The following is a 72,089-nucleotide window of genomic DNA, read 5'->3' on the forward strand; positions in this document are numbered from 1 at the left end:
AATGACACAATAAGTAAAACAGTCAATGCAATAGGGTCTAATTATGAATAAAGAAAGGTTGATATCACCAAGTTGTATGATGGGGGAGATCACGCGCCCCACGCGTTCCGCCTACGTTGTGGCTTCCTCAGGGGTCTAGAGTCTAGTGCTCTAAGATGGTATATAAATATCATAATGGTGATTGGAGAGTTGGCTCACCTGTGTGGGGAGATCCAAGTTGAGATACACCATTATCTTTAGAAGGGGGAGAACAGGACATGTTATTGTCATGCACTGTGGATAGCACTTTACTCTTGTAGTGCTCATTTTAAATGTTTTTAAATGTCAGTGTTTAGTGTTTTTGCATAAATAAATTGATACATTTCACTATATATTTCTAAGTTGTCCTTATACACATCCCACCTTTTCCTCTTTACTAAAGAAATAATGGGGGTAACACATGATGATGATTGATGTTGTCTAGGACACCAACACTAATCATCAGTAGAAGGGGGCATGTCTGGTGGCATTGTGCCAACTCCCAGAGAGCTCCGACATGCTTATCTGGCACCCACTGCTGGATAAGGGTTACCACCTGTATATGGAAAACTTTTATACCAGAATTTTATTACGCTAATCCCACAGTTCCAAAGATACTGTAGCGTGCAGCACTGTATGAAAAAATCACTGGATGACATGTTAGGCAGCCACTTACGTTAAAGGATTCCAATCTTTGTATCAATTGGATACTCCCATATTCCTGTCAAGGATCCAGCGCTGTCACCTCCAGTTTCAAAAATGGTTTTTATTTATAGCAAAAACTTGTTTACAAACATGAACATAAAATTAAAATCAAAATGGCCAGCAATACGCGTTTCAGATCCGGAACGGATCCTTCATCAGTTGCATATGTAGTGTCTCTATGCTTGTGGCTTATTTAAAGGGGATTTGGCGGGAAAATGTAATCACCTGGGATTGTCTGCAAGGATGACGTGTTGAGTACCGAGTAATCGATTCTGCCCAAAAGTCTTTTCTTTATTTAAAAACTATTAGTTAATTTAGAATTGTGTGTAGTGGCCCAAGGATATGTTATATTTATTGTGGTTTAATAAAAATAAGTGTTTTTGTCAGTGTAAATCCCGGTATAACGATTGAACGGGGGTAAAAAACTACTAAAATGGCTAACCAAGGATGTTTATTACTACAAGTACGGTGGCCCATGTAAACCAAAATTATTAGGAAACTTCTATGTGACCAAAAACATTAGGAAACTGGAGGTGATAGTGTAGGATCCTTGACGGGAATACGGGAGTATCCAATTGATACCAAGATTGGAATCCTTTAATGTTTCTTCAGCTCTGACAGTATTCGCACTGAGAGAGACTCCCTGCGGCAGCAGCTCTCCCTACCACTATTTAAACTGGAGGTGACAGCGCTGGATCCTTGACGGGAATACGGGAGTATCCAATTGATACCAAGATTGGAATCCTTTAACGTTTCTTCAGCTCTGATAGTATTTGCACTGAGAGAGACTCCCTGTGGCAGCAGCTCTTCCTACCACTATTTGACCACTAAGTGTGTTGTGCCGCTCGCACAACACAAAAAGGTGAGTGCAAACCTATATGGGGGAACACAATTCACCTACCCAGAGATAATCCGCACATCGAGCGCCCTTTGGCTCTTTTCTCCCTTGTTTTTTCTTTGATATAGGCAGCCACTTAGAAAGGGGGATATTAAGTTACTCTGAAGAATATCCTTATTTTGACCACAATTCATTGGGACTCCAGCACCCTCCACTCTGTACGAGGTACAATGTCTGCTGCACCCAAACCGTACTGCTTCCTTATGTGGGTGGGATTGATTTGGCAGATTAGGTGCTGAAGCTGTACAGTGCCCTATGGAAAATGAAGATATGGTACAAAAAGCTGGCTAAATGCATTGTAAACATAGCACTTTGCAACTCTTACATTCTGTTCCAATGTACAGGTCATGCTGTATCATTACTCCATTTTAAAAAGGTGGTGACTTAGACAATTATATTAAGACAAGAAGGACAGGGCCTGAGTAATTAGATGTCCCCGTGTTGGCCAAGACAACATTTTCCCGGTGAAGCCCCCCAGAATGCTACTAAAGGAACAACTGAGGAAAGATGCAGCGTCTGTTCCAAAAGGGGGTTTAGGAACAACAATATATACCATTGCAAGACCAGCAAACCTGGCCTCTGCATAAAAGAGTACTTCAGGACATACCATACAACTCCAGAGTGACAAAATTTTTGTTGGTCCCCTGGTGTATTCTACCACCTTAAACGCAATGCATTCACAATTTACACAGTTTATGTCCAACCTTTGTTGTGAATTCATTTCGGTAGAAGGAAGTGGTGTAACAACTGTTAGGTCAAATTGTTTACTTTATCCCTTGATTATTTTCTTGAGGGGTGTAGTTTGTAAACTAAGGTAACTTCTTGGTTTTATTTTTATTTTTTTAGCACACCCTTTGTAATTCTCCAAGTTCTGCCTCAAATTCACATGGCGCTTTGTCATTGTGGAACCCCGTTGTATTTTCTTGATAGTATTTAGGATTACATGTTGGGTCTTTTTCACGTCATGAAACATGATTCCTAATCAGAGAGTTCATAGGTTGTACTTTCCAAAATGATGTACTTTGTTTGGGGTTCTCTTCTGTTTTGGTACCACTAGCACTCTCAAATGCATCCTGACACATAAAACATTTTTCAGCCATATTTGTCCTTCAAAAACTAAACAATGCTCTTTCCCTTCCAAGTGCCACCCTGCGCCTGTACAGCAGTGTACAGTGACAAAATGGGTATTGGCATACTCAGGAAGAATTGCACCAAACATTGTGAGATGCATTTTTCTTTTTAACCCCTTGTTAAGGTGCAAATTGTAGTGTTCAATGAATATTTTGTCAAATAAAATTACAGTTTCATAATTTCACTTCCATTTAGTTTTCAACCTTATGAAACGCTTGTATGCTTAACCAATTTTGCTAAATTTGTTTTTGATATCTTATAAATTCATTTCTGACTAAATTGGTCCATACAAAATAGGGTTTGAAGATCTTCAGGAAAAGCTGAATAATCACACCTAAAGTTATAAGCCTCCTAACATCCTAAAAAAAGGAAATGATGTTCAAAAAATGATGCCAAGTTAAAGCAGACATATGGAAAATCAAGCTATTTTGGTGATATGACTAACTTTCCAAAAAGTAGAACATTTAGAATTTGGAAAACATCATTTTTTTTCAAAATTTTTGCCAAATTTCAGTTTTTTCATAAATAAATACGAAACATATTGCATACATTTCTCAAATAACATAAAGTATAATGTGTCACGAAAAATCACCTGAATATGCATTCCTAAGTTATACCCACTTATAGTGACTCGTGTCATGAAGGTGCAAAACAGCCAAGTCGTTAAGGGGTTAATCTTTGCATGATGGTCATGTATAAAATGTGTGACAGGTATATTGAAACCTAAAGCTGGCCATAGACATTAAATTAATGATGGATGAATATGTCCTAACACAATAATACCTCATCCTCATAGGCTGTAAGCTCTTGTGTCACCCCCTTATCTTTAGAGACTGTGAGCTCTTGTGTGCATCGCCCTACTTTCTATTGTTCCATATGACTGTTTGTACTCTGTAATATTGTATTTTATTTGTATATGTCCCCTATGATTTGTAAAGTGCTACAGTATATGAAGGCCCTATAAAAAGATTATTAATAGTAATTAGTAAGACCTTCCTCCTTGGTGGAGTCCATGGATATTAAAGCAATTTATTCCTACCAGCTAATTAAAATAATTCTATATTTTTTGTCATTTTATATAAAAATGTGATTAATGTAACATTTACATGATGGCAACTTATAGAGATATAGAGAGTCCATGGATGTCTGTATAAAGTACTTTTACGAGAACTCAAAATAGCTGCAGATCTAATGCAAGGTCCTGCTGAGTTCATCCTAAAGAGTGCATTCAGACCAAGTACAGTAATCACTGTCCATAAATGCTGTATAATTATCTGAGATGTAGATTTCCGAGGCTCATAAGAGTGATTGAAATGGCCATTCTTGGATATTGAAGGATTAACTTTTGAAGTGTGTTTTAAAGTGGCAATTTAACACATTCACCCAAGAACATTCTGACATTTACAAACTTATCCTTATACAGTATATAGCCATTACGAAGATACAAAATGTAAAATAAAACTTGCTATAATGCATATAACATTTCAAAAATATTCAACCAGTCCAAATAGGGAATAAATACCCATATTTCTACCACTTCTACTACTTCCATGAACTATTACAATGGCCCAGCTCTTATAGTAATGAACACTAGACATCAGTCATCAAGCTACAACACCTACAATAACTTATATTTAAGATCTGAAAGGGTCACATTCTGTAAATTGAGGAGTAGAGTTGACAATTTGATATACCTCAAGAATCTTGTCCTAGTAATTAACCTCCTTAATGTGTAAAGAGTAGATACCCTTACCTTATTTAACCGGAGGGGGAATGTATGTAGTGTCCATTTTTTTCGTTTTTATTAGGGCTTAAAGGAAATCTACCACCAGGATGAAGGATTGAAAAGTGTAAAGTGTGTGCCCTCTCTGGCAGGATTTGCTCTTCATTAAGCTTCTTCTTCTTTTTTTTTTTTTTTTTTAAAGCTTTAAAAAATATGCAAACCAAGCTAAAATAAGAGCTCATCCTGCCAGAGTGGGCAAACATCTGCTTGGTTAACAATTCTTCATCCTGTTGGTAGATGTAAATTGGTGCACGGATGAAAGTGTTTGAAATGACTCCACATCTATGAAGGTGAAATTGAACTTGGTAGATGTTCTTTTGGTTGGTCTTATTTTGCGCCAAAAATGACACCAAAAAAGTTCTGAGAAACTAGAAGAGCAGGAAAAAAATGGGATTCACAAATTGCAGCCAAATTGAGTGACAAAAATAAAAAACATGTGAGTGTCGGAAAAGAAGCTAATTTGTGGCACCCACGCATAATAAATAAGGCACACATGACACAGCAACAACAAACAAAAATCAAACAAAAACCAAAATCTGCAGAATTCCAAATGAGTTGCAGAACCCCAATTGTGTAGTCCAGCCAAATATATGCAGGAATATTACAGTACACCTCAAAACAGCTATTTCAGATACATTTGCATATTTGAAACATGTTTTGGTGGACAATTGTGTTGAATGGGTTAGTTGGGGAGGCATGGATCCCCTTTCTGAATATTGTTTTTGTAAACTTTCTTAATTGATGTTTAATTGGAAAGATGGAGTTTTCCATTGGTCCAATGATAATTTATGTGGAATAAATAAAAAGGAATTCATATTGTCTAGTAAAAAGAATTCAGTGTTCATTTTGATTTCTCATAAATTTACCAACTTTTTAATAGCTCTCCCTAGACCCAACTGGTCATACCAGCTGAAATATATCAATGTAGCACCATGGACCATACACACAGCATTGTGCATGCAGGGAAAATGCCTATACACATGAGTTCTGAATGCCCATTTGAAGGCCGGGTTAACAGGATGCAATCTTTTTAGCTACTGAAGATGCCAGCAGCTCAATATTTCTGAATGTAGGCTTCTTTTCTTTGCCATTCTTTGGAGACTTCAACAGAGACTGAAATACATCTTCCTCGGGTCCTGATAAATTAAGACACATATCTTGAATATAAATTATGGATGGGACAGACGAGGTGGCAGGGATGAGCAGATGGGTTCACAGCATGAATCCATTACAAGTACAAAAGACTTGCTTTAAATGGCTCTGCTGGCTTTTATAGTGAAGGCTCAAACTGTATTTGACTTTGGCCACAAAGAATGCAGTAAAAGGAGGTAGCATCAGATAAAAAGGCCTCTATTTTATTATTTACTAAGAACTAATATAATATACCTCACACACATATTTTTTACAGGTATCAAAACATAATCAGAATTGTATCTGTTTCACAATTAGTCATCAATGAAATTTAAAATCATTAACTTTAACTGTTTATGTACAGGTGTAGCATAGCTTAATTTGTCATTTAACTGTTAAAGTTTGACACAAATCTAAGGCTTCCACTGACAAAGCGTTAACATAATAACCAAATGCTACATGTATCAATAAGGAAAAAGTTCATGTCTGCAGGCCAAACAGCAGTGCTCTTATTGCATGTGATGCCTTTTGGCCCGGGAGATTGTAACTCCTTGCATCATAATTCAGCATGATCCAAAGACTCCCATCCACTGCACTGTGCTTGGTCTGTGGAAGATGACCAGCACACGGTTCCATTTCTATAGAGCATGTTCCTGTGCAGGTAGCCTAAGGCTGTGGATGGATGCCGCACAATAGTTTGAGGCTAGCTACTATTATTTCACCAGTAAATAATCCACACTTATTTATAGTTGCAATTTCACAAGTCCCATCCATGGATAGTTTAAAGAAATCCAGAAAAAAGCAAGTCCCATTATGGATTTTCATTTTTAAGCAGTAGGTTTAGTTTATAAGACACTGTGGTAGTGAGGTAGAGAGGTAGTCCCTCTGGACATTTATGTCTATATTTGCATTAGTGATCATGCAGTAATCAAGAGTCTACGTGGACATTCCTTAGCATTTTTGATAGCTTGCCCTGAGCAGAGAAAAATTCATCATTGTCTTTTGTCTTTCTCATGGCGGTGATGTGGCGCAGTTGTGATACAAATGCTGTTTTGCAATATTCCATTGTGGCAGATGAACACAGGACAGTGCAAAGTCAGTTCAAAGTGCACCAAATTCATTTATATGCATAGACTTTAGCTCAAATTTTCATTTAGGCGCAAGTTTTGGTGCAAAATGACTCCAATCTTCCCCTGGCATAGAAATAGGAGAAAAATAACAAAAGAACATTTTGCAACAAACGCAAAAAACCCAACATTATGAGACAAATAAACTAGAAAAAAAGAAAATACAACATACAAACTGCGTTATTTTTGATAAATGTGGGCCAACCAGTTGACCTTCCTCTATTCTAACATATGTAATACTTTATATATGCTATCAATTTAACTGCTGAAAAAATCCATTAGTATAAAGAAAACAACAGTGTAAATGCTCATATATTCAGCCCTTTATCATGTAATAAATAGTAAAATATATACATCAAAAATATTATTTGTAAAGAAAATGCTATAATATCATGAAATCTAACGTGGATGTCAATGTGCCAGTGTTTTTTGAGAAAGCATTAATACAATACGAAAATGTGTCCTGTTATATTTCACAGTAACTGTATTATATCCTAATTTCTCAGATTGACACACACAATTTAGTTTTAATTACATAAAATGATCATTTGACAAATAATTGTATTACTTATGCATTTCAGTAGCCACTACTAGATATAGGGCTGAAGAACATTTTCTCATCTTTTCCCAATGTTTCTGTGCTGAGTAAGGCTCTTCGGCATCACACACTTCTTATCACAAAGTGTCATTAAAATGACAGTCACTGCTAGCGTGCAATGAACTAAGTACAGGTGACAGACCAATGTGGGGTTTCTGCTGCCACTGGATTTCTGGGCGGTGTAATGGGGAATATCATTAGGGTCACAGGTCTCATGAATAAATATTGACTGTGTATTTGCAAAATGGGGTTTGATAGATTCACTTCCCATTGTCAATTATTGCACTGAGGAAATGAGTTATGAATTATACAGCAGAGAAGGATACTGCTTTGTCAGCTTATCCTGACAGTAACCTCTGGTCTTCCAAATGAAGCCATGTTTCATTATAGGTGGCAGAGCATTACTTTTATTAAGCAGCGTCAACAAATTAGTAGTGAAATATGGAAAAAAAATGTGAAACAACTACCATAAATATTTTATTGTGCTTCACTATCTTTATTAATACAAAGTTTCTTTGTGAGATAAAATTCTCGGCTTAACCTGAAAAAAAAAAAAACAATGACAAAACAGGTAAGAATTGTAATCCATAAATTTGGGAATCATAAAAATAAACCATTAGTTGAATAAACAACTATAAGGAAAAAACAAATTATGTATGACTACAGCAGGAAAATGTAGTTCAGCTCACCTTCCTGCTTTAGCAAGGGATTAACCCCTTAAGGACGCAGTCATTTTGTAGCTTAAGGCTCAGTTCCATTTTTTGGATTCTGACCTGCGTCTCTTTATATGGTTATAACAGAATCTAAACGATTCTGAGATTGTTTTTCCCTACATGTTGTACTTCATTTTAGTGGTAAATTTTGGCTGATAAGTTTTGCGTTTATTTACAAAAAAAAAAAAGAAAAAATTATGATTTTTTTGAAAAAAATTTGAAATCATCGCGTTTTCAGGCAGATAGATTTACTACCTAAATAACTTGCCGAATAACATTTCCCATATGTCTACTTTATATTTTCATAATTTTTGGAATGTCTGGATAATTTATTTTGACGTCACGCGGCTTACAAATCGAATAGCGATTTTCCGTATTTTCAGAATTGACTATTTTGGTGATAAATACTGTTTGAAATTAAATTAAATTTAGCATTTCCTCATTGGCCCCTTTTGAAGGCTATAACATTTTCGCTTTTTCGTTATTGGGGCCATGTGATGCCATTTTTTTACAGGATGAGATGCTTTTTCCAGTTTTACCATTTTGGGGCTGTTATCCCCTATTGTTGAAAATTTAGGAACTTTTTATGAGGTCACGAGTAGAAAAGCATCAATTCTGTAATGCATTTTTTACGTTTTTTTTTTCATGTTCACCGTATAGCCCAATAATTATGTTATCTTTATTTTACGGGTCATGAATATTTTTTCTAATGTTTTACTAAATTTGCCAAGTAAAACCCTAATGTGTGGGAAAATCTATCATTTGTGCATCGCCGTCTTCCAAGTGGCATAACATTGTTACATTTTTGGCTACAAAGCTGGTTGATGGCTTGTTTTTTGTGGGACATGTTGTACTTTGCAACAGTATCTTTCTGGAGTACATATGTTTTGTTTATCACTTTTTATTGCATTTTTAGTGGGATTCAATAGGAAAAATCATAATTTTTGGCGGGTTTTTAAAGTTTTTTTTTACGGCGTTCATCGTACGGGTTTAATAGTTATTTAGTTTTATTCTACGGATTGTTACGGATGCGGTGATACTATATATGTGGGATTTGTGTTATGATTTAGACTTTTTTGAATGTTCTTTGTCTCTTTATATGTTTTGGGGATTATGGGCATTTTTAGTGATTTATAAAGTTATTTTTTTATTGAAAAACTTTTTTTTTTTTTTTACATTTTTTACTTGATCCACCATGGGACATAAACAAGCAATCATACTTGTGTATTGCAGGGTATTAGCAGTGTCAGCCTGTGCACATGCATAGGCTGACACTCTGCCTTTAAGATGACGTCACAGGTCCCGATCGGACCCCAGGGATGCCATAGCAGCGATCGGCGCCCCCGAAAACGGCGCGGGGGCGCCGATCGTGGGGGAAAGACCCCCGGAAGGCAGGTTAAATGCTGGGGTCGCGTTGACCGCGGCATTTAACGGGTTAAACACCCGCGATCCTGTGCAGAGCTGAACCGGCATTGTCTCTGTGCAGTAGCTGTACTGTGCTGAGCGCTACTAGCAGGACTCCGCACAGTACAGCTACGGCGCAGAGCGCTAAGGGGTTAAATGAATACCGATGCATGGACCAGCTGTGTCCGAAACAAGATAAGAGAAAAAAACAGAAGAAGTCCAGCAGGCGGTGAGTGAGATATCCACTAAAATATCTTTAAAACTTTCCTTTATTTAGGTCCATTAAGAACATTAAAACGTGCGGAAAAAAGTGGGAAGAGCTTACACGTTTCAGGCTATAAGGCCCTTAATAATAACATCATAGCGTCATTCAACAGGAAGCTTACTTACAAATAAATACTAGTCCATGATCACGTGATGTCCCACAGGTGCACAAGGCGTCATTTTACAGAAAGTAATCAGAGCTCTGTGTTATAACGAGCCTTGCACCTGGTGACATCACATGAACAGGGACAGATTTTTATCCACAGGAAGTAAGCAATGAACCTATCTGTAGAATGACAGCAATGAGAGTTTTAGAAAACTGAGAAACTTTGATCCAAAAAGTATATTGTAAATTGCATAACTTCTCATTACACAAACAATGTCAATTATTTGTCAAAAGTGGACTCTCGGGTTGAAAAGGCAGTCATTTGAGGGTCCAAAAAAATTGACAATTGCAACTTTAAATACAATGCTTGCTAATGACATGGAACTGTATAATGTGGATCAGCACATGTTTTCTACTAATTCATCCCAGAAGAATCCATATATAGAATTTAAGTCTAAGGACAGGAATTACGTGAACATGCTGGTTTTCTGTACCTGTGAGATTAACCCCTTAGAACCCTCCAAATTGAGTTTTACAGTCGCTGCATGTACTTTTTCTGATGCAATGTCTTTCTACAGAGCTGCATCAGAAGATGATTACAAGACATTGGGGCTCATTTACTAAGGGCTCCCCGGCGGCACTTTCGTCGGGTTTCCTGACTTTTTTCTGTTTTGCGCCGAATTCCGCCGGGATTTAGGCACGCGCGATCGAAATCAGGAGCTTGGCCGTCGGACAACCCGACAGATTTGCAGCAGTGACACCTGCAGGAAGTCGGACGCATGAGCTTGCTGAATTGCCAGAAGACCCGAATCCTCGTTGAAGAACCGCCGCTGGATCGCGGCAGGACCGGGTAAGTAAATGAGCCCCATTGCATCCAGCAGGAGTTGGAGAATGTTATTATAGCCCGACCATAGCACTAACAACTGGGATCAGAAAATCTTTTATCACAGGTGTTTAACCCCTTAGACACATCGGTTAAACATCACCAAGGTGTCTAAGTGGCTGCAGAGCTCCCTCTGACATCCATTGGCACTCCGCAGTTGCGATCACAAGGTGACAATCACACAGTAGCCGTGGGTTCACTGACTGTTTTAACTTTCTATTAATTCATGCTAGAAGCCTAATATATGCCTGTCATCAAGTATAATGCACTCCACTGCAAAGTAATACAAAATGTGAAGAAAAATTATGTTTTTTGTAAAAATGAGAATAAAGTCTAAAAAAAAGTTTAAAAAAAACCCACAAATTCGGTGTGTTGAATGTTGGTGTCAAATTTAAGAGACAAGAGCCTGATATTTGTTTTCATGCCCTAATCCATAATGTTTGGAAAAACTAGCCATCCTCTGCTTGTTTACCATGCAGTTATTCTGCAGACAAAGAGCAGGACATGATCATCTCTCTCCAAGATACATATATTAGTAGCATTTTCTGTCTCTGTGGAAGGTATATCCTTGGCCATAGGGGGCATGTGTTTTGGGGTTTTATGTGTGTGGTAGGGAACTTTTGCCTACAGATTAAAAAAATTCTGCTAACATCTTTATTTAAGTAACTAGTCTAAATCTGACTAATAATATTGCCATATGCGTAGTTTATCTTTTGTTCCAACTTTGCTTGGCAAAATGTTACCAAATGTTTACCTTGTTTTCCAGAATATGCAGAAATAAGCATGGGTAACACTGGTCAGTATCTATTATATTACTTTAATTTTAGTATAAGCTGACCCGAGTATAAGCCGTGGTACCTAATTTTAACACAAAAAACTGGGAAAACCTATTGACTCGTGTATAAGCTTAGGGTGGGAAATGCATTGGTCACAGCTACCACCCAGTATATAGCTAGCCAGCTTACCTATGCCCCCAGTATATAGTCATCCAGCCCATGCCCTCTAGTATATAGCTAGCCAGCCCCCTGACCCTTAGTAAATAGCCAGCAAGACCATGCCCCCTAATATATAGCCAGCCCATACCCCCCCAGTATATAGCCAGCCCCTGCCCCAGTATATAACCAGCCAATGTCCTCAGTATATAGCTAGCCAACTCCCTGCCCTCAGTGTATAGCTAGCCAGCTCATTCCCCCTAGTGTATAGCCAGCCAGTCAATGCCCTCAGTATATAGCCAGCAAGTCCATGCCCCCAGTATATAGCCCGCAAGTCCATGCCCCCCAGTATAAAGCCAGCCCATGTCCCCCAGTATATAGCTAGTCAGCCCATGCCCTCTACTATTTAGCCAGCCAGCCCATGCACCCCAGTATATAGCCAGCCAGCTCATAACCCCAGTCTACAGCCAGTCTGTCCATGCCCCCAGTATATAGCCAGCTTGCCCATGCCCTTCAGTATATAGCCAGTCTGCCCATGCCCCCAGTATGCAGACCGTCTGCCCATGACCCCCAGTATACAGACAGTCTGCATATGCCCCCAATATATAGCCAGCCTGCCTATGCCCCCCAGTTTATAGCCTGCCTGCCCATGCTCCCATTATACTGCCACCCTGCCTATGTCCCTAGTATATAGCCATTAGCCCATGCACCCTAATATATATCCAGCGACCCTTGTCTTCTAGTATATAGCCAGCAGCAAATTCCCCTAGTATATAACCAGCCCCCTGCCCAAGGAATTCTCAGCCTATAAAAAAACTCTGTACTCACCTTTCCAACTCCAAAATTCCCCCTCTCAATGCCCCAGGTCCTCTTCTGTCTCCCTATTCCCGCGCACTGCTGTCGCACATGACTTCAGCTGCTTGCTTGACCATCAGCATGCAAACACTATGATGTGACCAAGCGGCTGACATCATGATGTGTGCAACTGCACATGAAGTTAGGTTTTTCTGCACATTTTTTGTGCTGAAAAACTCGGCTTATACTCGAATATATATACAGTATATTACAAAGCAAAGATTATAGATATAGGGAAGTTATCTGTGCATTGAATAAAGAGGTTAGATTTCTGTACTAATATTCTTCTTAGATTTCTTCCTGTTCCGCACAGACCTAATGACTGAGATTCTGCCAAATTCAAAGCACTTTAAATAGCCCATCTTTTACATTAATGGATCAGAGAAATCTTTGTTCCTGAAAGGAGAAACGAAACTTAATGGAGTCAATAACAGCTTAAATTGCCGCTTAATTTCACATCACTTGTAGTAATTGTTTTCTTTACCACTTGTACAGGGAAATCGTACATGCATGAATGTCAATAGTTTATAAATTTTTTTCTATGCTTCTTCACTGAATCTGAATGACACAAATGGTGCATGTGTCATTTCACGCATGTTTTTTCACGCAAGATTTTATGTTCTTTACTTATTTTTGATTATATTAATCATGAAAGAAATTATAGTAATTTTGAATCTATTATTTTTTTATGTAAAGAATTATTAGTAGAATTATACATTCAAAGTAATTTCTTAAAAAATATCAAAATGAATAGCTAAGCAATTTTTAAACCCGAACATTAGTTGTTCCGTATATTCTACTGACCACATATGAATTATCATGAATTTAGAATCGTTTCTATCAATACATAGCTATACTTTGTAGATAACAATAGTGTAAATTATTATGCTCATGTTTAAATTAAATCTTTAATCATACATAAAATCTACATATGTGATATGTATAAATGTAGAAACCCCATGTCTTTGCATTCCCTTTCCTGCAGCTTTATTTGAAAAACTATTTATGCTACTTACAGGACAAAAATATCCTGCTAAAGTCTGCCCTTTTACAATCTTTCTGATGCACCACCATTAGGTATCTGGTGTAAGAACAAGGGAAGGAATGTGAGTTGTATATATGTATATATGCACAGTGCCATTCTGTTGTACAGAGGTTTATGGAGACCCAAGAAATAAAACCTCCTTCATTTGGGTTTTCTCATAGAAATTGTAATAATACAAGACCAAGGCATAGTCTCTGTCTGTTCGGGCTTTAGCACCATCCTCTGCCTATAAAGTAAGTTAAAAGATACACAGCTGTCTATTATTCTGTACTTAGTTTGTGTTCTGTCGTGCACTGGTCTGAATACTGTCTTACTTAAATCCTGGCTATCCTAATTGATTTCCATCACACTTATCTTTCTCCTGTTGAATTTATTCTGGGCTGCAGAAAGTTGAGCTGCTAGTCTGGTTTGTCTGGATATCAGGGAACCAGTAAAATCACTTTATATGCTGGGTCTTTGATATCTTATAAGACGATTGTCTGCCAACTTAGCAGTGCTTGGTATAAGTCTTCTTTGGAGCTTGCTAGTGTTTTTTGGACTTTTGCATTCTTTGATGTTTCAACCCTGGCTAGTCTTTTTACCATCTTTTCATCTCTTCTTTCTGTATTGCATTGTCCTCTTGATTTTGACCTGTATTTGTTCGAACATTCATCTGTTTGGCACAAGAAAGGAACATCGACAAGTTGTCACCTAACATCTAGGGTACTATAGCTAAGTAGGAAGGGACGGCTGGGTGTGTTTAGCTTTAGAACTCACTGCCCACGTCTTGTTTTCTACACCCCGTCAGCAGCATTACACATCTAAAGCCTTTAAAACAGAATTAATTCCAGTTATCTCAAGCAACTTACAAAATATCCAAATAAATAACATATCAGAATTGTACACTTCCTGCAAACACAGTAGAATAGCATACATCGGCTTGTTTTCAGCTATTTATAATGCGAAAGAATTAGAACATTGTTCAGGCAATTCATTGGCAGTAAGGAGCTGCAAGAATATGTTGCATGCCACAGTACTTTGCCAATCCAGTGCCTGCCATCTGTACATTTTACAGACTGAATAGAATATATTATGGAATGTGTTAGGAAATCTGATTGCAATTTATTTCTATTTGTGGTTCAGTCCAGATTTTAACTAGATATTAACCTTTAGTGAACTATATAATACCTGAAATTTAACTACAAACCATTTATGTACTGTAAGTAACATGAGGATTTTATACAATAAGATATGTTTTACTTTATTACACTCTATGATCAAATTTTGACAAAAGACATATAGCTATGTAAGAAGTGATATGTACAGGATTCCAATCAGCACAGAAAGGAGCCAACCAGTGGAAAGTGAGATATCCATATGACTTTTCTATAAAAGAAAAGGCATATTTTTTTGTACAGGCATAATTGAAAAGCAGCTGAAAAAATGACGCTATTCATCTTCTTGACAAGTACGGATTTTAAATTGCTGTTGCTCTCCCATTTATGTACTTATACTTGCTATTGCAAGTCATTTTTCCAGATTTTTTATGTAATATCTACAATAAAAGCTACTGCCATCACCAAAGATTAAATTACTATTTATAATACACTAGTTTCTACAGGAAAACTTAATCATACGCATGAAATAAAAGGAATTTGCCCTTGAGAATAACCTCTCATGGTCTGCCACCATATTTCTGGGGATTTTATATCTAATATTACATGTTATAGGACTTAGGATTCAGAATAGCATTTTCTCGCTCATTTTCATATTATTCTGCAAGCATGTTTTATAAGACAATCTGATTCTAGACAATGGAGGCATTTCTTGAAGAGGATGAGTCTACACATAGCAGGTAATCTTATTTTTGGTGGCAGATTTCTGAGAGTTAAAATCTGAAAAGGGTTGTCCACTTTCAGCAAGTAATTGATATGGTTTGTGTAATTAAAAATTATACAGTTTTCCAATATACTTTCTGTATTAATCCCTCACAGTTTTCTAGATCTCTGCTTGCTGTCATTCTATAGAAAGCTTCTATGTTTGCTTCAAGTGGACATAAATCTGTGCATGATCCTGTGATGAACACACAGGTGCACGAGCCGTTAGTATCACACAGCTCTGATTGATCTCTATGATACTAAGTGCTCATGCACCTGTTTGTCCATCACATGACCATGGACAGATTTCTTTCTAATCAAAATAAACATAGAAGCTTTCTATAGCGCGCCAGCTAGCAATTAAGGAATTGTTACAGAAAGTATATTGTACAATTGCATAACTTTTCATTACACAAACAATATTAATGTGGACAACCCCTTTAAATCCTTAGCAATAATAGCCTCTTCAGGTCCAGAGTAATTAGTCAGGACCACACTTAATTTTTTCATTTTTGAAAAGAGACAACATTTTTGCAGCTTCTTTTCTCAGGAGAAATGTAGGATTATTATTTTGGTCTAAAGATACAGCAGATTTTTTACTTTTAAAGGGGATATGTCACCAGGAATGGGATTTTCTGCTGATTTAAAAAAATTCTCAGCATTCTGAATCATTTCAGTACTTTATATAAGTTTCATTCATATTACCTGTCTCTTTTCCAGCAGCGTTTTGTGAGTCTCGGGGGTGGAGAGGATGAAGGTCTTCTGTCCATCAAACTTATGTAGCTCCCTCAATTCCTCCCCACTTCCTCCCCCACTGTCATGTGCATTGAGCAGGTAAGGAAAGGGGAAGGTGTGTAGAGGAGAATGAGAATACATGAGGAGATACAGGCACACACAGACTCCAGCTGAAACAACCCCCTCCCTCCCGCGGGACTCGCCAAACTCTTCTGGCAGAAAGCAAGATAATATAATTAATCTATTATTAACTACTGAAATGATTCAGAATAATGACAAAACACAGATCAGCATATCAAAAGCTAGTGGTACCTGTTACCAGCTAAAATCATATTCCTGGTGACAGGTTCGCTTTAAACAAAATTTTAGAGTAAAAGCTGTTAAAATAGTGATAAATGATTCTTCATCCACATGTGTCCACATCTATATGGGTGTGCTATGTATGGATCGCTATTGGGGTGCAGACCGGCATCAACTTACCTAAATGTAGAACATTTATGAATTAATTCCCTGTCATCCATTTAATAGATTCCTGAACTTAGCTTCTGTTGTTCATATAGAAGATCCCTGTTTTCATCTTCTATTTAGAGAAGCTATCCATTTAGAGATCCAAGCATTATTTTTGTATGCCTAGGGCACCAAATGTCTTGCACAACCCTGGGGATGGGGTAGAAGACCTCACAATATACACAGAAAAATGATTATTTAGAGATAAACTAGCCCTAAGCTAGCAATTTTTTTTATTACACATCACTTATTTAATCAGTTAATTGCGTCTGCTATTTTTAGCAAGGAGGAAACACACATAACAAACGCATATCTTTCCCGATGTGCGTTCAGCTCCACGACCCAGATATATTGCTGGAATGGTGACCAAATTGATGCCCCTAGCTACTAGCTTTGGATATGATTGGCCAGGGGTGTCAATATCACAACAGTGAACCAGAGCCCTGAGCGTGAACGTCAGATCCGCTAATCTCTACGCACTATAACTAATGCAAAGTACGGATGAAATGACTGAAGTGTAAACTGGCTGTAAAAGTCACATAATAAGTATGAATACTAATACTAATGTCTATAATTCTCTTTTAAGTAAAATTGATTTTGGAAATGTATGCAATTCAAGATGTAATTTATTGAGAACATGAAATCAAATAGAAGTTATCGTATATTATATGAGTAAATTATACATTTATCTCTATGATAAAGTAATACATTAATGTATTAAAGTAAAATTAAACTCTGGAAAATCGCAGTGCTTTTCTAAATTGAACTGGGAAATTGGCTATTGAATCCAAGTAGGAAAGGTGACATTTTGACTGGTTGTTAAGGGCAGATTAGGATGATCAGTTTACAGCCGCTACATTTATAACTAGTCCACCATGGGACAGTTTACAGAATTACCTTCTAATATAGAACTGGTACAATTATAGCATCAGAGGCTGGAAACAGAAACCCTTTTTGAAATGTATGTTCCCTTTAGATCAGTTAACATTTAATGAGATCCTTTACTTCTTACTTGATTTGACAGATTATTATTACTTCTATATTATTCACTAAAAACGTCTCTCCCAAGACTCCTCTGGTGAAAATAGAAAACTGTGTTCTTTTAAAACGCCTTCATAAGGTGTCATGAAGATGGCTGCATCCCAAACTCTTTTAGAAGTCTTAGAATTGCATAAAAACATTAGTGATCCTATCATCTGAAGTTTAAGTTTGAGTTATCTATTATTCACTTTTTGATAGGGTTTTTTGAAATTTTTAGAATCATAAAATTATAATACAAAGCCATATGAAGCCAGATTTATGTGCAATTTTTCTTAAATAATCACAAAAATATTTCAAGGTGACTCCACTACTCTTCTATGTGCTGCTACCATTATTTTACGCTTCTTGTGATTATTTTGCATTTATTTAAAAAAGATCCAGATACTTCTGGCCAACACCACTTTTATGAATATGATGGGCAGTGGAGCTCCAAAGGCGGATATAAAACTATCACAAGGAGCCTGGCTAATGATAAATAACCCCCATGGTGTGCAATGCATTTCAGTTAAACTTTGCATGATAAATGTGGCACACAGTCCAACTTAGCACTGGAACGCTCTTTTCAGTGCAGAAATTTGTGTCACATGAAGAATAGTGCAGCGTGCACCAGATATGCGTCTCGGAAACTTCTTGAATACATGTGTTCTTTTGCACTGAAAAGAACATGCAAAGCCCGACAGAAAATTGGCACAAGGACCATAGTAATCATTCACCCATGCACCAGTGTTTGTCTGACTTTGCAGTTTTTTTCAGTTCAAACTGCGTGCACATGTGTTTATGAAGTGTCTGCAGCTGCACGATACCTACAAAATTCTGCACTGAAAGGGGCATTGTGGTGCACCACATGTATCATTCAGTGTCAGACAGAATTGTGTTGCACACTCTGACCCACATTTATTAAAGTATCTGCGCCAGTTTCTGTCTGACTTTGCACTAGAAAGTGCAAACTGCTTATACATGTATTTATGAAGTGTCTGGGCCAGAAAAAATGTGCAACAAAAAATTTTACATTTTTCTTCTTTAACGTCTTACAAACATTATTCTGCAATACATTTCATAAGGCCAGTTATATCTAAGTTGTGTCAATTATTTTTGCATTAGTTATTGTGAGCCAAAATGAGGTTGGGTTGAAAACACAAAACAAGTTGAAATATTTCCATTGAATATTCAAATATACCACATGCAGGGCAAAAGCCACTTTGCCAATATACTTTATTTTATACAGTTTTTCACTTTCCAATATTCTTTTCAAGCACTGATAATAAATAATGCTAAGTGTAAGGCCCCTTCCACACTTGCGTTGCAGATCACGTCAGAGTCTGATCAGGGTGTAATCAGGGTTTGGTCAGTGAAAAACTGAGTTCAATCAGTTTTCAGTCAGAGTTTGTTCAGTGTCTCAGTTTTTCACACACAGTTTCAATGCAATTTCAATGCGTTTTTCATGCCCAGATAGTGCATGTGAAAATGACTCAAGGCTGAGCTCTATCTTTTCTATGGCAATTGATGCGTGAAAAACGCATTGCATGTGTCTCAATGTGCAATGCGTTTTTGATGCGTCTCCATAAACTTGTATGGTGCGTTTTTCACGCGCGTTACTTGCAAAAGTAGAGCATGCCGAGATTAAAAAACGTCTGCGTGTGAAAAAAATGCAAGTCTGAAAAAGCCCATTGATTACAATGGGTCAGAGTGCAATGCAAGTTCTGCACGTCAAAAGCAAGTGCAGAAAACGTGCATTAAAAAAGCATGTGTGGAAGGGGCCTAACTTTCTAGAACCATAATGAATGCAAAGATTTATATAGACAAACCCTTGGGACAGTTTGTCCTTCTACCAGATCCTGTTTGTTATTATAATAGTCCAATCTAGTGCTGGCTTAGGCCGGCGCCACACGTGGCGCTTTTGTCTGCGCTTGCAAACGCCACGTGTGGCGCCGGCCTTAGAGTGTCAGCAACAGGTAAAGAGCTATTGATTATTTCCGAGAAATAGACATACAATTAATATTAAAAATGAAAGTTATCCGTTTATTTATTACCAGCTATCTATCTGTCTCAAGGGGCTTTTTCATTTACTCAAATAAAATAAATCCATAATTTGAGACACTGAAAATACAGTACAATGAAACAAAATATGGGTACACTAGTCCTGGTTCCCACTTAGTAGGCGAAATTTATCATTGCTAACGCCAGATACTCTAGATCAGTGATGGCAAACCTTTTATATGCCGAGTGCCCAAACTATATCCAAAACCCACATATTTTTTGCAAAGTGCCGATGCAACAATTTAAACAGTAACTTATTACTCCCTGCTCTTTCACATGTTTAAATTGTTTAGGCACCTGAGGACACCAATACAGTAGAAATAAGGAGAAAAAGCTTTGGTTATTATTGTAGCTTCCTTCTAGGGTCCTGGGCTGCGCGGGACTGCAATAGGTCTTGAGTTCTGTCTGGTGGAGTCTGCGGTGTGGGTGCCTTAGGTTCGCCACCACTGCTCTAGATGTGCAAGTCAGATTTATTTTTTTAATTTTTAAGAAGTCACAAATTTGAGCGCAAGTCCACTCCAGTCCCCTCCTGGCAGAATAAAAATAGTTCTCAACTAGTAGAAACTTTTGTTTGACTGTTAAACAAAAAGTCACAAATACACTGCAGCCATTTCACAATTGCTGAGGCTATAATGCAACATTTTACCTTTTCATTGGTAATGTGGAAATGGACATTGAAAAAAATTGCAAATTGTTCTGAATGGGATAAGGTTTAGGGTGATGTCACACATGGTGTTTTCAGGCCGTTTTTAGTTAATGCGTTTTCAGATCGTAAAAAACACATGAAAACGCATGTGTTTTTGTCCGTTTTAAATTGCACAAATTCAGAAAACCAGAAAAACACATGCATTTTTAAAAACTGATGCGTTTTTTACGATCTGAAAGCACTAACTAAAAACGTCCCAAAAACGCCATGTGTGGCATCACCCTTAGGGTGATGCCACACATGGTGTTTTGAACACGTTTTTGGGGCCGTTGTTGAGCAGTCCGTTAAAAAACGCATGCGTTTTTGTCTGTTTTTAATTGCGCATATTCGTAAGAACGGACAAAAACGCATGCGTTTTCAAAAAACAGATACTTTTTTAACAGACTGCTCAAAAACGTCCCAAAAACGTGTTCAAAAAGCCATGTGTGGCATCACCCTGAGGGCGCCTTCACACGTTGCATTTTGACCTGCGTTTTCATTGCAATTGAAATGCATATACAACAGCTGAGGAGGGGTGATTTGCCTAATTACATCACTGTTAACATTTCCATTTACAAAACGCATTTACAAAATGCGATGTTAACGCATACGTTAATAATGCGTTAACGCTTGCATTTTGTTAACGCATGCGTTAACATTGCATTTTGTTAACGCATGCTTTAACATTGCATTTACAAACGTAAACGGTAATGTAATTAGGCAAATCACCTCTAATCAGCTGTTGTATATGCATTTCAAACGCAATGAAAACGCAACCAAAACGCAACGTGTGAGCCCTCAGGCTTCTGTGCTTGTATCCGCACCCAAAGCTTCTTGTGATTGACAGCTCCTTTTCAGGATCTTTCCTTGGAAAAGCTGGTTGTGGGTTTGAGCTCGTTTTGTCTGCAGCTGTGGCTTGAGTGATGGATGACAGAACCAGTCAGTGCTGGAGGCGGTGCCAATTGCTTCTTTCTATTCTGCCCAGCTCCTTCAGAGGGTGCAGGTTATTCAGTCATATATCTGCTTTCTAGTGCTTCTGCTATTTTGGTTTTTTTTGCTATTCTGTGTATTTTATCTCTGCTACCCTTACTGATCATTCTATAGTTTTGCCATCATCTTGGTTTAAACCCGGTTCTGTCTGACTCTGCTTGTCTTTCTATAACAGTTGTTTGTCCATCAGAGTAGTGTAGCTCCTGATGTTCCTCCTGCTTCCCCTGTCCCAGGTTGTTCGGTTCTGGGTTGACACTTTTCTGTAGTGTGAGTACTGGTCTCAGTATGCCTGTTACCTGTCCACTCCACCATTTAGCAGCTACCAGACAAAGTAAGTCACTGTCACCTTGTAGGGTCACTCAGGGACCGTTAGTTAGGTTCCTGATAGTGGGGTTGCCATTGTCAGGGTGGTATTAGCTGCTGCAGGTGGTGCCATAGCCCGCAGGGTGAGTTCGCCAACACTTACCCAGTCTGTCAGCTAGTGCCAAGTCAGTTTGTGGTTGCGCTGTTGCTGGACAGGCTCATTACACACATCTGCAACACCCTCACCGATGCAATGGCGAGGGAGTGTTTGCGAATACGTCCCACCTGCATGTACCCACCTTACACTACATGGTCCTGATAGGACATAGGGGATATTGCAGTGGTGAATCCTGCCTGGCAAGGCAGAAGTTAAGTATTTTGTATGATGCAAGATGCTATTGTCCAATGATCTGTGTTACATCCTGTCCTTTGTAAGCTGAGATGTGATTGGAGGAGCAGCCACCACCTGACCAAAGGGAGGTAATAAAACCCCCTGGCCAGGAATGTTCTAGAGGACTCTGAGAGAAGTCTCTCTCAGGAGAGAAGAGAAGAGGAGAATCTTAGAGATTCAGTGAGTGAGTGAGCAATCTCTGTCTAGCCCATACCAGAGCAGGAAGAGCCTAGCCCCTGCCTCTGAAGAGTGGAGTCTAAGACTAGAGTTAGTATAGTGAGGAAAGGGGTATCATCTTACCTTTAAAGGTGATACCTGAAGCCCTACAGGACAAGCTGAAGCTTCCTATCAGGATACAGCTGCCTCCCAGCCTGCCCTATACATCCAGGCTGGTGAACTATCTCCTGAGGCTCCCTCCAAAAGCATCTCAGCACTCCATCTACCTGTTAAAGGCACGTTGCTGCGGTTCCTGCCGGTTCAAATAAAGAACTGTAAGTTGTTTTCTTCAACTTCTGTCTCCGTCTGGTCCCTGCTAATACGGCTGCCTTCATCACCGGCACCCTGTCCACTACACAGAGACTCACACTCGGGACATTAAGGGGTTGCCCTAGGGAGATCCGCTATAGCAGCCTCTCCCTCATTATTTCTTGCCAACACCACCCTGCTGGAGACCTGCCAGGCTGTAGGACAGTCCTCCGGTTCCCCCGTACCAAGCACCGTGACAATAGCGTGCTTAGGCCGCAACCGCCAGCCACTCCGGTACCGCGGGCCCCGGCTGTCTCCAGGCCTCACCTCAAGGGCTAGGCCCCGGTGGGGGATGTTGCAAGTGGCGTCATGAACAGGATTGATACTTCTGTGCCTTATTACGGCATTAAAGACTTTCCTTTATTGAAAAGACTGTGCTGCCTAACCCTGCTGCCATCCAGGTTTAGGCCCAAGCAATTGTGTGCTTCTGGATTGAACTGTGTTAATGCTGCCACGTGCTGTCGAGCACCGCTCCAGCACTCAAGAGGTTAATCCCTGCAAGAACTGTACCAGCTCTGCTACATCCGGCGCTGCCGCACCTGAAGATTTTACCTCAGAAACTGTGGCGCAGCAAATAATTCAAGCCCGCCAAAACCTTCACTGGCGGGAAACCCAGATGACTCACCAAACTCCACCCACGCGCGAATGGCGCGAACCCCGCCTCCTGTGGCGCAGGAAAAATTAGAGCCCGCCACAGCTCTTGGCGGGAAGGACTTGGACTCCTCCCACTGGCTCGAGGCGGACTTCCTGCCCCGCCTCAGAGAAGCGCGAGAACCCGTGCTGATCTTGGAGAGTGAGGTCAGCACCATGTGGGGTCCTCCGCCATTCCCCCCTGTGGAGTAGCCGGAGTTCTACGAAATACTGGAGACTATGGTCGTGGTCTCTGCCCAGCCGGTCCGGAGACCCTCCGCTGGACATCGGCTGCACCGAGGACTGACCCGGGCCTTCGTCACCAGGACGTGTTTCCAAACGGTGACGCAGCACCAGGTACCACCCGGGCGGTTCCTCGTGCCTCTCCCGGCTACCATGCTGGTACCGCGGACCCACGTGGAGGCGCCACGTGGGGAGGCCCCGACTCCTGTCGAGCCAACGCCTGGGCCTATTGCTGCCGCTCCACCTGCTCCGAGGCCTACCATTCCCGCTGTGTGGCCTGCCAGCCCCGCTGTGATGGTTCCTGATCCTCCGGCGGTTCCTGATCCTCCAGCACCTACCTGTCGCCCAAGGAGATCCGAACCTGCACCGGAGCCACGAGCCCCAGCACCTCCGCAGCCTCAAGGCCGGGGTGAGGCCGTCCGCCGGCGACTCCGAGACGCTGTCTCGGAACAGCGACGCCGTGAGAAGGAAGCCCAACGGTATATGGCCGGCCGGTCTACAGCTGGAGCTTGGGTGGAAAAGAACCGCACCACCGGCATGGTCCGGTTCTTCGATAAGCAGCGTGGCTATGGCTTCGCCACCCAGGACTACACCGGACGGGAGGTATTTATTCCCCGCCGGTCTGTCAAGAGGCCTGATCTGCCTGAGAGACTGCACAACCTGAAGCCAGGAGAGTGCATCGAGTTCTCCCTGCAGGAAGGACCTTGAGGACCATGGGCAGCTGGCGTAATCCGGATCCCCGACTCCGATGAGGACCGCTATCCATCGTATGACGAGCTGTATGAGGACGACGAGTGGCCGGAGTCCCCGAACACTTCCTCGGCTGCGAGTCCCCGGGCGGTGACCCACGTGAATGCCCCATCCACGGTAATCGTGAGTACGGGTCCCATTGCCATCCATGGGCCGGGCATGATCCAGGGCGCCACCCCCACCGTCTCCCCTGCCGGGAGCATTGCCAGGTCCGGTGGATCTTCTGTGGGAGATGACATCCCGGCTAGTGAACCTTGTCCGGAGGTTCCAACGAGGCCTACTTCTCCACTTGCCGGTTACCAGTGGGGTGATGTCCCGGCCCCAGAAGAACCGGAGCTGGAAGGAGCTGCGGCGCTGCCGCAGGTCCCTGTTTATTTCTTCCTGGACCCCTCCGTGGTCCCTGGCTCAGTTGAGCCCCCGGCTGGAACAGCCGACACCCCGGGCGACAGTGCTCCTCCCCCTGAAGGTCCGGAGGATGTTGCTGCACCTGCAGTACCCGCTACTGCCACCGGGTGTCCCCAGCTGGCACCTACTCCCGCTGAGGATGCACAGGATTCCCTGCTGGAGCTGGATCCTGTCTCTGCTGAACCCAGCGATACTGAGTAACCCCTGAAGGGCTGTAGCCCACTTCAGGTACTGTGTACATATGTATATTTCTGTCCTTACCCCAAAGAGCCAGAGACTTTCCTGAGACTCTTACCCTTATTTATCTCAGTCAAGAGACATACCTTGAACTGATTATTGTCCTGTGCTATGATAGCACCCCTTCCTCTGCCACAGCAGAGAATTTCTTCAAAGGACTCTGTCCCTCTACACTAGAGGAGACCCTTTGCATCTTTATTGCACTTTTCCCCACCTCAAGGGCTGTACCCGGAAGATGGACTTTGTCATTAAAGACCTTCTGTGAGACTTTTGGCCAATTCCAAGGAAAAGTTGCTATTGCTATTTATTATTATTTTGCACTTAATGCCTTCCTTTTTAGGTATGGTCATTCTGCTTGCACTCTTTATGCCTTTTCTTTGCAGGAAAAGAGACATTTACTATTCTGCTACCCTGAGTAGCCTATCTACCTCTGTAACGTTTGTAACGTTTCAAGATGTGTACCCATTGGGCTCCTAAGCCAATGTGAAGTTACCAAATGTTTGCACACTGTCAGAATATATGCCAGTAGTCTGCATTAACCCTTTCATAGGCTTTACAGGTTGTAGTGTGGCTGTGTCGGACCGTCTTTTTGTGTAAAACACTGACTGCTACCTGATCCCTCAAACCGAGGTTTGCACATGGGGGTAGTCCGTAAACTGCGGGTCCTTAGGGGACCAGGGGTGTTACAGAGATAGCACCTGGATGCCACCCATACATGGGTAAGGATGCCATTCAGGAGGTACTCGTGTCGCATATGCTAACGCAATGCAGATATACACACTATATAATTGCCGCCAGGGAAGAAGTGTTAATACAACAAATATACAGGCCTTGGTGCAAGGAGTGGATTACAGGACATGACACCACACCTTTCCTACTGTACAGTTCGGTTTAATGGCGTCAGCGACCAACTGTCATACAGCTATATGTTTTTGTCTTAGTCCGACACCAACCCAGGTGCCTGTCTCCAGGACCATGGGCGGTTTGTCCCTACACCTCACATAGCCTGCACTTCCCAGAAGTGCCCTTAGCCCCCTCTGTGCCCCAAAACATCTGTAGTCGAGCCGAGGGTGGCTCTTTCAATTGCCCCTGGGGTATGCAACACCCTCGCCGATACAATGGCGAGGGAGTGTTTGCGAATACGTCCCACCTGCATGTACCCACCTTACACTACATGGTCCTGATAGGACATAGGGGATATTGCAGTGGTGAATCCTGCCTGGCAAGGCAGAAGTTAAGTATTTTGTATGATGCAAGATGCTATTGTCCAATGATCTGTGTTACATCCTGTCCTTTGTAAGCTGAGATGTGATTGGAGGAGCAGCCACCACCTGACCAAAGGGAGGTAATAAAACCCCCTGGCCAGGAATGTTCTAGAGGACTCTGAGAGAAGTCTCTCTCAGGAGAGAAGAGAAGAGGAGAATCTTAGAGATTCAGTGAGTGAGTGAGCAATCTCTGTCTAGCCCATACCAGAGCAGGAAGAGCCTAGCCCCTGCCTCTGAAGAGTGGAGTCTAAGACTAGAGTTAGTATAGTGAGGAAAGGGGTATCATCTTACCTTTAAAGGTGATACCTGAAGCCCTACAGGACAAGCTGAAGCTTCCTATCAGGACACAGCTGCCTCCCAGCCTGCCCTATACATCCAGGCTGGTGAACTATCTCCTGAGGCTCCCTCCAAAAGCATCTCAGCACTCCATCTACCTGTTAAAGGCACGTTGCTGCGGTTCCTGCCGGTTCAAATAAAGAACTGTAAGTTGTTTTCTTCAACTTCTGTCTCCGTCTGGTCCCTGCTAATACGGCTGCCTTCATCACCGGCACCCTGTCCACTACACAGAGACTCACTCTCTGGACATTAAGGGGTTGCCCTAGGGAGATCCGCTATAGCAGCCTCTCCCTCATCATTTCTTGCCAACACCACCCTGCTGGAGACCTGCCAGGCTGTAGGACAGTCCTCCGGTTCCCCCGTACCAAGCACCGTGACAATAGCGTGCTTAGGCCGCAACCGCCAGCCACTCCGGTACCGCGGGCCCCGGCTGTCTCCAGGCCTCACCTCAAGGGCTAGGCCCCGGTGGGGGATGTTGCACATCCTATGGGAAGTTTTAAGCTGTATTTTACATCAGTATGTGGAGGGTTAAACCAGAACTGGCTCCTATATGAATAAAGATCCCACAATTAAAAGATTTGAACCTCTTTTGTGTTCTGACACTACTGCTGTCTTTTACTTAAATACTGAATTAAAATATAGACCAAAAACACAATGCAAATTAACCAGACATAAGTAACCTGTGCTTCACATTTCTGTTAATCCACAATTAAAAATGGATTAAAATCTTTCCCTAATACTAGACACCTGCCCTTGGTTTGGCTTGCAATGAATTACTGAAGTAAAATATGGACCTTGGGGCGCGTTCACACGTCGCGTTTACTGCATGCGTTTAAAAAGGCATTGCTACAGCTGAAGGGATATTTCCCTAATTAAACAGCTGTTAACGCTTGCATTTACAAAACGCATGTGTTAACCGCGATGTTAACGCATGCGTTAACAATGCGTTAACAACCACATGCGTTAACCGCGATGTTAACGCGAGCGTTAACAGCTGTTTAATTAGGGAAATATCCCTTCAGCTGTAGCAATGCGTTTTTAAACGCATGCAGTAAACGCGACGTGTGACAGCACCCGTTGGTTGCGTTTTTATTGCATCTAAAACGCATTACAACAGCTGAGGAGAGGTTGATTTGCCTAATTGCATTACTATTTACATTTGGTAACACGATGTTAACCCCTTAAGGACGCAGGCACATTTCTCGCTCTCCAACTTCAAAAATCCATAACTTTTTCATTTTTACGTGTACAGAGCTGTGTGAAGGCTTATTTTGTGCGTAACAAATTTTACTTTCCCGTAATGTTATTTATTTTAACATGCCGTGTACTGCGAAGCTGAAAAAAAATTCCAAATGTGGAAAAATTGAAAAAAAACCGCACGTGCGTCACGTTCTTGTGGGCTCAGTTTTTACGACTTTCACTCTTCGCTCCAAATAACATGCCTACTTTATTCTTTGGTTCGGTGCGATCGCGGTGATACCAAATTTATATAGGTTTTATTGTGTTTTAATACATTTTCAAAAATTAAACGAATGTGTACAAAAAAGAAAAAAAAAATTTTGCCATCTTCTGACGCTAATAACTTTTTCATACTTTGGCGCACGGAGATGTGTGAGGGGTCATTTTTTTGTGAAATGAGGCGATTTTTTCATTGCTACCATTTTGAGGTCTGTGTGACATTATGATCATTTTTTATTTCATTTTTTATGTTATGTAAAAAGGTGTAAAAGTCGCATTTCGGACATTTGGGAGCCATTTCCCGCCTCGGAGGTCACCGCCGCCAGTAACTGTTTTTATATTTTGATAGATCGGGCATTTTGGGACGCGGCGATACATAATATGTTTGTGATTTTTACTGTTTGTTATGTTTTATATCCGTTCTAGGGAAAGGGGGGTGATTTGAACTTTTAATATTTTATTTATTTTTTTTTATTTTTTAAACTTTTTTTTTTTTTTTTTCACTATTTTTTAGACCATCTAGGGTACATTAACCCTAGATAGTCAGATCACTCCTACCATATACTGTAATACTTCTGTATTGCAATATATGGCATTTTTTATTACATTCATTACAATGAGCCACTGGCTGATTGTAACGAACCTGCAGATGCCAGATAGTCTCGGGTCAAACGAAGACCCGAGGCTACCATGGCAACCGATCGCCGCCCCCCGATGACGTTCGGGGGCGCGGCGATCGTAATAAATATCGCCGCGCCCGCGCACCACCGTCTTTTAAACGCTGCCGGCGACTTTGCCGGCGGCGTTGAAAGGGTTAATAGCCGCTATCGGTGCAAGCACCAACCGTGTTTATTAGCGGTGGGGGTTTGTTGCAATTTGCAACTACCCCCACCTCTGTATGAAGAGGACTCAGCCCGTGAGCCCTCTTCATACATCCCTTATACCTCTGCGCCGTAGAGCTACGGCACAGAGCGTTAAGGGGTTAATGCATGCGTTAACAAAACAATTGTGTTAATGTATTGTTAACATATGTTTTATAAACGCAAATGTTAACAGATAGGAAAGCTAGCGTCCCGTTAAGTGAATTTGTGATATGCATATTTTTAATGGACTCTTGTGAGTATGATGAACTGAAATAAATTTTAACTTTATTGGAACGTACCACACCATCTGCCTGCATATTTTCTTCCAGCTACAAATATAATTAAAGGAGGAGAATGAGAGTGCGATGGTGCTAGTCTGAATGGTGACATACCTTAGCAGGAGAAACTGAAGATTGGTGCTGTTCATTGAAGTTTTAAGATAGAATAACGAGGGAGAAGAAGAATATTTGGAGCTCCGGTCATAGTGAAATTATTTTCTCTATTTCTGTGGACTTTTTCAAAGACTGTGTGGACCGGTCTTATACCGTGAGTAGCTCCTTAAGGGGCAAACTGTGCACCACAAACAACTGTGTTTCAGTAATGTAATTAGACAACTCACCTCTCCTCAGCTGTTGTAATGTGTTTTAAAACGCAACCAAAGCGCAACGTGTGAACGCGCCCTTATACTACATACCATACAGAATACTTTTGTGCAAAACTAACCTTAAAATGGTTGTTGAAAATTTTATTGTTTATTCCCTATCCCCCTACAGAGGAAAAGTCTTGAAATGAGAAATTGGATAACATTTTTTATGTTGATTTTAAATGGGATTCTGCAAATGTAATGACATAGGTGGATAAGTGCTATCATTAGGTTCTTACAACAGTTTTTTAAAAGTAACTTTAAATTCCTTTACATGTTTTTGCATAATAGATTTATAATAGTGACTTAGACAGCTTGATACATGCAGCATATGAGGTGTTAATAGCACAAGAAAAGTTTTTGTCAAGTACATGATGGAATCCGATGTCAATGGTCTCACCACATGTTTCACTCTAAAAAATAGCTCTGGATTATGCTTCCTTGTATTCCACCACACACACTTTGCTAGGACTCTGTTCACACTATCAGTGTATCAAAGGTGCATTCCCTTCACAGTATCCTTAGCGTTCTAATTATAGATGGATAGGGCAGTTCTATACCACATATCATGCAAAGACTTATATCTCCTTTAAAAGCATTTATTATACTCACAAATATTTAAAATTAATAGCGCTTTACTTAAAACATCCAGAAACAGAAACAGCCAGAATACATCTGCCAGGCACGGGGTTTGTTTCTGGCTGCTCACACTTCCTTAAATACTGTTCTTTTTACATTACATTTTATCACAAAATGAACTATCAAAATTACCATCCATAATTCATAAAATATATTTTACATACCAAAAACCATTCATTTTTTTACATACCAAAAACATCCATTTTTTTCACTGTTGAGGCTGAGAAAACCGGTGTGATGTTTTCAAAGCAATGCTAAACCTTTAATTTTTTTGTGGACATGGAGACAAAACGGAAGAAATATGGAAGACACAATGGAGACTAAACACAACGAATGCGCAACTGAAACTGAACATCCAACGCCAATGTGAAAAAGCCCTCAGTCGCATCAGACTTGCTCGTAGGTTTAAGGCCGGCCACACACCTAGCGCTTTGTCTGCGCTTGCAAACGCAGACAAAGTCGCAACCACCGGGGCGGGCCTCGGCCCGATCGCATCAGCGTTTCTATGGAAACGCCTGCGATCGGGAACGAGCCGCCGGTGTTTCACGTTAAATTAACGTTTGCAAGCGCAGACAAAGCGCTACGTGTGGCGCCGGCCTTAGGCCTTAATCAGAGCGTTTCATAAGGCTAACAGTGCATTCTATCAATTGACATATAGAAAAGTTATATTATCTCATTGTTTCTTAAATTGAAATCCTGTCTATTGTCTATCATTATTTTTTAATGGTGCTATACATATTACCTTATATAAAAAATGGTGATCTCTAAGTCTATATTTAGCCCTTTAGGCTGTAAAACTTGTAATTCATAAAGCCTCTATCTGATTAAATTTTCTTTTTATATTTTCTCCCCTTCAGTTTCTCGATAATTAAGAAAATTCTAGTCTTTAATTTTTGTTCAGTCCGCTCCACATATAGCAACCCACTTGATTATGATAAATTACTGATAGAATTCATATGATCTTCTATTTGATACTTTATATTGCCCAAGCTGCTCATATATTCTGTTAGTGATATTTCCACTCCGGGTGCTAATACATGCATTGTTTTCCATGGAAAAAAACCTTTTGGGTCATATTTATTCTCCTTATTTCCTCCAATACAATTCTATCTTTCAGATTAAATGTCCTTTTATAAATAGTGATTGGTCTATCATCCAAAAATTGGCCTACTTGTTTTCTATGACCCTTTTCACTTCTAAAACCCCTTTACTGTAATTGCTCATGAACAAGGGACAATATAGCATTTTTTCTTTATTCCACATTTATTTATAGCTCCCATCCTTTTATCTCCATCATCTATTACTTTTTTATATGCTTTAACTGGTTAAGGACCGGGCCCTTTCCTGTTTTTTCATGTCCATTTTTCACTTCCCACCTTCAAAAATCTATAACTTTTTTATTTTGGGGCTTGTTTTCCGCGTAACAAATTGCACTTCATAGTGATGGTATTAAATATTCCATGCCATGTACTCGGAAGCGGTAAAAAAAATCCAAATGCAGTGAAAATGGTGAAAAAACGCATGTGCGCCATTTTCTTGTGGGCTTGGATATTCTGTCTTTCACTGAGCGCCCCAAATGACATGTCTACTTTATTCTTTGGGTCAGTACGATTAAGGGGATACCAATTTTGTATAGGTTTTATAATGTTTTCATACATTTACAAAAATTAAAACCTCCCGTACAAAAATTATTTTTTTGATTTTGCCAAATTCTGGCGCTAATAACTTTTTTATACTTTGGTGTATGGAGCTTTGGGTGGTGTCATTTTTTGCGAAATTTGGTAATATTTTCAATGATATCATTTTTAGGACTGCACGACCTTTTGATCACTTTTTATAGATTTTTTTATGTTTTTCAAAATGGCAAAAAAGGGACATTTTCGACTTTGGGCGCTATTTTCCGTTAGATCGGGCATTTTCGGACACGTCGATACCTAATGTGTTTATGATTTTTACTGTTTATTTATATTTATGTCAGTTCTAGGAAAAGGGGGTGATTTGAAATTTTAGGTTTTTTTATTATAATTTTTTCTCTTTTTTTTCTTTTTACTATTTTTCAGACTCCCTAGGGTACTTTAACCCTAGGTTGTCTGATCGAGTCTATCATATACTGCCATACTACAGTATGGCAGTATATGGGGATTTTCCTCCTCATTCATTACAATGTGCTATCAGCACATTGTAATGAAGGGGTTAAAATGAAATAGCCTCGGGTCTTCGGAAGACCCGAGGCTACCATGGAGACGGATCACCGCTCCCCGATGACGTCACGGGGAGCGGCGATCCCAGGTAAGATGGCGGCACCCATGCGCCGCTATCTTTTTTAGGCTGCCGGCAGCCATCTCTGTGATAACACCCGCGGATGTTACCAGTAAGCCTTTGCTGCAACTGGTTAACTAACTCATCCTCACTATTCTTTCTTTCTTGAAACTTCTCTACGATGATTTTTGATTGCTCTTCAAAATCCTCTTTTTTGTGCAGTTTCTTTTTATTGTTTTTAATTGACCCTTGGGAATATTTTTAAACCAAGAGCTATAGTGCCAACAACTTTTTTGTACATTTAAAAATATTTATTGTGTGAATCTTCCCATCAGCAATATAAATCTGGAGGACCAAACATTTTATGTTTTCTGCACAGGTTTCAAAAGTGAATTATAAATTGTATGTGCAGTAATCCTGCCAATGCATATGGTAGGTAGTTGTTGCGAATAGCACCCTTTCCATGTTAGGAACTGTTTAGGGAGACTGATCACCTTTAGGAATACTGTGTAATTGCAGCTGGGACCACTGCCTGTCAAGCAACATATCCATTATCTTTAGCCAATGGTATGCTGTGTTCTTACTGTGAAGCAAGCTTGAAGCTGATTGGAGAGTGCTGCCATCTCACTACGGCCCCTTTCACACTTGTATTGCAGATCATGTCAGAGTCTGATCAGGGTGTGATCAGGGTTTGGTCAGTGAAAAACTGACATTTTGCAACAGGGTTCAATCAGTTTTCAGTCTGAGTTTGTTCAGTGTGTCAGTTTTTCATTCACCTTTTTTTTTGTCAATTTTATGCAATTTCAATGCGTTTTTCACGTGCAGGTAATGCGCGTGAAAAAGACTAAAGACTAAGGACTGAGGTCTATTTTTTATATGGCAATTGATCAGTGAAAAACGCATTGCACTTGCATTCCACTTGCAAGTGTCTCAGAGTGCAATACATTTTGATGCATCTCCATAGACTTGTATGGTGCGTTTGTCACGGGCGTGACTTGCAAAAGTAGAGAATGCTGAGATTTAAACGCTCGTTAAAAAAACGTGTGTGTGTGCTTGAAAATGAATGCAAGTCTAAAAAAACCCATTGATTACAAATGGCTAGAGTGCAATGCAAGTGTGCATCAAAAGCACACACAGAACACTTGCATGAAAAACGCAAGTGTGAAAGTTGGCTAAGAGTGCATAAAAACCCTGGTGGACAGAAGCACATGGTCTTTAGAGTCATCAGCAGAGTGAGAAGCAAGTCCAGTGTGCATCTCCTACAAAGCTGTGATCAAGACACACTACCTGGAAGCAGAGGTTTCTCAGGCCTGCTGCCTGACACTTTGGGGCAGTCAGGAGACTAAAAGGAGTAGAAGTCCACTGTTTGGGCTTGGCTCCATCTTTACCAGCAACCCTTACTGTGAGCAACTTTTCCTGCGGACCAGCTATCTCCTACCAGCTTTCCAGCTGGCTGAACCTGATGTTGATGTTAGGCCGTTGTCTTCTGTTGAAGTTCCAATAAAGAACTGTGAGTTGATTTGCACAACATGGCTCCCTATGATTTCTAGGTCACCATTATGGGCCATAAACACCTCAGGGGTTGCCTCAGGGAGAAACTTACTCCATTTGCCTCTCACTCCACTTTTCTTGCACACACCACCTGCTGGAGACCTGCCAGGCTATAGGTCCGTACTCCCAATCCTGCATAAGCCAGCCACTCCGGTATTTTGGGCCCTGGCTGCCTCCAGCCACCCGAAGAAAGGCTAGGCCCCGGTGGGGGATGTTGTATATGTTTTAATTAAAGAGAGTGAATAAGCAATGATAGATCCGTCCGTAAACTTTAAAGGCCAACTGTACCATAATTTCACACTTTACCATGCAGAATTTTATAGCATGCTCTATAAGATTCTATAAAGTGTCCTACCATCTGAGAATTTCTGTAGATAGCAGCAGGTAGTATTCTTATATACAATAGTAAGGACATGGACTTTACATACCTTCGTTCAGATATCGTATACTCCGCTCTGACACTTGACTAAAAAAATCTAAACCTAAAAAATCGTATTGTCCTAAAATAGGAAAGTGTATTTTATAATTGATCCTCACTGATCCGTGTAGTAATATGTATGTCACCACCATTGTAGCACATTCTGCTCCATTTGCTATGCACACTTCATAGGGAGAAATCATTCCTATTCATTAAAGCCGAATAATGATTGATACCTAAGCATCCATGTTATCATTTTCTTTGGTTCACATCATTTCTATGTCTTATTGCATTTCTACAAAATAAGAGCTTGGGGATGTCTAGACTGTGTTGAATTTCTTGCTGAGACCTGAATCCAAACAGAGCTTGTCTTCTACTTTGAGTGATCATTAGCTGGTAATTTCTTGGGGCTGTAGGCAGCTAGTAAAGCATGTGTTGAGCTGGTGTTTTGTACTATGGTTTAGATTAACACAGGGAGAGTTTGGAGGAAGCCCAGGGTGACAGTGCTTTGCTATACTATTCATTTTCATCCATTCCAGCTGGGAGCTTGCAGCCATTTTTAAAGGGACTTATAGCAGTGCAGAGTGGTGTAAAATGAGTCTGTTCCATGTTCTTCATGCCTGAGAGCAAATGAAGTGTATATTCATTTTTATGCACAGAGGTCTGTCAGATGTAGGCAATTTGTTGCCAAGAAAAGGAGAACATAATAAATCTGTCAGCTTGATATTTGTAGTGAGAAATGCCCAGTTTGAAAGAAAAGTAAGACAAAATATTTACTTTCATTTAGCATAACCAGCAAGGTTATCTCTGTGAACAGTGTGATAGTGTAACATCCGAAAATGGGAAATAATGAAAAATATACTGTTGTCTCATGATGGCCTTAGTAGATATATAAATAAATATTTAGTCTGTGGAATACTATAAAGTGTGAAAAATCTAGAAATTTTGTAAATTGTATATTCTGTAATCAGAAGTTAGATGCTGGTGATCCATAAAGCCTTTTATTGCTAAGGACCCAGGATACATTAAATCTACGGTATATTCTTGAAAAAATAATTCTACATAGTCTAGATAACACTGGATCAGCAGAAACTATTCTTGAAGCAAACCTGAATAAGCAAACTTTTGCATGGTAGTTATACATGTGACTGTTTTAAAGTGTATCACAGCCTGATTCTAAGGTACAGCTCATGAAGTCTTTAAATGGGTTTTTCCATTAAGAAAAGTTTGGCCCTATCCATGGGATAGGGCCTAACTTGCTGGTCAGTGGGGGTCTCCGTGCTGAGACCCCCACAGATCACAAAAATGACGGGTCCGATGGGGACCCCTCGTTGCTCTGTCAGACTAATATAGCAGACGGCCACGTATGACCGTTCTGCTCCATTAATCCGTATGGAGCTGACAGAAATTGTCGAGCGCCATGCTTATAAGTGCCTAGGGAAACTGGCAAAGCAACATTTCATCCAATAAAGGTATTGGTGGTGATTTTTCCGAAGTGTCTGAGAGCAGAACTGTTTTGCCCATGGCAAACAATCAGATCTCAGTTTTAAAATTTAAGCTGAGCTCTGGTTTTCATGAGAACAGTTTTACCTCTGACACTTCTGAAAAATCTAAACACAAATATTTCTATGTAGCAGCAGTAAGGTGAGTCCCCCGGATCAATGTCACTGTGTCACAGGTGCTCCTGTGATCTCTGTCTCCGATCGCGAGCGCACCCGTGGCCCTCAGCGTCCCTCCGGAGCTCCGCTCTGCTCACCTCCCCTGCCTCAGATGTCCTCTCCTGCTCCCGCAGCTCGCCGCACGCGTCCTAGCTCACTCAGATTTAAAGGGCCAGCGTGCCGGTAATTGGCGATGGCCTGTTATAAGTTTCTGCCTCTTCCTGTGACCCTTGCCGGATCTTCAAGTCTTCCCAATGAAGAGAAAGCTCTCCTGTGATTCCTGCGTTCCTGTGATTCCTGTGATTCCTGCGTTCCTGTGATTCCTGCGTGCCAGTCCGTTCCTGTTGTCCTGCGTTCCTGTGTGCCAGCTCCTGCGATTTGTGACGTGAGTTCTGGTGTCTTCTGTATTACTACCTTTGCAACAATCGGGGGCTAGTCGCACCTGTGGAATGACCTGGTGGTATCCCGCCGCAGCAAGTCCATCCCGCTTTGCGGCGGGCTCTGGTGAACACACCGGGTTCCACTTAGACTCCGGTCCCAGGTCGGCTAGTACTACCTCCCACGGTGGTCCAGAGGGTCCACAGACTCCCTTTCCTGACACACTGTGGACTCTGCCTGGGGTCTTTGCTCAGTGATTTCCCCTACAACAATAAGTTGCATGTGCAGTTTATGTATTCTGTATATTCAATCCTCAAAATTACCACAGCCATTTTTTAGAAGAAAAGATTTGAGCGGTCTTGTTTGCTATTCGGGCACAATGGTAATCCAAGAATGTAATTTTCCTGTTTATTTTTTTCTATGATTATGCCCATAGATGTTTAAGGGGTAAACAGATAATAATAAACTCGAGGATAATAAGCTTGAACATTAATTGTAACTGCACAGTGCTGTGTTTTCCGTAATTATTCTCTTCTGGTTATTACTTTTCAATGTTTTATTTTCCTTTTGTGTCATTTTGTTATCAAATGAAAATAAATTACTATTCAAATTACTTGTTGTGCTTTTTGAGGATACTAAGGCTTATGTTAACAGGCTGGAAATTCTGAGATAAAAATAGACATGATTATACTGTTTTTTTGAGCATAAAATATGAGAAATTTACTGAAGTATTCCAAAGTGGGGGCTTATTTTCCTGTTGTAGTTATTATGAAGCTAATTTATCTTTAAGCCTTTTGGGGTTCCTAGTAAATGTAGTATCTGAATATGAGTTGAAGGTATAAACATTAAGTTGAGACAATTATTCCATATACAGGTTATGAAACTCAATACTCTACCCTAGCTATCAGGCAGGCAGTGCTGGGGCAACGGTAGACAATCTAGGAGCACCCACCTGATAATTATAGAGATGACTTAGCACAGTACTTGTGTTTTGACTGTTTAATGAATTCACTGTGGATTTAGGCATTAGATAAAACTCAAACTAATGGCCCGTATTGCTTGGGAACAGTAAAGAAAAAAAATACAACTGTGCTGTTATGAGTGGCTGGAAGTCAGAAAGCAGTCTGAGTTAACATTTTTTTTAATAGTCAACTGCACACACCCTTTCCAACTATTTTGGAAAAGCCCTTTATGGGGAGTTACATGAAACAGTGGGAGGTTGATCTGGGCAGTGGCAGAAAATACATTCCAAAGTCGGCCATTTAAATATAACTTTAAGCTTAACCATCTACAGCATTACTGACCTTGATATGATAAAGTAACAAGTAATTTTTCTGACAATGCTATTAGGCTGTGTTTTTACATAATGTCATTAATACTATTGTACTATTGTGTTGTGTTGAGTTCTATTTATCAACAATGTATTATAAAGATCCTTTGCTTTCTTGTCACATCTGGGTGATGTTTACAGAAGTAGCCTAATCTGTATGAACTAAAATATGGAACTCTGCAAAAATCACGTTGACCAATCAAGTTCCTTATTATTTCATTATAAAATAACAAGACTGTTTAGTGAACAACCTATTTCCCAGATTGCCACCTATCCATACCCATTTGGTTTTTGCCAAAGTGCTATGTAATTTCTATGGTGATTGCCTAAACATGAAATTTAGTCAATTTTAACATTTATTTTTAGTAGGCATTTATATTGTTGGTAAGGTAAGCCATAAAAGTAGAATTTTGGAGAATGAATGCTAGTAAAGCACAAAAGATGACAAAAAGAAGATGCCTTAAGTAAAATTTTGAGAAGCAAAGTTTCCTAATATTTTATATTAGGGAAATATGGCATCTTCATATTCCAGTAGCACTAGCAGAATTCTTTTCCTGTGCAGAATAGATGTGGGATGACGGGAATGTGGCTGCAGAGTATCTCTCCCTCACTTTGGGAAGAAAGCGTGCTGTGAAAAGGAAGAGCAAGCAGCAGGAATGTGCATGGGACTGATCCATAGGACGCAGCTCTTTTACTATACAAACCTGCTCACACAGCAGTCATGGAGAGAGAAATTTTACCTTTATAGAAACCAGAAGAGGAATGAAAAAGGTGCGCAACTTGTGGCAGTATTATATTGTAGTTCTTATTTCTTGTTACCATAGCAATGCTTTAAACACAGTTTTACCAGTGAAAAATATAACAAACCAAAGGCAAAAAGTAGTTGAGTAAGCAAAAGTATTAGGAGACTGACCTTACATTTTGTTGCATAATTGCAGCCGATTTTCCATAATTTATATTGGAGTTTTATATAAAGTTTTTTATATTTATACTCAGCTTAATGACTAGATAATACAAAACGGTTTCAGCTTTTATATGTAGTGTTATAAAAAATGGGGATAAATAGAAACAGGTCACACAATCGTCTGTTCTCTGTCAATATAGACAGAACAAATCACCGGCCAATAATGAATGATAAAGAAGAGGGTGAAGGCACTCTAAAAATAACTTTTATTAGTATATTAAAAAGGTCCTAGAGATGGACAGCAAAACCAATCTATCTAACAAAACATATTAGACTTGGTAGAGAAATCATGAGAAAAGTGCATATACAGACGGGTAATAAAGATCTTACTCGTCTAAGGCAGAGGAGCTCTGGGGCTGCAGAAGGTAAGCAGGGATAATCTGGCTAGGAAATAGATACAGAATAGATACCGACACAGCACTGGTGTCGGTTTATGCACTGCACTGGTGCAGTGATGGTATCTATTTGTACTTTGTAAAGTTTCTCTTTGGTGCATAGCAGGATATGCACCCATTCTGCATACATCTTGCAGATGAAGGGGACCATTCACAACACTCCTATGACACTGGTTGGAGGGGTGTGACAATGGCATGCAAGTGGAAAACCATGGCACTGACATGGAAGTGGTGTTAACAGAGAGGGGGTGCATACAGTAATGACTGCATGGCTACCTCCATCGCATAAATTCTCGACTCCCGGCAGTCGTGTCACCCACAGTTGCAATCATTTGAAGAGAAAAATTTTTAGATGCATTCCTTGCACTAGTGGGTATTATGGAAAGGGTTCCTAAACCATTACAATCATTGTAATATTCCAGAACAAATACAAGCACACAAGAGGGAAATGCAAAAGTGATGCTATAATTGCGGTCCAAAATGCACAATGTTTTGAATTGCCCACTTCTGTGGGTTGGTACGATTACGGGGATAATACATTTGTATAGGTTTTATGATGTTTTCATACATTTACAAAAATGTCATTTTTTACATTTTTTTTTCCATATTTGGGCACTAATAACTTTTTTATACTTCATTCTACAGAGCTGTGGGTGGTGTAATTTTTTGCGACTTTTGATGATGTTTTCAATGATATAATTTTAAGGACTGCACAACCTTTTTATCACTTTTTATATATTTTTTGTTAGAATTTGGGCGCTGTTTTCCGTTACGGGGTTAAATGCAGTGGAAAACCGTTATTATATTTTAACCCCTTATGGACGTGGCCCTTTTTCGTTTTTGCATTTTAATTTTTCACTCCCCACCTTCAAAAATCTGTAACTTTTTTATTTTTCCATGTAAAGAGCTCTGTTTGGGCTTGTTTTCTGCGTATCAAATTGAACTTCATAGTTATGGTATTTATTATTCCATGCCATATACTGGGAAGCAGGAAAAAAATTCAGAATGCAGTGAAAATGATGAAAAAACGCATTTGCGCCGTTTTCTTGTGGGCTTGGATTTTACAGTTTTCACTTAGCGCCCCAAGTCACATGTCTATTTTATTCTTTGGTTCGGTATGATCACGAGCATACCAAATTTGTACAGGTTTTATAATGTTTTCATACATTTCAAAAAAATTAAAACCTTTTGTACAAAAAAAAAAATTCTTCATTTTGCCATGTTCTGGCACTAATAACTTTTTCATACTTCAGTGTACAGAGCTGTGGGTGGTGTCATTTTTTGCGACTTTTGATGACGTTTTTAATGCTTTCATTTTTAGGACTGTATGGGCTTTGGTCACTTTTTATAGAATTTTTTATATTTTTCAAAATGGCAAAAAAGTGGCATTTTCAACTTTGGGCGCCAATTTCTGTTACAGGGTTAAACGCTGGGAAAAATCGCTTATATATTTTGATAGATCGGACATTTTGGGACGCGATGATACCTAATGTGTTTATGATTTTTACTGTTTATTTATATTTATATCAGTTCTAGGGAAAGGGGGGTGATTTAAACTTTTACTTTTTTTTACTATTTTTTCATATTTTTTTAAAAAAAAATTAATTTTTTTTTGCCATTATTTTAGATCCTCCAGGGTAATTTAACCCTGCAGGGTCCGATTGCTAATACTATATACTGCAATACTACTGTATTGGAGTATATTGCTATTTTACAATGATTTTTAATAGCCTGCCCTCTGGTGGCTATTAGATATCATTGCAGCTGGCAAGCCTATGAGTCTCAATGAGACTCTAGGCTGCCATAGCAACCGATCGCCGCCCTCCGATGACGTTCCAGGGGGAGGCGATCGGGCATCCAAGATGGCGGCGCCCATGTAAAGGTAAGTTAGGTGCCGCGGTCGGGTTCGACCGCGGCACTTAACAGGTTAACTGCCGCGATCGGTGCCAGCACCGACCGCGGCAGTGACAGGCGGGTGTTGGCTGTTTTATACAGCCGTTACCCGCTGTGTATGGAGAGAGCTCAGCTCGTGAGCTCTCTCCATACACCCCTTGCCGCGCGAGGACGATATAGTTTGTCCTCGGTCAGCAAGGTGTTAATAGATTGGGCATTTTCATATGTGTCAATACCTAATGTGTTTAAGATTTTTACTGTTTATTTATATTTATATCAGTTCTAGGGAAAGGGGGGTGATTTTAATTTTTAGGTTTTTTTATTATAATTTTTTTTTAAACATTTTTTATTTTTATTTTTACTATTTTTTTAGACTCCCTATGGTACTTTAACCCTAGGCTGTCTGAACGATCCTATCATATACTGCCATACTATAGTATGGCAGTATATGGGGATTTTCCTCCTCATTCATTACAATGTACTAAAAGCTCATTGTAATGATAGGGTTAAAACGAGGTCTTCGGAGGACCCAAGGCTGTCATGGCGATGGCAATGTGCTGCCATCTTTTTGAAGCCGTCGGCAAAGCTATCGCTGGGATAACTCCTGTAATATGCATTACAGACATCCCGGCTATTAAGAGGGCTCAGCCCGTGTACCCTCTCCATGCAACGGGACCCGACGCGCGCCGTGAATACACCGCGGCCTAGGAAGAGGGACTACTGGGTGGAGACTTTTGATACTAAATATTTAAAATAAATGTTAGGAATCAGATGCGCTGTGTAATTTTGGGAGACATGAGTGAGATTGCAGGGTGTCATGTATTCAAAAACATGAAAATATCCCTGTAGTCAATATACCACATACATAAATATGTACCTGCAGTCACTATACCAGAAAAATAAATGAATATGCACAAATAAATATTTTCTCACAATAAATATACTACACACCTTATTTAAGAGGATAACCTGCCTAATTCGGGAGGCAGGTTAGAGACCTAAGCAGGTACCAACCTTTTTCTACCTATTGCCCTACCCTACCCTGCTGGTTACTTTACTGAAGTGTATTGCTAGAAACAATTATGCAATTGGCCTCCTTTCTCTTTGTGCCCTGCAGTGCTTTCTGTCCAAAGAGTGGTCAACATCCAAGTTTTCATGAAATTCCAAATATTTTCAAAATTAAACTCAAAACATATTGACCAAATGATATCCCTAATATAAAATAACATGTCACAATAAAACAATCTTGTTAACGTGCCTCCAAGTTATTGCCATATAAAATGAGGCATATAAGATCTAAAAAATGTAACTGATCTGTAAAGACCAAGCAAGTTGTATCATTATAGGATAAAGAAGAAATCCTGCACACAATATAAATATTATTGAAGTTAATCTGGTTGCATTTCTTAGTTATATGTTCCCTTCTCTTCCTCACCTGGGTCATATGACTAGAATATAGACTCCCTGTATGTGACGGATTAAACACGTCCACCTATAAGATGCTGTTTCATATAGAGAGCCTTATTGCTTGTCATATGATACAGAGGACCTGAAGATAGTAGATAACTTCCAAATATGCCCAGAGTATTTTTGATGGAGTTATTTTTGTTAAAAAGAGGCAACAACAAAATTGACACACCTCATTTGATTGCCACTGCTTATATATTTGATGCTTAAAAAAATACAACCATTCCAGAAGTTTAAAGGTTTGCTCTATGGATATAACAGATTACTATCCCTTTTCCTGGTTAATTAATTCTAACCCATTACATATACAATATAAGAAGCCTTACTATTTGATACATTCTTGAACTAGTGCTAGAGGACCAGACACTTCTTGTTTTGGCTAATTTAAATACAGTAGGTAAAAAGTTACCACAAAGTAAAAGGGGGTCATTTATTATGGCTTTTCAAACAGAAAACTGGCATTTTTTTCTCCTTTCTGCGCCTCTTGCACCTTAATTTATGAAATGTTGGCCCCCCAATATCGCTTTTTCCGACACTCTCACTTATTCTATTTTTGGGCACCAAATTTTGGTGCTGCTTGTAAATCCAACAATTTTCTAGTTTTTTAGCGCAATTTGTGGTGTAAAAAGTTTGCAGCTAAAAGCAAGTCTAGGGAGTTCTAAACCTTTTAGTCTGTGTACAAAATCATTAACCCATTAATGCCGGGGCCCTTTTTAATTTTTGTGTTTTTTCATTTTTCACTCCCCATCTTCAAAAATCTATAACTTTTTTATTTTTTCATGTAAAGAGCTGTGAGGCAGCTTGTTTTCTGCATAATAAATTGCACTTCATAGTTATGGTATTTAATATTCTATGCCGTGTACTAGGAAGTGGGAAAAAAAATTCCAAATGCAGTGAAATTGGTGAAAAACAATGGGCTTGGATTTTACGCCTTTCACTGTGCGCCCCAAGTGACATGTTTACTTTATTCTTTGATCACAGGGAAGCCAAATTTCTATAGGCTTTATAGTGGTTCATAGATTTACAAAAATTAAAACCTTCTATACAATTTTCTTTTTATTTTGCCATCTTCTGGCGCTAATAAATTTTTCATACATCAATGTACAGAGCTGTGGGTGGTGTCATTTCTTGGGATGTTTTAAATGCTTCTATTTTTAGGACTGTACAGTATTTTGAGCACTTTTTATAAAAATGTTTATATTTTTCAAAATGGCAAAATAGTGGCCTTTTCGACTGTGGACGCTATTTTTTCCGTTACAGGGTTAAATGCAGTGAAAAACCCTTATTAAATTTTAAAAGATCAGGCATTTTCAGACGTGGTCATCCCTAATGTGTTTATCATTTTTACTGTTTATTTACACTCACCGGCCACTTTATTAGATACACCATGCTAGTAACGGGTTGGACCCCCTTTTGCCTTCAGAACTGCCTCAATTCTTCGTGGCATAGATTCAACAAGGCGCTGGAAGCATTCCTCAGAGATTTTGGTCCATATTGACATGATGGCATCACACAGTTGCCGCAGATTTGTCGGCTGCACATGCATGATGTGAATCTCCCGTTCCACCACATCCCAAAGATGCTCTATTGGATTGAGATCTGGTGACTGTGGAGGCCATTTGAGTACAGTGAACTCATTGTCATGTTCAAGAAACCAGTCTGAGATGATTCCAGCTTTATGACATGGCGCATTATCCTGCTGAAAGTAGCCATCAGATGTTGGGTACATTGTGGTCATAAAGGGATGGACATGGTCAGCAACAATACTCAGGTAGGCTGTGGCGTTGCAACGATGCTCAATTGGTACCAAGGGGCCCAAAGAGTGCCAAGAAAATATTCCCCACACCATGACACCACCACCAGCCTGAACCGTTGATACAAGGCTGGATGGATCCATGCTATCATGTTGTTGACGCCAAATTCTGATCCTACCATCCGAATGTCGCAGCAGAAATCGAGACTCATCAGACCAGGCAACGTTTTTCCAATCTTCTACTGTCCAATTTCGATGAGCTTGTGCAAATTGTAGCCTCAGTTTCCTGTTCTTAGCTGAAAGGAGTGGCACCCGGTGTGGTCTTTTGCTGCTGTAGCCAATCTGCCTCAAAATTCGACGTACTGTGCGTTCAGAGATGCTCTTCTGCCTACCTCGGTTGTAACGGGTGGCGATTTGAGTCACTGTTGCCTTTCTATCAGCTCGAACCAGTCTGCCCATTCTCCTCTGACCTCTGGCATCAAGGCATTTCCGCCCACAGAACTGCCGCTCACTGGATGTCAAAGGCACTCAAATCACCTTTCTTCCCCATACTGATGCTCGGTTTGAACTGCAGGAGATTGTTTGACCATGTCTACATGCCTAAATGCACTGAGTTGCTGCCATGTGATTGGCTGATTAGAAATTAAGTGTTAACGAGTAGTTGGACAGGTGTACCTAATAAAGTGGCTGGTGAGTGTATATTTATATGACTTCTAGGGAAAGGGGGATGATTTAACTTACAGGCTATGGAGAGGGCTCAGCCTGTGAGCCCTCTCCATTCACCCGCAGCCGATGTGTGACGTAGTTCTATGTCACGTGTCAGTTAGTAGTTAATGCTTTGTGCCACAAACTTACACCCCACTGAAAAATATAGCACAGTTCCATCACCACCCTGCGCCAAAATTAATAAATGCCCCTTAAAGAGTTAAAAATCCAAGTAAACAATTAATAATTAGGGACTTCCCCATTTATTTAAGTTTTTTCTTATTCTACTGTGTCCTTAGTGTCCTAAAGATGTAAAGTGTTTTCTATGCAGAACATACATTCTTTCTTTGGATACCAAAATAATGTATATCAAGCAATATGATTGGTTATCTATACCTTTGTATTTCTATGATGGACAGAAAATTTTAGCTTTGAATAAATCCTAATACAGAGGATTTCTATTCCAAGTACATGGATTCATTTTAACATTTCTCAATGCAATTGTGCCTAGTATAGTATAGTCAAGTAAAGCAATGCCTGCTGTCCTTGGTTCAAGTGATTTGTTTTGTCAAGTTTATAGAGTGAAGTAGAATCTTGATGGATCTACATACAGTTCTGTAAACTTGTTTTTTTTAATAAATTTACTGGCCGCTGGAGTTCACTGTGCCGTTTGTGCAGCCGATATCCTGCATGTGTTGCTTCCTCGCTCAGGTTCGACAGAGTTCACCATCTTTTTCGTGGTGCAAGTAAGTGCATTAGCTTGCAACACAATTTGAAAGTACGAGTCAGTCGGATCGTCCGATTTGTGTCGCATGGAAGCCAATGCAGCTGTGCCAAAAATCCCAGCACAGACACCTGTTAAATACCTGTCCAAGCTGTTCAATCCCAAAAACAGCGCACAGTTTAATGAAAGCGTGCTCCGCGACCCTTAGTAAAGGACCCCCATTGAATTCAATTCTGGGTCACAATCCAGAATTAGTAGCACATTGTGATAATTCTGCTACATAGAATAGGATACTGTGATACAAAATTGTCTTTAAAGGCATTGCCTGGAGTGACAGTCATCCATACACCTTTTAATGAAAGCATGGCCAGCAAGAAGCTTGCATAGATGTAAAGTATGGTTTGCAACAATTTCTGGAATAATCTACAATAAATTGATCTAGTTGTGGGAGACACCATTCTGTGGTACAAAGGTACAGAAGAGGGGACTATTTTGTGGATCTGATACAGAGGCATATTGGGGTGACTTTTCTGAAATTTACAATTTAAAAATCTGGCATACATCAACTTTAAAGGCTAACCTTACAACTTTCCTTTCCAGCTTTGTATGGAATAGACATATATGAATAGGTAAATACAAAAGATCTTGTGCAAATAAGGCCAAAAAGGTACTAAATCTAATTTTGTGCATTTGTGAAACACAAATTATGGCTAATTCATTGCCACCATATTGGTCTATTGTGCATGGTCATGGTCTGACTGCTAAGATCTCTGTTTGTGGGCAGTTTCTGAACATAGCCCTATGCACCTAGGCTAAAAAATTATTTTGTGTCACATCTACACTTATTTTTAGCACAAAAAGTATTGTGAATAAGCAGCGTGCCATCCTTTTTCTTATAAAACTAAACTATATTGGGGTACATGTATCATTTGTTTCCTTTTGTGACTTTTTAAAGTTGGCTAAAGTTGCCATGCTTTAGCAGTGCTATGTATCTTTTTAAATTTGCGATTTGTGATACATGTCTGTTTTTTTTTTCTTAGTCTCTGATTTGCATGTGTTTTGAAGCATGAGGTCAGTTGTACTTAGTTTTTCACCTAAAAAGTCTCTAATTTGCTCTACAAAAAGTCGCAGAACTAACATCTGTCTTGGAAACATACATTTAGGAACACTACAACAGACACACCCACCAGTTAACTTCTGAAGACCCTGGCACAGTCACAAAAATGCACCTAAAAAGTCCCAAAAAGACCTAAAAAACCTGCAAAACAACCAAATCAAATCAAAATAAAGTCTCCCATTTTGTTATATGGCTATTCCTCTGTAAAAGATTAATGAAGTAAGAATGTGTAAAGAAAGAGATAAAATGTGTTGTTGATAAGACACAATACTTGGCTGGCAAAACATTGGCTGCACTTTTATTGCCCTGAGGACTACAACCTTTACTGCTCTGCTAGGGAAGTCAGCATGAAGATCCATTACCGCTCTCCTCTTATGCGTCTACCTGAGTAGTAAATAATAGTGTAGATATTTGAATGGCTTTTGTGATGGATCCTACTGTGTGCATCCCCTTTAGCTTCTCTTCCTTATGAATTACCTTTGCAGTCTTCTTTTCTAACATCCATATACAATCTATACTTCAATCAATCCTCCTCTGCTATTGTCCCTTTTGTGGTATTTAACCCTGCAATAGAATTATTTCTCTCTTCATATTCTATTATTTTAAGTGTCTATAACTTTTCTCCCTTCTTTTAACTTTTATACAGGATTAGTGATTGCTCTGTGGTTCCAGTGATGCTGTAACCATAACAACGAACATGCCACACTATTTTTATGTATGTTATATTAACTTCTCATTACCTTCCTTTCATTATCACACAATGTAATTTTCTATAAAAGTAACATTGAATTTCAATTAGTGGCCAATTGAAGTTTCTCTAACTTGGATTTATAATGTAGTCTTATTGTGGATTGTTAAAAAAACAAAATATCCAGCTTTTTCAAGGTTTCAAGAGCCTCCAACACCAATAACATCAAAGACATAAAGTCCTACATTTGGCCCCATAACGGACAACGTACCACCCCATTAAAGTCTGGCGTACCCAGAGATTTCAGTTTTTCTGTAAACAGTTTATCACAACTAATTGTTTTGTTTTAAAACTCTGGACTGTTAGACATAAACCAAAATGTTTTATAATAATTTGAGCCATAATCATTCTTAATATCTCTATTAGGATTACCCTAATTATACCCAATTCATCTAAATACATTCATTTTTAGAGCCATTCTTCTTTGTTGGGAAGTTAACCGTTTTTGAAGGTCAATTGGAAGAAATAATGCTGTAATGAATGGTGTAACCTATAGATTTTTCTTCTAACCAGGTGCCATGTAATTAAGGATTCTTATAATTTTGAGATCTATATGGAATCCTTACTAAAATTGACCAATGTTTTCTTATTTTAAGTGGACCTTTCACCACCTCACACACATGAACATACCATAATGTAGGTGCAGCTTTGTAATCCTCTCCCCTCTCAGTGAGGAGGTGCTGGAGCAGAGGGCATATGTTGTGGTAAACACCGAGACACTGAGAAGATTAGCATAATATACCCCCCTTCTCTACTGCAGCACCTCCTCTCTGACTGTGGAGAGAATTGTAATGGTGCAATACTAGGATTGATATTTCAGAAACTGTGTGGGCTCGAAAGGAAATTTAATTGGCTCATAAATCTGTGTGGCAGCCCCTATATTAAGGTACAGTATGTTCATCTCCAAATGTGTGTTGTGGTGAAAGGTCCTCTTTAAATCAAACACTAAAGCCTTCTTTGTTTTGAGGTTTTAATTTTTTTCTCCTTTATGTCCCAACGCCATAACTATTTATATTTCCATTTACAGAGCCGCAATGGGACTTAATAGTTTTATTACATGTCCCCATAGATGCCTATGGGTAAGCATACATAAACCGGGATTTACAGCCTACCCCACCTACGAAAAGGAACCTTTAGAACTCACCCTAGATACAGCAAAATGTTCAATATTTATATCGACTCACTAATACTCAATCTACTACTGACTCTTTGGCTGTGAAACTGTGGACCTTTCTAGACTATACATTACCATGCCCATTGGTTCCATCCAACAAAGACCTGTTCCCCTCTTTGAACCCCTACCCCCTTCTTTTTCTCTATATTGCTTTATAGGATTTATATTGCCAATTTCTTAAGTCTCCCTTTGGGGAAACACAAGTCACAACTGGCCGGCAGCGGAAAGAAGACACAGAATAGTCTTTATTCTCCAGAAGGACTGGTATCTCCATCTATAGTGACACTTAATTTTCTTGCATCGGCCACAACAATAAGTATGCTATACCGTTTAGTAATGTCATTCAAAAAGATGTACCACATGTTTTCCTACAATAAAGTTCATATATATATATACACTCACCGGCCACTTTATTAGGTACACCTGTCCAATTGCTCGTTAACACTTAATTTCTAATCAGCCAATCACATGACGGCAACTCAGTGCAGTTTGTCTTGACCATGTCTACATGCCTATCTCCTGCAGTTCAAACCGAGCATCAGTATGGGGAAGAAAGGTGATTTGAGTGCCTTTGAACGTGGCATGGTTGTTGGTGCCAGAAGGGCTGGTCTGAGTATTTCAGAAACTGCTGATCTACTGGGATTTTCACGCACAACCATCTCTAGGGTTTACAGAGAATGGTCCGAAAAAGAAAAAAACATCCAGTGAGCGGCAGTTCTGTGGGCGGAAATGCCTTGTTGATGCCAGAGGTCAGAGGAGAATGGGCAGACTGGTTCGAGCTGATAGAAAGGCAACAGTGACTCAAATTGCCACCTGTTACAACCAAGGTAGGCAGAAGAGCATCTCTGAACGCACAGTACGTCGAACTTTGAGGCAGATGGGCTACAGCAGGAGAAGACCACACCGGGTGCCACTCCTTTCAGCTAAGAACAAGAAACTGAGGCTACAATTTGCACAAGCTCATCGAAATTGGACAGTAGAAGATTGGAAAAACGTTGCCTGGTCTGATGAGTCTCGATTTCTGCTGCGACATTCGGATGGTAGGGTCAGAATTTGGCGTCAACAACATGAAAGCATGGATCCATCCTGCCTTGTATCAATGGTTCAGGCTGGTGGCGGTGGTGTCATGGTGTGGAGAATATTTTCTTGGCACTCTTTGGGCCCCTTGGTACCAATTGAGCATCGTTGCAATGCCTGAGTATTGTTGCTGACCATGTCCATCCCTTTATGACCACAATGTACCCAACATCTGATGGCTACTTTCAGCAGGATAATGCGCCATGTCATAAAGCTGGAATCATCTCAGACTGGTTTCTTGAACATGACAATGAGTTCACTGTACTCAAATGGCCTCCACAGTCACCAGATCTCAATCCAATAGAGCATCTTTGGGATGTGTTGGAACGGGCGATTCGCATCATGGATGTGCAGCCGACAAATCTGCGGCAACTGTGTGATGCCATCATAACAATATGGACCAAAATCTCTGAGGAATGCTTCCAGCACCTTGTTGAATCTATGCCACGAAGAATTGAAGCAGTTCTGAAGGCAAAAGGGGGTCCAACCTGTTATTAGCATGGTGTACCTAATAAAGTGGCCGGTGAGTGTGTATATATATATATATATATATATATATATATATATATATATATATATATATATATATATATATATTACAAAGCATTAACCTCTTCTTTGTAAAGTAAAATACATTTAGCTGTAGTTTTATATTATTTTTAAGTTTTATATTATTTATATGTCAGAAATGAAATACATTTAATATCAACTGTGTTGAAAACTTACTATACCTCTAGAAGGAATTCCAGCTGAGGGTGTCAATCTATCAGTTTGCCTTTGCTTAATTTAAGTCTAAAAACAAAATATATTTTCTGGCAGATTGGCCATAGGATTTTTTTTATTAATATATGGGAATTCAATGCCTGTTGTGCTCCCTATGAGTAAATGGAATAGAGTCTTGGTCTTATGGAAAATAATTGAGACTTTCTGCTATTAAGCCTTGTCTAGGTTATGGTGCCCCTCATCCACCATAGCTATGTGTGCTCTAATCATTATGAAGTTTTCTGCAATTATATGTTAGAAACTTTGTGCATCTGGTACTATTTGACCTGAAAATGATCTCTTAGAATTTGGAACAATTCAGTAGTCTAAATAAAATGACTACTCCAGCAATTCTTTCTTAAATGTAAAAGATTGCCAGTATTATAAATGCCCCGAGGCTCAGCAGCAGGTATAGACAGAGAAGGGGAGACTGCATAGGACATATGGCTATCTGCTGTCACATTTTGTGTTTTTATCGCTCCTTCTACTAGTGAAAATGTTTCAACCAGAGGTGTTTTATCAGGTCGGATGTCCAAGCTGCAAATAAATAGAACTTTGATGCCAGCTGCGGAAAGGAACAGGAGGTCATTGCCATAGCTGACGGGTTAATACAACTACTAACCTCTCTGCTTTGCTGTTTGCTTGTTTCATAAAGATATTACACCAAGTTCTTTCCATGATGTTTTTACAGCAAGATGCAATTAGGCATATACCACTCATTCACGGAACAGAAGTTATGGAATTAGAATTCCTTGGAAATAAATTAACAATAGCATGTTTCTACTTAGCTATTAAAAATATATACAGGAATGCAAGAATATACATAATTTAATTAAAGAAAATAACACTTCTTATAAATGTACATACTTACATTGGTACTTCTTATGTACATACTTACATTATTATTGGGCTTAACTGTTATATTTTATGGTTTATTAAATACATCTTGGCATAATTTTTGACACCGTTTAACAGTTAAATAAAATAAATAAAATAGTTAATATATTTACTAGGATTTTTTTAGAAATGTAAAAAAGAAAGAATGCAGCTCACGAGCCACCATGTTCTTCCCTTTATTCCAAATCCTTTTGCATAAACAAGAGGGAATAATCACAAAAGAAGTTTGAATCCCGAGGCCCATAGTGCGGTGGCAACTGAATTCCCTGGAACCTGAATGGATGGCTTGTAGTGCTGCCTAATGGCAACATTGGGGGTCATTTACTAAGGGTCCGATTCACGTTTTCCCGATGTGTTACCTGAATATTTCCGATTTGTGGCAATTTTTCCTGAATTTCCCCGGGATTTTGGCGCACGCGATCGGATTGTGGCGCATCGGCGCCGGCATACACGCGACGGAAATCGGGGGTGTGGCCGTAAAAAACCCAATGGATTTGGAAAAACCGCCACATTTAAAAAAAAAAAAAAAAAGTGTTGCTCGACACGCGCTTACCTTCACCCACGATAGGACGGTGAATTTCAGTGCATTCCGATGGTCTTCAGCGCAGCAGCGGCACCTGGTGGACATCGGAGGAACTGCCTTAGTGAATCCCGGCTGGACCTGAATCCACCACAGAGAACGCGCCACTGGATCGCAAATGGCCCGGGTAAGTAAATCTGCCCCATTGTGTCATATATGGCTTGTTCCAGGTGAACAAGCCTCATCCACACCTGCAAGGGCCAGCAAGGGGATGTAAGAAGAGGGGTAGGTCACAAAGTAGTGGTAGGTTCACCATGGGGCACTTACAGTGTATCTGTAGTGATGGGTGCCTGGGCAGCTGATGAAGGGGAGGCCCATGGTGCTGGCGGCAGAAGCCAAAGATCACACCTGGAGACAGAAATGCTGAACTCACAGTGGAAGAGCACCAGAGTATGATAAAATCATGCTCACCACCACCACGGATCATGAGGCTTAGACTTCATGATGTATCTGGCAGTTGGAGCTGGTCTAGTTTTCAGTTAAGATCAGTGAACATTCACCGGTTAGTCTCCACTGGTGGCTGCACCCCGTTTTGCCTACATAGCATGTATGTGGCGTAGTCTCCGTAATATTAGCTATTTCTTGCAGTGCACAAGAAATTGCTATTATATCAGTGCTTCTATGCCAAAAAAAAAAAAGCCGGCGTAGGAGCACTGATAAATCTCTCCTACAGTCTCTTTATTCCACAAATAACCCAACACAGCAGTAGGTAACAAGCTGTCATGGTTCCTCTCTGCAGGATTCCATGAGGCAGTGGTCATTTGGATCTGTAGCTCAGTTTGAGATAATACCTCAGGCATGATCCAGTAGTTACAGCCTGGATAGTAGCTTAGGTTGCTTAGGCACACAGAGCCACTGGTCTGGCAGAGGGGCTGCCCTGTGAAAGGAGACAACAGCTGAAAGCTGACTGATAAGATTGATTAATGAAGAAAGACACTGATCCCTTAAATGAGCTTTGTTTTATAAACTTTAGCAGGAGCTTACTGCCAGGTAGTCTGGGGTTAGCAACCAATGACTAGTCTTGCACTGCAGGAAAGAATAATATTAAGAAACGTGTAATATAAACAGTCAGAACATTAACCCTCAAAACTCAGGCACAGCATAAGGCAGGTCTAATACTACAAAATGTCACTAGATGGTGGTATAGCATAAGGAGTGAAAGGAAGGCATCCATGCTGTACTTAGCTTAATATAGCTGGCATGTCTAGCTAACCAGGAAGCCAACTGGAGCTTATTGATTTGTAATGGGGACCATTACATTCCCCTTTAGTAGTCAAACAACCTGGCTTGCAGTTAGAGTTAGGGTTAGTTAGATTTAGAAATAATAAAATATATAAATATTGCAGGGATATAGTGCGTTCATTAGACGGCTTCTAGAAGTAGAACTATGGTGGCAAAAGTCAGTATTATTGTACCAACCTACCATGAGAGGGGTGGCTTGACCCAGTTTTACCTAAATGCTAAAAGCCTGAAAATTTGACCTTGGGAATGTTGCCTAAATTTCTCAAGGTCCTGGTTCTCAGATGTGCTGCAAAACCTAGAATTAAGTGTAGTGCATACTAAAGTGTTAACTTTATTTCTTGAAGAAAAAGAAATTTACATATTACCTTACTGCAGTAGAGCGTTCGCCCTAGTGCTGGGAATCTTCTACATCTGCAGACACTGCAGCAGGATCATCATCAGCCTGGGTTTTACCCCCTGGATCATCATCGCCTGGGGTCTTCTGCTAGTGTGATCATCTCAACAGTAACATCAGCAACACTATTGGGCTCTGGAACCACTGGTAAAGGACACCCAGAATAAATGCTATAATAGGCATCTCAGCAAATAACGGAGGCAGACACACCTCTGACTGACCTTTGTCAGTATTGGATGCTGTGGAGCCAGGTGCTGACAGATGGAGGATGGTTATTTCCCAACTGACCTGCAGCTGTTGGTGCTCTGGAGCTTGCGGTAGTGACTGCTGTAGCAGATGGCAGGACATTCTCAATGGACAGCGTGTCTCTTGGTATATGGTCCTGGGATAAACTTACATAGCAACTGCTAATGGGTTTGTAATGCGGATCATTACTGAGGTCCGGGAAGAAGAGCACCTTGTAAGATATTCAAGCAAGAAGCTTACACCTGCTGAAGTATTACTTATTGAGCCGGCCCTTCAGGTTGGTCGTGGATAATTGCCCACTTACATGGATGAGCCGGGCTAAAGAGAAAAATGCAAGAGTCACAAGAGCCTGCAAACATACTGCGGCACATTTACTTACAATGCAGCTCAAGTTCACTGAAAGTGCATTGTCCGTTTATTCCATTCTGTTCATTAATATTGTGCGCCTGAAAACATGAATGTGTCGCTTCCCCAGAGTTCATCATATTTTTTATGGTGCACCTTTAACAAAGGGCGTTTGACACAATTTGAAAGTAAAACAAGGTGCCCGGTCCAAAACAGTCAGACTGTCCAATGGCACGCCCCCGAATTTGTGTTGCATGGAAGCCAGCACAGCTGTGCCACAAAAATGTTGTGTGTGCCACATTCGCAGTGCACACACTTCTTAAATACTTGTGCAAGTCGTTTTAGCAATGAGGAACGTTAACAGTCTGACTAAAGTGAGTTGCAAAGCGGCGCAAAACCCTAAGTAAATGTGCCCCATGTTTAAAGATCGGAAGATTTTCTGTAGGCAGCATTCATTGGCAAATTCACACCCACAGTTACCTATTGCTTCCTAATTCTGGACATAGACACCCTTACCCATCTGAATTTTAGGTAAGTTGAAATGGATATATGTCTAGTTCTCTACGAATGGATTATATACTTTGGGTTTGCCAAAGAATTTACATGTCTTGAAGTTTTGCTCATTTTTAAACATTATAGCCACAGCTTGTATTTTATTGATATTTTATGAGATAAAGCAACACAAAATATCAAATATTTGTGAATTGTAAGGAAAATCATATTTGCTTTTGAAAATTTTTCAAATTGACAAACTGAAAAATATAAATTGGCTATGTAATGAGCCTCCCTATAGCAATTCTTTATAGAACCAAATTTATCTGAAATTACATCTGCAGGACTGTCGATGTATATTTCTACCAGCTAAGCCCATTTGCCCATTCTCCTAATGGACATCAATATTTAATCCAAGCCATAGATTCTCAATTGGGTTAAGATCTGGATTTTGACTGTGTCATTTAAGCACAGGAATATGTTTTAATTTAAACCATGTAATTGTACATTTTGATGCATTGTCTTGTTGGAAGGTAAACCTACAACCTCATTTTCGTGTCGGGTTTGCCTCCAGGATTGGCTTGTATTGCCTCCATGTATCTTCTCTTCAACTGAAGCAAGTCATCCTCCCAGCATAATGCTCCAATCAAGGAAGGTATGGTGTGTTCAGACCAAAAAGTTATGTTTTAGTCTGAATTGACCAGAGAACCTGTTGGAGTACACAACAAATACTGTAAGTTGTCGTGTGGACAGATTCTTGTACCTGGCTTGTAGATCTTTTTAGTTCCTACAGAGTGACACTGAGCCTCTTGGCCACTTCTAAATTTTTTGCTCTCCTTGTCTAGGCAGTGTAAGTAGACTGCCTCTTGTGAGGTTTATGGTTGGATCGTACTCCTTCTATTCATGATTGATGTATTGACCAATGCTTTGTGGGATGGTCAGACTTTAAAACCTAACATTGCAATAGACTTCGTCACAACATTATTTCTGATAAGTCTGGTGTATTTGTTGGTTTTAATGAAACTCTTTGTTCAATACTGCTCTCTAAGAAACTTTTGCGGTCATCACAAAACATCTGTAGCTATACTAAGAATAAATTAAAGTTCATAAAGGTGACTTCTTAAGGAACTTGAATTGAACTTGATTTTATTTAGGTGTTTCAGAGTTCATGGGGTTTACTGCACACTTTTCAGTTTAATTTGCAAAAATTTAGAAAACCAATAAAATATCCAAAAAATAGTTTTGCGTTTTGTAGTTGTAAAAGTCACATAATTTTTGGGTTAAAAAATTAACTCCATTTCAGAATGGAAATTTAATTTGAAATAATTATACAGATTAAAGAGATGTTTTTGATAGTGAAAAAAATAATTATTAATTTCATTATGCCTTGAATCTCTCCCTCCCCGACAGTTTTTTCGCCTTTCCAAGCCACATGCCACTTTGAAAGTTCAAATCTGGTCTATAATCTATATACCCCCTTCAATGTTAGATAACAGACCTTAAGAGTTGCTCGTTCAAGCATTGTATATATTTTTAGTAGCAGTTGGACTGTGAAAAATGTATTTATATTGAGGATTTCAACTTCAAGGGGCATGTCTTCACAGTGCTGTCCTCTATTCAGTTACCACATACCTTCTCCTCTCTGCTCCAAAAGGCAGCTGTAGTTTCCAACAAAAAGACTGTTATAGCTTTTACTCAGAGAGGCAGGGCTCTAAGGAAGTCCAAAGAACCGATAGCAGAGCACCGTAAGGACACACCCCAATGTATTTTGAAAAGCTGCAATATACTCATGATTTACAGTCTTTGTGCATAATAAAACAAAACAAAATTGTAGATTAACTTTAACGGCAAAACTTCCATAAAACTTCAGTATCGTGACAAATCCGTGACAACCTATTTTAGTGAATAGTTGATTGGTGCATGTCATTTCTCCTGTGAAGCAATATAATATTTTATATATTTTTTTTAAAATAACAGTATATTTTACTGGAATTTTTACAGATAATACATTAAACATTACTGAAAAAAATCACAACTTGAACCACAGAAATGTATATTAAGCATAAATACAGAATTCTGGTGTGGAAGGAATAGATTTATTATGGTGACCATATGCCCTGCTGCTTCACTAGAACCAACTTGAAATGTTGAATATACCTTTACTATACATTAATGGATTTTCCTGTAAATATCAAGGGATATTTACAGATATACCTGGTTCACATATGTTACAGCCGCTTTCCATTCTGTAGCCTCAGGGCTTTCAGCTACCTCCCTGATGCAGTTTCCATGACAGAACACAAATTGGAGCATCTTACATGAACAAAGCTCAGCGCACAGATAATCTCGCCAGGAACACTTTCTAGAAAAGAAAGATTAGCATGAGAATAGCTCTTCCTGTCTGTACTTTGAATTCCTGCAGCACTGTCACCCTCCATTTAAAACTACAGCAGCAGAAGGAACATATTTTAACCCCTTTCTTCCCCAAAGTAAGCATATGTTTTATGTAACAAATAGTCTACTGCTGTGCCTAAGGCACAAAAACTGTTAATTTGGCATTGAACATTATACAGGAGTGGGTATTGATAGAAAATATAAAACAACATTGTATCCCCAGCAAGAGAACTGGTACCTTAAACTTAGCCAAATTTACATTTTAATGGGAAATCTTACAAACTGTCTGCCCTGGAAGATACAAATTGCTTGCTGGATATGGAAGTTACCTTTCTTGAAATGAATCCTACATCTTTTTAGCACATGAAAGCCTTTAGTGATTTATTTTTTATTCCTTGCCCTTTCTTACAAGATATGCTTAACTCTTGCAGGATCATGAACTTTTTGAACAATTATAAGGCAAAAAGCACAGTGACATTAAATTTATGCTCCAGAAATGATCAAATATTATATTATAACAGACCTTATTGAGGAAATATGATTAGTATATTGATTTGATTATATGTTATATTTAAAGTATAAATATATCCATTGTGTAAATAATTAAAGAATATCATTGGTCACTAATATATTGGGACAGATTTATCGAAAGAATTGCAAACTGACCTATGTTAGTCAAAAGTGGCGCACAGTCTTCAATAATATGGTTCATTCTGCATGCAATACAAAAGTGTGAATTAGTGCACATGTGATACTATCAGGTAATGACTAATACCAAAATAGTACCTTCTACCACTGGATCTGCACCCCCACCAGCTGTTGCCCCCCCCTCCATGTTTTTGTTGAATATGAGGTTTCTACTGGCTCGGATGACAACACTCCCTACCATAAGAAATTTTCAGATAAGGAGACCAAAATTTTAGTCAACAAAGTTTTTTAGCTTTTATTTTTACTCTTAGTGATGTCTGTTCTTAACCAAAATATTAGGATGCACTCAATTCAAGTGAAAAAAGCGGCTGGGTGCTTTATTTAACCCACTATATAACATTTTACACTATAAATTTTATTTATAAAAACATTCAGCAATGCAATGGAACAAAACAGTTGCCATGTAATAAACTTAAGTTTAGTTAGGCCAGGAATTGAATGTGAACATCCTCTTTAAGCTTTGATGACATTTTCCAACTTCTCATACAGGTTTAAAATGGATGTTTTACCAAACTAAAACTGTTGATAGACCTCTCCATCGGTGAAATTTGCAAAGAATATACATGCTCTGAGTATTGCTCCCACCTCCTTTGTCTTTGTCTTGCAGCGATTTGCTCATTTTGGCAGACCACATATAGGATTGGCAACATATCCTTTGTCTTAGTTAAATTAAATTTATTTTTCACAATACCAAAAGAAGTAATCAGGACTAAATTCATCAAAGAATCAAGATGCATAAAGCAACGAAATTACAATAATCAAATTTTATTCACCACAAGGTATCAAAAAGGACAATACAATGTAAAAACATCACTAAAATACACAACAACAAACACACAAAAGCGGTGGTGATAAATAAATACACAGTTGCACCAAAATAGGTATATGAGTAAATGTAGAGGCTACAATCCACTTATCTATTAGAATACCCAGGCCCCGTAGTCAATTTGCCCAAAAAGAACAAAGGGCATTACATGTGAAAGGCCTGCCACACTAGCCAGATCGCCTCACCAGATCACCACCGCAACACCCCGACGTACGTTTCGCCGTCGCTTCCTCAAGGGGATGTCAATTTATTTTTCATTTAGATTCAAAATCCTACTTACTATGCGCATTACTGTTCTATTTGCATTGTCTTAACTTTGACAAAATATTGCTCTTACTGTGTTGTCATATCCTCAAACTACAGTATTTATTGTCAACATTCCTTATAATCCCTTTCCATAGATCTATTCACTTCAGTGGAATCATCAGGGAGAATTCATCCAGCAGGACCTTATCAGATCCTAAGCAACATGGCTACATCTTCAGATAAATATGCTAATAACAGATGCAGGCAAAACAGGAGCAGTGCACAGTTAGAAATGTGTCACCAAAAATAAACTTCACTCTCATTCCTTTTAAATTTTGCAGATGAGACCCAGGACGGCATCAGCCACGGGAGGTCCCTTAGGCCCCTTCCACACTTGCGTTGCAGATCATGTCAGAGTCTGATCAGGGTGCGATCAGGGTTTGGTCAGTGAAAAACTGACATTTTGCATCAGAGTTCAATCAGTTTTCAGTCAGAGTTTGTTCAGTGTTTTTCACACGCATTTTCAATGCAATTTCAATGCATTTTTCAGGCGCAGATAATGCACCTGAAAATGGACTCAGGACTGAGCTCTATCTTTTCAATGGCAATTTATGTGTGAAAAAAGCATTGGACTTGCATGTGTCTCAGAGTGCAATGCGTTTTTGATGCATATCCATAGACTTGTATGGCGCGTTACTTGCAAAAGTAGAGCACGCCGAGATTTAAACTTGCGTTAAAAACATGCACGTGTGCGTGTGAAAAAGAATGCAAGTCTGAAAAAGCCCATTGATTACAATAGGTCAGAGTGCGCATCAAAAGCACGCGCAGAATGTGCGCATGAAAAACGCAAGTGTGGAAGAGCATAATAATGTTTGTTGATGAGCAAGGCAATAAGATTCTCCATGATTCATGGATTTATGAGGAGAAGATGAGAACCATGGAGCAGCTGTCCAGCATAAACTTTCTATTAGGCCATGTGAGTAGGTCTCTTACTTTTGAGCATGCAGAGCTAATTTACATAATAATATTTGTAGTTAGATAAACTTACAGATGACAGGGAGAATAAAACCAACCCCCCCCCCATTTGGTATATGGTAGGGGTACAAATAGAGACACATGATGCTTAGTGCTCAAGCTCACTGAGAAAATTCTAATTACTCTTTATTTATAATAAAATCCAGTGACTGAACACATGACAGATGACATAAGAGTACACATGTTGCCATATGAGTCCTTTACGAAAAGCTGATGCTAATGCTAGAATAAGCAGCTAAAAATAAAGATATCAAGTAAGCACATCTATTCTTAGGCAAAGGTAATTGACCTAGCACAGACACATGGCAATAAGTGTGTTCAAATACACTCATTAATTCATTTGCATTCACAGTACAGCCAGTCCCCGGGTTACGTACAAGATAGGGTCCGGAGGTTTGTTCTTAAGTTGAATTTATATGTAAGTCGAAACTGTATATTTTATAATTGTAGATCCAGACAAAAAAAAATTGGCCCCAGTGACAATTGGAGTTTAAACATTTTTTGCTGTAATGGGACTAACGATTATCAATAAAGCTTCATTACAGACACCTTACAGCTGATTATTGCAATCTGGGACTTTAGTAAAGCATTCAGAAAGCTTCACCAGAGGTCAGAGGGGTCTGTCTATGGTCTATGGGTTGTCTGTCTATGGGTTGTCTGTAAGTCGGGTGTCCTTAAGTAGGGGACCGCCTGTACTATATAGGAGAACAAACAACCTCATGTCAGTGTCCCTTTGTGGGACAAAGTAATAATAAAAATGTTTAAAAATACAAAAAAGTTTAGAAAAACACAACACCTAAATGCACCTAAAAATCATGCATATATGTTCTTAATTATTCTTCATTTTTTAATCCACCCACTGAAGTAGATTTTCAATAAATTTCACAACTTTTAATAAAGTCAAATTTGATCATTGTTAATAGCTTGCTTAAATGATGTAAATATTTAATGTTGCAAAATTTTGTTGGAAATTAACTCTAAAAGTCAAAAGCAATAATTCTCAACTGTTAGTTAAGGGCATTGCTTATCAAAATATGGGGAAAGTGTCAGATGAAAGATTTGAGTTAAATCTAGTGAAGCCTTCATGCCCATCATTGTGTTCAAATACCCCATGAGCTTTAATCTATTGTAGTGTCTTACAAAAGAACCACACAGAAGGAGTCCTTAATTTCCTCTTTATGTCAGACTGACATATACAAAGATATGTCAGATATAATAAGAATCCAGTAAAAAAATTGGCAACTGACAGTCTTCATCTACAGTATCATATAATACAGCACTTTCTCTCTATATATACGAATACATTTATATATCTCAATAAGCACTGCATAGTTAAAAGGACAAGTAAGGTGATTGTGTTACTTACATTATTTCATATGTAATGCTGGAAAGCATCACTTATTTTAATTTGTGACCCATCTTGACAATACATTCAATATTTGTAAGTCCGTTGAATGATGACTGCACAAAGGTTATACAGTATTTTGATGCAGGTAGTTTAGCAGTCACTTTATGGTTAGTGTGCTACAGATATGTGAAATATGTGACTTCAGGTAACAGTATGTGTTTGGCCTAACCTTTATGATAAGGTGTGTCTAACATGATTTAGCTAATCCTAAACTAGAATGGTGGTAGGTGGTTGAAAATTATAGATCAGATGTAGATAATTTTTTGAAGAAGCAACCATGAAAACATTAGAAGATTGAGAAGCATTTTTGAAGTTTACAGACAGAAGTGGATATTAAATGTAGAAGGGGTTGGGAGGCATCTGAAGTCTCTTTCTACAGAACATCTAAACCAGTACAAAGAACATTATAGAACATACACTCAGAAAGGTCAGTACTCATGTGGTAAGTGGTAAGAAGGTACACAAAAACTTTATTGCCATTTTCCAGTTTTAATATTTTTCCATATTCATCCTCCCTGCACAATCCAAATAAGTTGTAAACCTCATAGGTTTCTGTTTTAACACCATCTTTGTAATATAATATAGTATATATAGTATACAACCATAGATTTGGAGCGGTGTTTTGCTGAAATATCCATCCCCAGGTAATTTCAACTTCGTCACTGATTCTTGAACATTATTCTCAAGAATCTGCAGATACGGAGAGGAATCCATGTGACCCTCAACTTTAACAAGATTCTTGGTGCCGGCATTGGTGACACAGCCCCAAAGCATGATGGAACCTTCACCAAATTTTACAGTGGGTAGCAAGTGTTTTTCTTTGAATGCTGAGTTTTTTGACCACTATGCATAACGCCTTTTTGTATGACCAAACAACTCAATCTTTGTTTCATCAGTCCACAGAACCTTCTTTCGAAATTAAACTGGCTTGTCTGAATATGCTTTTGCATACCTCAGACGACTCTGTTTGTGGCGTGCTTGTAGAAACGGCTTCTTTCGCATCACTCTCCCATACAGCTTCCCCTTGTGCAAAGTGCGCTGTATTGTTGACCGATACACAGTGACACCATCTGCAGTAAGATGATGCTGCAGGTCTTTGGAGGTGGTCTGTGGATTGTCCTTGACTGTTCTCACCATTCTTCTTCTCTGCCTTTCTGATATTTTTCTTGACCTGCCACTTCTGGGCTTAACAAGAACTGCCCCTGTGGTCTTCCATTTCCTTACTCTGTTCCTCCCAGTGGAAACTGACAGGTTAAATCTCTGAGAAAACTATTTTGTATCCTTCCCCTGAAAATCTATGTTGAACAATCATTGTTTTCAGTTCATTTGAGAGTTTGAGGTGCCCATGATGCCTCCCCAAAGGAGATTCAAATAGGAGAACAACTTGCAAGTGGCCACCTTAAATACCCTTTCTCATGATTGGATACACCTGGCTATGGAGTTCAAAGCTCAATGAGGTTAACAAACCAATTTAGTGCTTCAGTAAGTCAGTAAAAAGTAGTTAGGAGTATTCAAATCAAGCAAATGATAAGGTTACCCATACATTTGCACCTGTCAAATTTTGTTTTAATGCATATTACACATTTTCTGTAAGTACAATAAACCTCATTTCAATCCTGAAATATTACTGTGACCATCAGTTATTAGATATATCAAACTGAAATAGCTGTTGCAAAAACCCAAATTTTAATAACTAGAAATGATTAAGATTAATAAGGCTGCCCACTCTATCTCTCATATGTATATCCTGTCTATCATCTATGTATGTATATATCAATCTATCTATAAATAAAATCTGCTTTATATTTTTGTCGGTGGTAGTGGATCCATTAAAGCATCCCAAGTGATGATGTAAACCTGGGATCGGAGTCCAAGTCGCACCTGGTTTAAGCCCACCACAAAGCCGATTGGACTTGCTGCGATGGGACACCACCAGGTCGCTCCACTGATGCAACTTTGCCACAGTGGTGGCCAAGGCCATAATTAGCGACATGCTGGCCCTTTAAATATTACAGAGACCGCATGCGCGTGCCCTGGGAAGCGGGAACACACATGCCGGACCACAGGAGATACCACTGGAGCTTGGAGAGGTAAGACTTGTGGGGTGCCGCTACATGGGGGCACGCAGGTACGCTTGCGACCAGAGAGGTCGGTCGCATTGGCACCTGTGAAATTTGCATCTGTAAATCTATCTATCATTTATCTACAAATCTATATCATCTTTCATATTTATCTTCTATCATTAATCTACCAATCATCTGTCTATCTCCTATAAAATTATCCTACGTCTAGAGATGAGCGAGCACTAAAATGCTCGGGTACTCGTTATTCGAGACGAACTTTTCCCGATGCTCGAGTGCTCGTCTCGAATAACGAGCCCCATTGAAGTCAATGGGAGACTCGAGCATTTTTCAAGGGGACCAAGGCTCTGCACAGGGAAGCTTGGCCAAACACCTGGGAACCTCAGAAAAGGATGGAAACACCACGGAAATGGACAGGAAACAGCAGGGGCAGCATGCATGGATGCCTCGGAGGCTGCTTAATCGCACCATTATGCCAAAATTATGGGCAACAGCATGGCCATGACAGAGTGACAGAATGAAGCTAGATAGCATCTAAAACATCCAATAATTGACCCTAACACTATAGGGGACGGCATGCAGAGGCAGCGGCAGCAGCGGCATGCTAGAGAGTGGCATGGCGACATACCCTAAATGGACTCAGGCTTCAAACCAATGGGTGGCAGAGAGGAACCAAAGGAGGTGAGCAAGAAGCGCTCAAATAATATCGGTACATGATAAAAGTTTGCCAGTATATTTTGTGGATTACACAGCAGGGTGGCGACAAAGTTAACATGGAAGCCATGAAAACAACCCAAAATTCTGCCTGACACAGCTCGTTTGATAAGGGGACCATGTATGGAGGCAGTGAACTAGTAGTAGATTAAAGGTGCTGCAGTTAAAACTATGTTAGTTGGATCTTGGCATGGAGCTGGCGCTCCGCTGCCAGGAGAGCTTTCGCCAATCCAAGCCCCTGTCTCTAGGCTACTTCCCAAACAGCACTTCTAAGAACCTTTTGTATAAGATCAAGTGTAATAGCGTTCTTATAAGTTAAGGATATGGCAGGTGAGGGGAATGGAAACAGATGCGCAAGAAGCGCTGAAATAATATTGGTAAATGATAAAAGTTTGCCAGTATATTTTGTGGATTACACAGCAGGGTGGCGACAAAGTTAACAAGTTTGTTGTGGAAGCCATGAAAACAACCCAAAATTCTGCCTGACAAAGCTCGTTTGATAAGGGGACCATGTATGGAGGCAGTGAACTAGTAGTAGATTAAAGGTGCTGCAGTTAAAACTATGTTAGTTGGATCTTGGCATGGAGCTGGCGCTCCGCTGCCAGGCGAGCTTTCGCCAATCCAAGCCAGTGTCTCTAGGCTACTCCCCAAACAGCACTTCTAAGAACCTTTTGTATAAGATCAAGTGTAGTAGCGTTCTTATAAGTTTAGGATATGGCGGGTGAGGGGAATGTAAACAAAAGCGCAAGAAGCGCTGAAATAATATTGGTAAATGATAAAAGTTTGCCAGTATATTTTGTGGATAACACAGCTGGGTGGCGACAAAGTTAACAACTTTGATGTGGAATCCATGAAAACAACCCAAATTTCTGCCTGACACACCTCGTTTGATAAAGGGACGATGTATGGAGGCAGCTATATGGACGACTTTTGGAGGTAGCAATGGAGACAACGTGTGGAGGCTGCTATAGAGACAATTTAATTTGGATAGTGCCTGTATGTGGCAGTCCAAAAAAGTTTTCAAACCAGAGGAGCAGGTAGGTGGCCCTCCATAAAAATGGAATAGATTGAGTGCCTGTATGTGGCAGTCCAAAAAAGTTTTCAAACCAGAGGAGCAGGTAGGTGGCCCTCCATAAAAATGGAATAGATTGAGTGCCTGTATGTGGCAGTCCAAAAAAGTTTTCAAACCAGAGGAGCAGGTAGGTGGCCCTCCATAAAAATGGAATAGATTGAGTGCCTGTATGTGGCAGTCCAAAAAAGTTTTCAAACCAGAGGAGCAGGTAGGTGGCCCTCCATAAAAATGGAATAGATTGAGTGCCTGTATGTGGCACTCCAAAAAAGTTTTCAAACCAGAGGAGCAGGTAGGTGGCCCTCCATAAAAATGGAATAGATTGAGTGCCTGTATGTGGCAGTCCAAAAAAGTTTTCAAACCAGAGGAGCAGGTAGGTGGCCCTCCAGAAAAATGGAATAGATTGAGTGCCTGTATGTGACAGTCCCAAAAAGTTTTCAAACCAGAGGAGCAGGTAGGTGGCCCTCCAGAAAAATGGAATAGATTGAGTGCCTGTATGTGGCAGTCCAAAAAAGTTTTCAAACCAGAGGAGCAGGTAGGTGGCCCTCCAGAAAAATGGAATAGATTGAGTGCCTGTATGTGGCAGTCCAAAAAAGTTTTCAAACCAGAGGAGCAGGTAGGTGGCCCTCCAGAAAAATTGAATAGATTGAGTGCCTGTATGTGGCAGTCCAAAAAAGTTTTCAAACCAGAGGAGCAGGTAGGTGGCCCTCCAGAAAAATTGAATAGATTGAGTGCCTGTATGTGGCACTCCCAAAAATTGTTTAAAACAGAGGACCGGGTCGGTGGCCCTCCAGAAAAATTAAATGCATAAAGTACTATAGCTAGAGCCAGTGGGCCCTGTCAAAAAATAGCCAGTTTCCTCTGCCTTACTGTACAAAGAGGAGGAGAAGGAGGAAAATGAGGAGGAGGAGGAGTGGATAAATTATTCAGTTTGAGCTTCCTTCACCTGGTGGAGATTGGAAATTATGAGAAATCCAGGCTTTATTCATCTTAATAAGCGTCAGCCTGTCAGCACTGTCAGTCGACAGGCGTGTACGCTTATCGGTGATGATGCCACCAGCTGCACTGAAAACCCGCTCGGACAAGACGCTAGCGGCAGGGCAGGCAAGAACCTCCAAGGCGTACAGCGCCAGTTCGTGCCACATGTCCAGCTTTGAAACCCAGTAGTTGTAGGGAGCTGTGTGATCATTTAGGACGATGGTATGGTCAGCTACGTACTCCCTCACCATCTTTCTGTAAAGATCAGCCCTACTCTGCCGAGACTGGGGACAGGTGACAGTGTCTTGCTGGGGTGACATAAAGCTGGCAAAAGCCTTGTAAAGCGTACCCTTGCCAGTGCTGGACAAGCTGCCTGCTCGCCTACTCTCCCTCGCTACTTGTCCCGCAGAACTACGCACTCTGCCGCTAGCGCTGTCAGAAGGGAAATACTGTTTCAGCTTGTGCACCAGGGCCTGCTGGTATTCATGCATTCTCACACTCCTTTCCTCTCCAGGGATGAGAGTGGAAAGATTTTGCTTGTACCGTGGGTCCAGGAGAGTGAACACCCAGTAATCGGTGCTGGAATAAATTCTTTGAACGCGAGGGTCACTGGATAGGCAGCCTAGCATGAAATCTGCCATATGCGCCAGAGTACCAACGCGTAAGAATTCACTCCCCTCACTGGCCTGACTGTCCATTTCCTCCTCCTCCAACTCCTCTTCTTCTGCCCATACACGCTGAACAGTGAAGGACTCAACAATGGTCCCCTCTTGTGTCTCGCCAACATTCTCCTCCTCTTCCTCCTCATCCTTCTCCACCTCCTCCGATATGCGCTGAGAAACAGACCTAAGGGTGCTTTGGCTATCAACAAGGGAATCTTCTTCCCCCATCTCTTGTGACGAGCGCAAAGCTTCCGACTTCATGCTGATCAGAGATTTTTTCAACAGGCCAAGCAGCGGGATGGTGAGGCTGATGATGGCGGCATCGCCACTGACCATCTGTGTTGACTCCTCAAAGTTACTCAGCACCTGACAGATATCAGACATCCACGTCCACTCCTCATTGTAGACTTGAGGAAGATGACTGACCTGACTACCAGTTCTGGTGGAAGTTGACATCTGGCAGTCTACAATCGCTCTGCGCTGCTGGTAAACTCTGGATAACATGGTCAGTGTTGAATTCCACCTCGTGGGCACGTCGCATAACAGTCGGTGAGCGGGCAGTTGGAGGCGGCGCTGCGCTGCCCTGAGAGTGGCAGCATCTGTGCTGGACTTCCTGAAATGCGCACAGATGCGGCGCACCTTCGTGAGCAAATCAGACAGATTGGGGTATGTCTTGAGGAAACGCTGAACTATCAGATTTAACACATGGGCCAGGCATGGCACATGTGTCAGTCTGCCGAGTTGCAGAGCCGCCACCAGGTTACGGCCGTTGTCACACACAACCATGCCTGGCTTCAGGTTCAGCGGTGCCAGCCACAGATCAGTCTGCGCCGTGATGCCCTGTAATAGTTCTTGGGCGGTGTGCCTTTTATCGCCTAGGCTCAGCAGTTTGAGCACCGCCTGCTGTCGCTTAGCGACGGCACTGCTGCTGTGCCTAGAGCTACCGACTGATGGCGCCATGCCCACGGATGGTAGTTCGGAGGAGGAGGTGGAGGAGGGGTGGGAGGAGGAGGAGGCATAGTAGGCCTGAAACACCTGGACCGAGGTAGGCCCCGCAATCCTTGGCGTCGGCAGTATATGACCAGCCGCAGGGTCAGACTCGGTCCCAGCCTCCACCAAGTTAACCCAATGTGTCGTCAGCGATATATAGTGGCCCTGCCCGGCAGCACTCGTCCACGTGTCCGTGGTCAGGTGGACCTTGTCAGAAACGGCGTTGGTCAGGGCACGGATGATGTTGTCTGACACGTGCTGGTGCAGGGCTGGGACGGCACATCGGGAAAAGTAGTGGCGGCTGGGGACCGAATACCGAGGGGCGGCCGCCGCCATGAGGTTGCGAAAGGCCTCGGTCTCTACTAGCCTATAGGGCAGCATCTCCAGGCTGAGCAATCTGGAGATGTGGACATTAAGGGCTTGGGCGTGCGGGTGGGTTGCACTATATTTGCGTTTCCGCTCCAGCGTCTGGGGTATGGAGAGCTGAACGCTGGTGGATGCTGTGGAGGATCGTGGAGGCGACGATGGGGTTTTTGTGGCAGGGTCCTGGGCAGGGGGCTGACTATCAGCTGACACAGGGGAAGGAGCAGTGGTGTGCACGGCCGGAGGTGAACGGGCTTGTTGCCACTGAGTGGGGTGTTTAGCATTCATATGCCTGCGCATACTGGTGGTAGTTAAGCTATTAGTGGTGGAACCCCTGCTGATCCTGGTTTGGCAAATGTTGCACACCACAGTCCGTCGGTCATCCGGTGTTTCCTTAAAGAACCTCCAGACTTCTGAAAATCTAGCCCTCGCCGCAGGAGCCCTCGCCACGGGAGCTTCACTAGTTGACACATTTGGCGCTGATGCACCAGGTCTGGCCCTGCCTCTCCGTCTGGCCCCACCACTGCCTCTTCCAACCTGTTCTGGTCGAGGACTCTCCTCCGTCTCAGAAGCACTGTGTTCACCCGGCCTATCAACCCAGCTTGGGTCTGTCACCTCATCATCCTCCGATCCCTCAGTCTGCTCCCCCCTCGGACTTCCTGCCCTGACAACAACTTCCCCACTGTCTGACAACCGTGTCTCCTCATCGTCGGACACCTCTTTACACACTTCTTCCACTACGTCAAGAAGGTCATCATCACCCACAGACTGCGACTGGTGGAAAACCTGGGCATCGGAAAATTGCTCAGCAGCAACCGGACAAGTGGTTTGTGACTGTGGGAAGGGTCCAGAAAACAGTTCCTCAGAGTATGCCGGTTCAAATGCCAAATTTTCCTGGGAGGGGGCAGACTGGGGGGGAGGAGGCTGAGGTGCAGGAGCTGGAGGAGTGCCGATTTCGGTGACATGGGTGGACTGCGTGGAAGACTGACTGGTGGACAAATTGCTCGAAGCATTGTCGGCAATCCACGACATCACCTGTTCGCACTGTTCTGGCCTCAACAGTGCTCTACCACGAGTCCCAGTAACTTCAGACATGAACCTAGGGAGTGTAGCTCTGCGGCGTTCCCCTGCTCCCTCATCAGCAGGTGGTGTCTCACCCCGCCCAGGACCACGGCCTCTGATTCCTGCAGTAGTTGGACGCCCACGTCCCCGCCCTCGTCCTCTACCCCTAGCCCTCGGGTTAAACATTTTGAAAATGAAAGTTATATAACTTTAATTTTTTTTTTTCCTTTTTTTTGTGTTTTTTTGTGTTTTTTAGGTTTTTTTTGTGTTTTTTAGTTTTTAAAACCAAACAATGCTATCCTATTGCTATGGCTATTTTCTAGCCAAGTATGAAAGCACACTGCTATGCCAGATGAGATGACGCTGAGTTATTAAAAAAATAAACGTAAAATAAAAAAGGAAATGGCAGACTGTGCCTAATTGAAATCCAACCCCTAATAAATTTTCCCACTTCGGTCTTTGCGATGGATATGTGCGTCACTAAGCGCAAAACACAGCGGTCGCAACTCTCACTACAAATTGCTCACAATTTGCTAGTAGATGCACTGCAGCAAGGACAGCCACCAGCAGATCAACCAGAAATCAAATATATATAACGCTACTGTAGGCGTAAGTAAGCCGTTTGGATTCTCCTATGGCTATTTTCTTTCCAAGTATGAAAGCACACTGCTATGCCAGATGAGATGACGCTGAGTTATTAAAAAAATAAACGTAAAATAAAAAAGGAAATGGCAGACTGTGCCTAATTGAAATCCAACCCCTAATAAATTTTCCCACTTCGGTCTTTGCGATGGATATGTGCGTCACTAAGCGCAAAACACAGCGGTCGCAACTCTCACTACAAATTGCTCACAATTTGCTAGTAGATGCACTGCAGCAAGGACAGCCACCAGCAGATCAACCAGAAATCAAATATATATAACGCTACTGTAGGCGTAAGTAAGCCGTTTGGATTCTCCTATGGCTATTTTCTTTCCAAGTATGAAAGCACACTGCTATGCCAGATGAGATGACGCTGAGTTATTAAAAAAATAAACGTAAAATAAAAAAGGAAATGGCAGACTGTGCCTAATTGAAATCCAACCCCTAATAAATTTTCCCACTTCGGTCTTTGCGATGGATATGTGCGTCACTAAGCGCAAAACACAGCGGTCGCAACTCTCACTACAAATTGCTCACAATTTGCTAGTAGATGCACTGCAGCAAGGACAGCCACCAGCAGATCAACCAGAAATCAAATATATATAACGCTACTGTAGGCGTAAGTAAGCCGTTTGGATTCTCCTATGGCTATTTTCTAGCCAAGTATGAAAGCACACTGCTATGCCAGATGAGATGACGCTGAGTTATTAAAAAAATAAACGTAAAATAAAAAAGGAAATGGCAGACTGTGCCTAATTGAAATCCAACCCCTAATAAATTTTCCCACTTCGGTCTTTGCGATGGATATGTGCGTCACTAAGCGCAAAACACAGCGGTCGCAACTCTCACTACAAATTGCTCACAATTTGCTAGTAGATGCACTGCAGCAAGGACAGCCACCAGCAGATCAACCAGAAATCAAATATATATAACGCTACTGTAGGCGTAAGTAAGCCGTTTGGATTCTCCTATGGCTATTTTCTTTCCAAGTATGAAAGCACACTGCTATGCCAGATGAGATGACGCTGAGTTATTAAAAAAATAAACGTAAAATAAAAAAGGAAATGGCAGACTGTGCCTAATTGAAATCCAACCCCTAATAAATTTTCCCACTTCGGTCTTTGCGATGGATATGTGCGTCACTAAGCGCAAAACACAGCGGTCGCAACTCTCACTACAAATTGCTCACAATTTGCTAGTAGATGCACTGCAGCAAGGACAGCCACCAGCAGATCAACCAGAAATCAAATATATATAACGCTACTGTAGGCGTAAGTAAGCCGTTTGGATTCTCCTATGGCTATTTTCTAGCCAAGTATGAAAGCACACTGCTATGCCAGATGAGATGACGCTGAGTTATTAAAAAAATAAACGTAAAATAAAAAAGGAAATGGCAGACTGTGCCTAATTGAAATCCAACCCCTAATAAATTTTCCCACTTCGGTCTTTGCGATGGATATGTGCGTCACTAAGCGCAAAACACAGCGGTCGCAACTCTCACTACAAATTGCTCACAATTTGCTAGTAGATGCACTGCAGCAAGGACAGCCACCAGCAGATCAACCAGAAATCAAATATTTATAACGCTACTGTAGGCGTAAGTAAGCCGTTTGGATTCTCCTATGGCTATTTTCTAGCCAAGTATGAAAGCACACTGATGAGATGACGCTGAGTTATGAAAAAATAAACGTAAAATAAAAAGAAACTGCCAGACTGTGCCTAATTGAAATCCAACCCCTAATAAATTTTCCCACTTCGGTCTTTGCAATGGATATGTGCGTCACTAAGCGCAAAACACAGCGGTCGCAACTCTCACTACAAATTGCTCACAATTTGCTAGTAGATGCACTGCAGCAAGGACAGCCACCAGCAGATCAACCAGAAATCAAATATATATAACGCTACTGTAGGCCTAAGTAAGCCGTTTGGATTCTCCTATGGCTATTTTCTAGCCAAGTATGAAAGCACACTGATGAGATGACGCTGAGTTATGAAAAAATAAACGTAAAATAAAAAGAAACTGCCAGACTGTGCCTAATTGAAATCCAACCCCTAATAAATTTTCCCACTTCGGTCTTTGCGATGGATATGTGCGTCACTAAGCGCTAAACACAGCGGTCGCAACTCTCACTACAAATTGCTCACAATTTGCTAGTAGATGCACTGCAGCAAGGACAGCCACCAGCAGATCAACCAGAAATCAAATATAT

This window comes from Engystomops pustulosus, chromosome 2, assembly GCF_040894005.1.
Source record: "Engystomops pustulosus chromosome 2, aEngPut4.maternal, whole genome shotgun sequence".
Classification (NCBI taxonomy): domain Eukaryota; kingdom Metazoa; phylum Chordata; class Amphibia; order Anura; family Leptodactylidae; genus Engystomops; species Engystomops pustulosus.